At 35.7% G+C, this 72,089-nt stretch overlaps 1 protein-coding gene, 3 long non-coding RNA genes and 1 other non-coding gene across 7 annotated transcripts; 3 read left to right on the top strand and 2 right to left on the bottom strand.

The window, feature by feature from the left end:
* Positions 1 to 16,323: 16,323 nt before the first annotated feature.
* Positions 16,324 to 19,028, bottom strand: LOC127149531 (uncharacterized). Of its 3 annotated transcripts, XR_007821252.1 has the most exons (4): positions 18,714 to 19,028; positions 18,523 to 18,607; positions 18,041 to 18,090; positions 16,324 to 17,236 (listed from the first exon to the last, which is right to left on the bottom strand). It is a non-coding gene; the product is annotated as an uncharacterized LOC127149531 (long non-coding RNA). The 3 variants fall into 3 exon arrangements; XR_007821254.1 differs by lacking the exon at positions 18,041 to 18,090; XR_007821253.1 differs by lacking the exon at positions 18,523 to 18,607.
* Positions 19,029 to 34,543: 15,515 nt separating this feature from the next.
* LOC103485833 (inositol phosphorylceramide glucuronosyltransferase 1) lies at positions 34,544 to 52,844 on the top strand. The gene is made up of 10 exons (XM_051085307.1): positions 34,544 to 34,928; positions 39,087 to 39,207; positions 39,387 to 39,572; positions 39,801 to 39,964; positions 50,270 to 50,377; positions 50,640 to 50,777; positions 50,864 to 51,001; positions 51,157 to 51,418; positions 51,528 to 51,651; positions 52,443 to 52,844. Exons 1-10 carry the CDS (start codon positions 34,677 to 34,679, stop codon positions 52,585 to 52,587), a joined length of 1,638 nt encoding a protein of 545 aa, XP_050941264.1. The 5' UTR covers positions 34,544 to 34,676; the 3' UTR covers positions 52,588 to 52,844.
* A 2,268-nt stretch (positions 52,845 to 55,112) lies between these two features.
* LOC107990553 (uncharacterized) lies at positions 55,113 to 56,755 on the top strand. The gene is made up of 4 exons (XR_007821255.1): positions 55,113 to 55,561; positions 55,662 to 55,736; positions 55,814 to 55,874; positions 56,504 to 56,755. It is a non-coding gene; the product is annotated as an uncharacterized LOC107990553 (long non-coding RNA).
* Positions 56,756 to 62,569: 5,814 nt separating this feature from the next.
* Positions 62,570 to 62,641, top strand: TRNAQ-CUG (transfer RNA glutamine (anticodon CUG)). Its single transcript has one exon. It is a non-coding gene; the product is annotated as a tRNA-Gln (tRNA).
* A 3,132-nt stretch (positions 62,642 to 65,773) lies between these two features.
* Positions 65,774 to 69,154, bottom strand: LOC103485834 (uncharacterized). Its single transcript, XR_536949.3, has 2 exons — positions 68,541 to 69,154; positions 65,774 to 66,186 (listed from the first exon to the last, which is right to left on the bottom strand). It is a non-coding gene; the product is annotated as an uncharacterized LOC103485834 (long non-coding RNA).
* Between the last annotated feature and the right edge of the window lie 2,935 nt (positions 69,155 to 72,089).

The raw sequence follows: 72,089 nt of genomic DNA, 5'->3' as shown, positions 1-72,089 counted from the left end.
TGGAAACATGAATCTCCACAGATGTCTACAACAAACAACAACGAAATGAATGTTATACCAAACAACAACAACATACCAGTGTTACCATCACCGACAATGTAAAACGTAAACTCAAACTTCACAGAGGCATTTATATAAACAGATTGCATACAAGATATGAATGACATGACAGAGCAAAAAGTAAATTGAGCAACTAAGAAAAGCTTAGATCTATTAAGTAAACAACTCACTCTATCATTATTATGGTGTATTAGAGCAAAATAATGACATGACAAAGGAAAAAAACACGAGAGAATTAATGTAAAAATAGTAGGAGTGAATAAATTAAATGTAAACAGGTCGCATAACTTCTCTTAGCGAGTCTTCGAGATCCTACTTACATTGGCTCAAATTTAATAACACAAAAGGTATAGCAAAATTCATTGTCCCCTTTATTTGAAATGCAATGGTCCCTCTAAAGCATATACCATTTCAAAAGCACAAGAATGAACGAATGAAATAGAAATAAAGTTTCTATTACTATCATCATTTCCTTTCTTTTAAATACCCAATAAAAGTATACATTTCAAACTATTATTTTTTTCTTTAGAGTTAAAAAGATAGTCTACCATTAACAATTATTTGCAAGGCCAAGTACCCAAATCCAAACACGCTGAATTCGAGTAAACAAAGCTAAGAAAACCCCAAAAATTGAAAAATCAAATAAGGGTTACAACAAATAAACGATGAAATAGAAGAAACAATACCTTAAGACCAAAACAACACATATAGAGAAAAAGCTTACCCATAGACATTCGTAAACCTAAAAAACACGTGATCAAATAATAATGAAGTTCAGTACTCAACTAAAAATATAATGAAAAAACTAACCCATAATTCTTCAAAATTATCAATCAATAATCACACATCCTACAAATTTTCAACCCCAGATTGTAATGTGTTTGCAATCTACTATCCCAATCACTATTTCAACAATATTTAGAAGTCATTAAGGTTAAACAGATATCACAACAATATTGGCTATCATAAAATGAGTTTGCTTATTTCTTATTTGAAAAAGGAAAAAAAATTACAGAAATAAAAGTAAATCACTATATAAAAAAAGAAACAATTCATCATACCAACTTAGTACTCCTTAGTTTCTCTTCAAGATAACTAATGGTAGCTTCTTTCTTCTTATATTGACGATGAAATTATGATATAGTTGAATCAATACATCACCAGCATGAACATTTAAGGATAAAAATTTGTCAATTGAATTTGAAGGTTTCTACATAAAGACATGTAGATAGAGCATGACATTACAGTAAAAATCAACAAAGAATTAAAGTACTATACAATAGCTCACCAAATAAAACTTCTAATAGCTTGCTCAAACTAATTTAAACCATTTCACTAATCTCCAACAAACCCACCTCACCCCAGCCCACATTCACCTCACCCCACCACAGTCAAGAACAAAACTGCAAATGAAGAAAATTGTAGGATAAGAGAATTTTTTATATTAGAGAAGCAAAGAACTAAATATTAATAAGAGCTTTGGACATACAATGAAATGATTGAATTACCTTAGATGCTCACAAAAATATCTATGAAAAAAGTGATTTTTTAACTCTGCCCTCCTAGATGTGTTACTTTGATTAGAAAATCAATTGTTTATGGCTTTCAACTACAAGAGCTCCATCGTCATTTTACTATTTTTGACATTCCCTTATGAATCGTACCACAACTTCCTCAAAGTTCTAAGTCAAACAAAGAGCATAATCTGGTCATTTTGAGACTCTTTCCTCACTTATTTGACAATCAAACTTCAAAATAACAGAAATAAAATTGATAAACCAACCAAGAAAGAAATAGCAGTGACTTGCAATTAGCTGCAAAAATCTAGAAGATGAATGTTATAAACCCATTAGTTGCTATATGTCTTTTTCAACAGAAGCACAATGTTATAAACCCATTAGTACTAAAGGGAGAAGTATGAGGAAAATAAGAAGAAACAAGAAGTTCAGTGAATTTGAAATTATAGGAATTTCCACCAATAGAGTTCTTAAGTTAGGCTCTTCCCAACTACAATTATATGAAGATAGATGTTTTCTCCAACATGAACTCTATGCATCTAGAACTAATAATAATCCTCACAAATGTTTGAGTCCATAAATAACGAGAAGATTAAGAAAATTTTTAAATAAACAAATTTTCTCAAACATAATAGTCATTAATAACAATTTAGCATGACACATTAAATACGAGATCTAATACTTACATTCACAACTTATCACATTCAATTTTAAAACTAGTAATCTACTTTTTAAATTTTATTAACCAAATTAAAGTTTGAGTTCACAGTGAAAAATATTAAGAAATAATCTAAATGAAGAAACCAATTCTAACCACCAGTCATATGTTTTACTCTTAGAAATAAACTATTGAGGAGAACCATTAAAGATATCTGCCTCAACATTTAGAAATAGAATTCAAGTGACCTTTACTGATCTAAGGAAAGATGTTAATAAAACAAATGCCAAAAACATGATGTAAAAAGTAGTACAAATTAACCATGAATCTACCTATGTTCCTAAATACCGAAGCAATCAGCACCAATACCAATAACAGAAACCATGCAGATTTTAACTACATAGACAAATCATCAAATAGTCTTCCAAGAAAAAAGAAAACCTTATCTCCTTAGAATTCCATATATCCAAGCATCATAAATAGCTTCACTACTTCCTTACACTCTTTCACTACCTCACCTAGTCGACCAAGTGAAATTAACACTGCCGCCCTATTGCTACAATGAGCAACATTTTCCGAGAACAATGAAATAGACTATTTTTCAACTAATTTGGCTCTATGTTTTTCTCTTACAATTACTGAGAAGCTTAGTGATTTGTTTTTGCAAAGGAAATGACAATTCTTAACCACCGGCCTTTTCTTTTTTACACTTTTCCTCCTTTTTTGTTTGTTTATTACAATAGCTGTGAGTATGAAGATCAAATTTTTAATTAGTCAAGTGTCGTTGATTATGATAAAAGTCAAATGATTCACGTCTATTGCCAACCAACTAGGGATAAGTTATAAAACAATTTACGTACACTACTAACAAAATAGAATAATAAGATGTAACAACCCAATGAGGAATTTTATCAAGTAGATGGTGTGCGTGTGGAAGGAAAAAGAAATATAAGAACAATATGTAGAGGGGGCTGATTTCATTTTAGAAAGCGACGTTACACAGAATTGCTTATGTACTTTGAAGTTCCACAAAATTGCTTTATCACTCAACTTCTCACTCTCCACATTTCAAATGCATGAATCTTTCTATTTATTATACTGTACAAAAGCATTTTAAAAAGTAGCAAGAAATATAAGAAATTTCTAAAGTTACATAGTGAGCAAGTGAAACTCACATTGCCAACTTCGAAATCGTTCAAGGCGTTCAATGGTCGGTGCTTCGAATGTAGATCTGGCCACGAGTAGACCAAATATGAGCTTACGAGACAGACGCAACAGGGCACGGTGGTTGCAACAACTAGGTACAGACAGTGTTCAAAGAAAATGACTTACCTGACGGTGGTTGAAGAAGGATTGTTCAACAATGACAAGGTACAGGCTTGGAATGAGGAACGACAGTATTGGATTCAACGACAACTAAGCATGGGTTGGGCACGAGAGATTTCTTCTAGTGGTGATGGCGACGACTGTTCGAAGAAGAGAGGAAAGAAAGTGAGATGAGATTGAGAAGAGAAGGAAAGAAATCGACAAAAAGTGGAAGAAAAATCGTGTGGTTAGAGAAAGAGGTGCAATGGTGGTCGCGCGACTTGGTTAGATAGATCTTGGTAGTCGTGGTCTTCAGAGTTGGAGATTCGTGGATGGTGGTGAAGACTGAGCACGGTGGTGGCGAGGACTATACAAGAGGACGGTGGTCACGCGGTCAGGGCACGATTGGTGTGGCCGCATCTGTTTAATTCGGAGAAGAGAGGGTGTGAGATGCACAATTGAGAAGAGAAGGAAAGGAAATTGAAAAACTAGAGAGAAAGGAAAAGATGTGTTGGAAGGATTAGTAAAGTAAGAGAGAGAAAAACTTGATTTTTTACCAAATTAAAAAAATAAAAAAAATTACAAAGGGGCTTTAATGTCGGTTTTCAAAAGGTGGTTTATTGATGTCTGTTTTAAACCCACATTAAAGCTCCTTCTTTAATGTCGATTTAAAACGACATGAAACGTCCGCCTTTTGAAAATCGACATTAAAGCCCATTTTTCATTTTTTCCACCCCACATTAAAGGCCAGATTTTTTGTAGTGACTTCTCTTTTTCTGGCATGCCACGTCAATAATCTTGATGTTTCTTTGCTTCGAAACATTCTTTCAAATCTTGGAATTTGGGAGAAATACCACATGACTTTCACTGGAACATTCTTAACCTCCTTCTCTGAATTTTTAGGAATCTTCCATCTTGACATACCAGACGATGGGCATACATTTGCATCAGACAGTTCTTTCCTAAACAAGCAACAATCATTCCTACAGACATGCATCTTCTCGTACTTCATTCCAAGAGTACTCAAAATCTTTTTTGCTTCATAAGTAGAAGTAGGGCATTCATTGGGAGTAGGTAAGATGTCACAAATTAATTGTAACAACTCAGTGAAACTCTTATCACTCCATCCAAATTTAGCTTTCAAATTATATAACTTTATCAACGTAGATATTTTAGTAAAATTCGTACAATTAGGATATAATGGTTTCTTGGCATCATCTACTAGTTCCCCAAAATTTTCTGATTTGTCATTAAAATAATTATGTGCAGCCTCAAACATTCCAATTGTGTCATCAACATCGTCCTCCTCAATTTCTTCTCTTACACTACTAAAGACACTTTCATTGTTTCTCTTTATTGGTAGTGATTCACCATGAAAAATCCATTCTTGATAACTCTGATCGATGTCGTTAAAAAACAAGTGATCTCTAATTGTATTCACATCTAAAGTTTTTGCATTCACGCACTTTAAACAAGGACAAGCCATGACGTTCGACATCTTCGAATGTTTCAACCCATGTTTAATAAACATCTCAACCCCATAAGCATACTCAGATGACGTTCTATTCTTTTGCATCCACGACTTATCCATATTATATAAGATGCAATTTAATCTACAAAAAAATTGAGAAAACGACGAAATTAAGTAAACTTAAACTCTTACCCACATTCCAAAAACTAACAAGTTCTATTTAACCCAAACCAAAAGCCTCTATATTATACATTCAATCAACTAATAAGAAAATCTCAAATTAAAACCATCCACAAAGACCAAACACAAGCTCAGTTCGAGTCATGAAGAAGAATTCGTGAGTCAGAATCATGAACTTGCTCATTGAAATTGTGGTAAAGTTTTGATCGGAGTCTCGCTACCTATAAATATCACACCATAACCATAAGCTAGCTTTTGCCCTTCTTCTTCTTCGTTTTCTTCTTTTTTTAAATTCTATTTGTTTTTATTAATTATTTTATATTTGTTAAGTGTATAATTCTTGAGATACCACTTCTGTTGATTTAGGTTTAGATTGTAATTAATGTTAAATTTACTATACTTTTTGTTACATAATTTGATGGATCTTGGCTCTTGGTTTAGGCTTAGATTGAAGATTTTGTTCTATTTATTATGTTTCTTCATTTTGTTTCTAACTATAAAAAAATCTGCTTAACTTCTATTAATTAAAGCCTGCATGGGAGAAGAATGATAAATTTGCTTCTTTTATATGTTTAACTTTTGATTTAACTTCATTCAAAGTGCAATAAGTCATGCAATTATATAGAATAGTATGGGAAGAAAAAGAGTATATAAATGAAAACTCAATTATGGGATCGATACAATATAATGCATAAGTCCGAGACAATATATATATGAACTTCATGGAACCACACCCCACCACTTGCCATGCACACATGATAATAAATCCCTAAAAACACCAAAAAACACTACACAAAACCAATGAATTCTATACAATGAATTAGGAAACAAAACCTAAAAACACTAGAAAAAAACTTTATAACAAACATGAACATTACACAAAACCAAAAGAAAAACTCACATTTAACTTTTTTTGTCTACCAACACGAAAACCACAAAGAAAACTCTTGTGATTTTTCTTCCTTGATAGCCAAACAGAAACTTCCCCAAAAAATCGTTTCACACTCTAACAGAGGAAAAATCTGAAGGAATTAAATCAACAAACAATTCAATGATGTGAAGAAGAAATTAGAACAAAAAAAAAAACATAACAAAAAGATCTGTAGGAATAAAAATAGAAAAAAAAACTTCTTCTAAAACTTATCAAACCAATAAACAATTCAATGAAACAAAAACAACTTTGCATCCCAAACGCAGACATATGACTTTTCCAAACATATAACGAACTCCATATACATAGGAACTTCTGACATCCTATCTCAACTCAACGCTTCAAACAATCTCTAAAATTTCTTTAATAAAATATCAAAAACAACAAAAGATGATGAACAAACATATGTCACAAAAACTCACAACATAAATATTCAAAAAAGTTTATATCAAAATTTCATAGTTCCCTTTGAATTTCCCTTTAAACGCAAAATTTAAGATATAATATTTAATGCAACTTACCAAACATATCATCCCCCCCCCCTCCTCACTTGGACTTCCATTTCCACAAGATTTTCCCAATCTTTTCATTTATTCCTCCCTCCCTCCATCCCTCGTTCATTTCTCCTTTTTCTTTTTCACATCATATTACCCGATATTCTTTTCACAAATTTAATATCTGTTCTAAAACTTCCTAATAAATCTTCATTGCATCATGCATGAATATAACCTAAATCACATTTGCCCCAACTCATAAAGTTATCAACTTAACTTATACTATTTAATTGTGATTCGAATCTTTCTAATCTCAATTATATGTTTGTCGTTAAGTATATATTCTAAAATGGTTGCATAATACTGATCCTAATTTTAGTATGACGTAAAAATAGAAGACCTTAGATTCGAAATTGTTGTCCTTCACTTGTGAGGATGAGAATGAGAATGGAAAATATTATAGATATTGGAAAATATTATAGATATTCATACATTCGTTTTAATAGGAAGGTAAGAATACAAGACCTTAAAGTCTTAATTATTGCCAGTTCAATAGTTTGTATTGAGAGAAAGTATATAAAAGATTATATATGCATGATGCATTCTTTTATATTTATTGAAAAATAGATAAATATACAAATACAGGGATCAAATGGTATCTTTATATAATCAATGTGTATAAATTTCTAATTACTTTTTTGCAAATATATGAATTGGTGGAAAGAAGTAATTAGTTGGCATGGCACCTACCTTGCTAAGGTATTATGTGTAGTTGTTTTAATTGTTCATATAAAACCCACAAAATAACACCAATTATAGGGTCTCTAACCAAGCTTTTTAGGAGATTGCTAACAAAACCATTGGAATTACCTTCTCCAGCTTTCTTACCTGCAAGGTCTCGAAATCGTAAGTTTCCTTGGTCCGATGTTATTGCGTAAATGACACCGTTCATATGGCCTCTTCCAATCACCCCAACCACCCTCTTGCTCTTTACCGCCTTGCTACGCTTCAGAGACCATGCAAGATACTACAAATGCAACTATATTAAGCACTTTGTAATTGTGAATGTTGAATTGAAAAATGGCGATTACAAAAACAAATGTGGAACCAAACCATGAAAATCAAGAGAGATATTAGTCTCTTTCTCTCTTTCACACAGATAAGAAAAATATCTGAAAATGCATTGTAGGATTGCACTTACGGTATCTCGTTCATGAATGAGAGGTTGAAGGAGGGATGGATAAGAAAAACTAAGCTTCTCATAGAGCTGCAAAGAGCTACCATTTCCATCGGATTCCTGAAGCAGCAAATTAATCACAACACAATGATTTTTCCAACACCATGAAGTATATGATACAGGTACTGATTTGAACTTCAACAAAAATTCATATGCTTTGATTATGGTCTTTCTTCATATGTTAGTAAACAAGGTTCATAAGTAAAAGAAGCAATCATATAGGGGAAAAAACACAAATGGTATCTTTATACATAATCATATTTGTAAAATTCAAACTGAAGGGAAGATCCAACGGATTATAAAACCCAAAACTTAATTGGGTAGAAAGTAAAAACTTTACAAAAAGGGTATTTTCGCCTCAGTGAAAATAAAAAATTGTACTTAAAAAAGGTTTCACCAAGTAAACGTTAAAATTTTGAATTCCAAAATGAAGAAGAAGAGCTAATCCACGACTAACCAATCAATCAAACCCAAATCATTATAAATTCGATACTCCAAGATTTGGACAGTTCGAAATTTTTTAAAAAAATTTGGCTTAACTTTTGGAGAAAATAGTAAAAAACAGATAACAAAACGAAAAAATTAAAGATAGAAGTGTTTTTTAAGCTTAACTTTCAAAAACAAAAAACAAAAATAAACAAATTGTTTACTCAAGAAAATTCAACAGCTATATATAAAACTCTCATGATTAGAGTACTAAACAAATGTCAAACATATCAATATTTTTTATCAAGAGACTAAGAGTCATTTCTGATGTTACTCACAACTAAAACCTCATTCTTAACCACATCAACTTTATTTTAAAAAGAGATACGTAGGTGCTCACTAGATTGCACAATGCATCTCAAGGATCGTCGAATAAAATGCTACGACATGGTAGCTTTAGGCTTTTCCAAAATAAGAATTATTTTTAATCTTTCTTTGTTTGTTGTAAAAGAAAAAATAATCCCTACAAGAAGGAGACTTTGGATTGAACTTTCGACTTCTCAAGGTAAAGTAAGGTTAATACTATTTGACCAAAAGTCATTTGAATTTCGGCCAACCACATCATTTAAAGGATGAATGACAATGGTAAATCCCCTTTATTCAAAATGGAGAGGAGAGAGAGACAAAATAATGCAGCAGAGAGAAAGAGAAAATAGGAAATAGAGAGGGGGTAGGTGTGAGATTTGACCAAACTACCACATAAGAAGAGTGTAGTAAGAATAAGGCAGCCATCCATCCATCCATCTTCCAATCCCATTTTCTGAAACTTCCTAACACCTTACACCCCTCTTCTTTTCAATATATAAACCCAAACTAACCTCCTCCTTTTCCCAAATCAGGATACTCCAAGATTGAAGTGGGTGGGCTCTTCTATTTATTTATTTTTAGGTCAACCTTGATATATCCCATTCCGTTGATATACAACTCATAAACTAGTACATTGTTCAAAGTGTATGCACGTTCATGAATACATGTTGAGTTCAACAATAAACTCAGAGATAATAGAGCAAGCATAAGGCTCCATTTGGTTTAAATTAATTATACAGTGATGGAAGGACATACCTACAGTTTTGGGTACAACCTGCCCATATAATCTAATCACAATTCTACCTACAAAGAGAGAAAAAAGAAAGGAGTTAGAAATGTCAAACAAGAATTAAGGGAGGGTAGAATATCAAACGGTTGAGGTATTTAAAAATCCAAGTAATAAAGCTTGAATGTATCCTTTTACAAACAAAAACTTCATAACATGTGAGCTATCATGGCTCAAGTAAATATCAATGAGGCCCAACTTGTTAACACAAAAGTCGAAGTTTGGTCTGAAAAGCCCCTTGATGAGAACATTAGCAACACGTTGGCTCAAAGTCTTTCTTTGATAAAATTCTAATCAATCTCAACATGTTTTGTTCTATCAAGTTGAATTGGGTTGTTGGTATGCTAATGGCCACTTTATTATCATATAATAGCTTCATTGGAATTTCACACTCCTGCTAAAGATCAGACAGACTTTTTGGAGCCAAATTTCCTCACATATTATTAAACTCACAATTTGGTATTCGACCTCAATGCTGCCCTTGGCCACAACCCTTTGCTTCTTACTTCTACAAGTTACAAGATTGCCCCATACAAAGGTACAATAACCGAAGGTACATTTTCTGTCAGTAACAGATCCTACCCAGTCTAAGCTATTATAGGCCTCATCTATCTTTATGAACATCAACCCTTTACCATGTGTCATTTTCAAGTATCTCAAGATTTTGTTGACAACTTCCATGTGTTCTTCATAGGGAGCGTACATAAACTGGTTGATAACAATCATAGCAAAGGAAATATCAAGATGAGTATGAGATAAGTAAATCAATTTATCCACAATTACTACTAGAAAAACAGGTTTTAATTACATAAAATTTTACGTTGTCAAGAGTTCCAATGACACAATTTTTACGTCGTTAAAGCCCATGTCAAGATAGGCTATTTAATGACACTTCTAAAAAAATGACGTTAAATATGCTTAGAAGACACTTATATTGATGCCTTAAATGTGTCATCGTTATCTATAACTCGATATAAAAAAAATGTCATTGTTCATGTGGTAATCTATCGATATAACAAAAACATTAGAGATGGCATGCACAACGGAAGATTTAGATCATGCTTTACTATATATGCATCTAAACGATTTAGAAATTAACATGCAATTACTACACGATAGACCTAAACGAAGAGTATAAAAGGTAAACGATGAGCTTACCTTTGTACTTCACAACTTCTTCTTCGTTCTAAAAAACTTCTCTGCCTGAAGATTACGAGCAACAGATAACCACTAAGTTGACCTACTAATCTCAAAACCAAGAACCGAGTTGTGGGACTCGTTTTTATTAAGGAAATCGTTCAGAAAGAAGATAGGATGTACGTGAATCGTTTAGAATTTTTTATATGACAATCATCATCCCTTCTCATTCTGAAATGAGAAGTTTAAATAGAAAAATTGCATGCAATTTATTTCATATAAACTCAACACCTAATTAATCCATTGACTATTAATGGAATTAGTGGCTTCTAATTGCATTACAATCTGCCACATTTTCCACTAACATTTAATAGAAAATATATTTAGTCAAAGGACAATTTGGTCATTTTGACCAATTTAAGTCAAAGTCAAACTTTGACTTTTCTTAGTCAAAAGTCAACTTTTTGACTTTTTGATATTTTATCCGTCTTGACTAATTCTAACCTCCCGAGTATGAATCCGCATTTATTTTTCTAAAATTCAAATTATATTTGAATATAAATCTAGTTAAAGTTTTGTTTTTCAAAGTCAACATGTTGACTTTTACAACTTTGACCTTTTCAAAACTTTCCAAGCTTTTAAATATGAATCTACAGTCATATTTAAACACAAATCTTAAAGTTTATATCTACCGACTTATATCTTATATACTCGTCAGTTTCTCTCTCTTTTCCTAATTTGAACAATTCAAATTATTCCAACATATTGTTCTTAGTTGAATCCATATGAGCTATAGATCATGGGCTCCAACGATTCGAGATTAACTGACTAAACTCTTTTAGACGAAGCTTAACCAACATTTGTTAACTAATGAGTTATTCCACTAAAGACTCATAGTTGCACTCTCCTCAGTATAGATATATTTTTGTCCACTTAATATAACCATGATGAGTAAGTTGATCCTTCACAGGTTTTTCGTAATCTTGGCTAGGTCAAAATACCGTTTTACCCCCGAGATTACATCTTGCTTCTTAAGACCCACTGATCCACTATTGAACAATTGGTTTAAGGTCCAACCTATAAACCTGAATCCTTCTCGAACCAATGAGAAGGTGGGGCCCCTTGTTCAAGACTTGGATTCAATCCTTAAGGGAACAACCTATCTACTATCCCAGAAGTTGGAAGGAGTGAATTCTGTCTTGCACGTTATGTACCTAGCTATCCACTCGGTCTTATCCCTGAAATGGGAGGCTTATTGAACCAGCGATGATGAGCTACCCTCACCTATGCAGATCTAAGGATACTACCGAATAAACAGAAGTTCATAGTTAGCTCAGGATTAAGATCAAGTTACCTAAGTCATCATAATTGAAATAGTCAGTTTATAGTTTACGGTGTTATAACTAAAAGTGACTATTTCGGGGTTTCAGTCTTATACAAACCATTTACATAGGATGTCCCCCCTCCCATGTCTCTATATGAACGATTCAGGATTACATCATTTGTACTAACTACGGAGCGAGCCGCATCCATAGTGTTTTTCCAAAATAAGGCGCCCAACCTTATTCATAAACTATAGACTATTTGTTAACTCGAACTTAATCCATGTTTATGTCTCTACATAAAGTTCAAGTGTATTGACAAACTCAATAAAATAGCCTCGGGACCTTAATATTTATTGGTTTCAAGATTATAGCATTCAATACTAAACTTTATTGAATCAAATAACAAAGTATGAGTTTTAGGACATAAATTCCAACATCTCTTTATTCATGTCATTTTTTCATTATTGACGACACTTATTTCATGTCATGTTTTAACATTTCACTATATCGAATTCGTGTCAAAAAAATGTGCTCTCAAGACACTATTCCAGTGTAATAAATGCTTATATGTTGACACTTGTTTAGCATCATTATTTTTCAGTTCACAACACATATTTTTCTGCCATATATTTTCTTATTTAGACATTTTTTTGTTGTAGAAAAAATAAAATTCATGATTTAACATTACCCACATATGTTTAGGAAGATCTTTAATATTGATATTAAAAAATTTCAATTACATTGTCGGTAAAGGTTTTACATTAATCCAAAAGATAAATTAACTATAATATATGTAGGGGTGACCTAATGTAATCAAACTAACGCATAAACGAATTTGATCGATCGTATGATCCACGGATTCTTCAAATACCTGCAAATTTGCCGAAAATGAACCTTAACCAACATTCATTAAGTACATGCCAAACAGATTTTGCCTTCTTAATAAGCACACAAATGAACTTTTTGAAAAGAATCCAAGGTAAAAAAATAAAGACGAATAAGGGATGCAAAATGGAAATGAAAAACACTAACTACATAAGCATAAGCATAGTCTCTCCACCCCGAGCTCTAATCAAATGCCAAATATCCTCTCTCGAACTCTCCACCTTGTCAACAAGGTTAGTATCATAAGGTATCCACCCCATCAACAATTCAAACATCACAACTTTGAAGGTCATTATTAAAACATAAACTAACTAGCACTTCGCTCCCTCCCTCTTCCAAGGTCATTATTAAATAATTTGAAAAAAATATTTTGCCAAGCTGAACCATAAAGAAATTATAATGCATACGTTGGATTGAACACAATATCATTCACCGACTCCAAATGGTTTCTTGCGGCTTTTGACTTTGGGTGATACTTGAAAATATATCTGCTTTAAAAAATAAAAGGAATCATACGAAAGAATAATGCACCCCAAAAATTATTACATAAGCCAAATAATGACTGAAAAAAATTCAGAATATTTTTCTTTGCCACTTGAAAAATATAATACAGAAAAGAATACAAAGAAGATGACAAAACGAATGCCATTCTGAAAAGTAAAGGTAATCTGTGGTTCTTGAGAGCTTAAGCATTTTATTTTATGAAGTAAATGTATGAGATTTTACTTTTAATTGTTTGTACTGTAAGAGAGATCTCTAGATAGAACTCTTCTGCAAGCTACATTCAAACAAAAATATAATTCCATTAAGGTTAAGCTTAAACCATGAAACAAAGATGAACTAAATAACAAAATTGGCATAAACAAAGGTTTTAAAAAGAACTAGAATGACTATTTGGCGATAACTAAAATAGAATACACGTCAAAGTTCGTAACAAAATAAGAAGAAAGGAGGAGAACAATTACTACACAATCTCCCACTAACCCTAGCTCTCATTTCCCTAAAAGCATAAAATTAGGATTATCACAACAACCAATCACGAGATGAAATTATGTAAAACAAAAGAACCCAAGCGATAAAACCTATTTAGCAACAAAACCAAGGGTTGCACTTTGCTAAATCATAACCAATTTCCCGAATCCCAATTGCTCCAACATTTCAAATCAACACAGAATTAAACAGAAACTCATCATAAAGAAATAAAAGAACCTAAATCACACTAGATATAATAAATGCTTTCTTTACAACAAATCTTAAAGCATAAACTTCAAGCCTTCAACGCCTAGCACAGCCTCTAAGTGCTCATCTTGCTCGCTTTACGCTTCTTTATTTGACCTGCACACCTGATAACCTGGGGAAGGAAAACTTAACACATAAGTCAAATACTTAGTGAGTGATGATTTTGAAATCCTTTTTGGCGAATACAATGCAATCACATAAATTCATTTTCTTTTTCACAAATAGACTCTCAATGCATCATTTCATAAAACATAAATCGTACATCAGCCTATACTTATTCCTTTCCACCAAGAACATGAATCATTCCCTCACGTAGGCTTGGGATTCATTTCACCAGGATCAAGCTGAAAGAGACTAAACGAGCAGGGCGGGAGAAAGATCAAAAGATTACTCTAATTGCAATTAATTAACAAAAAAACCCAAAACCAAAAAAGATTAAAAATAGGGTTTTTTAAGAAAAACTTACGTTTGAAGCTTTGATTGTTGCTTGAACCACCACCAGGGTTGACCTACTATCCTCCGGACTCAGAACCAGGTTGTGGGACCCGTTGGATGAAGGAAACTGGGAAAGAGAAAGAAGATGGAAAAAATGGAAAAGGTTTGGGTTTTATTTTTTAAAATTTTAGAAAATATAACAGCCCATTTTTTTCTTTTGGAAAAAATTGCCAAGCCTTTTTCTTGCGGCCCTAAGAGCCCAATTTATAGATAATTTACATGCAAGGTTGCATGTGCATGCAAACACATGGGCCAACAACACATAACCCACTAACCATGTAGGCTTAATGTCTTCATAGTTTGCTAACACCTAGCCCACTATAGTTAGTGGATTTATCCAAAAAAATGTTGGATTTTCCCATTAACTTTGGCCAAAGGGTAAAATTGTCATTTGGTCAAAGTCAAACTTTGACTTTTCAAACCAAAACGTCAACATTTTGTCTTTTTACAATTTTATTCGTCTTGACTAATTTTGATATTTCGAGCATGAATCCGCATTTATTTTTTCAAGATTCAAATCACATTTAAATATATTGTCGATCAAAGTTTGACTTTTCAAAAGTCAAAAGTCAACATTTTAACTTTTTACAACTTTGACTATTTCAATCTATTTCGAGCTTTCGAGTATGAATCCACGTTCATATTTTTAATATTTAAATCTCATTTAAGCATAAAGCTCTATTAGTAATCTAAAAATCGACGGCTATATCACATATACTTGTTGGTTTCTCTCTCCTCTCCAAAATCTAATAATTCGACTCATTCAATCATACTTTTCTAAGTTTATTTCATATGTGCTAGCAGGGGAACCTAATGGACCTATAGATCATGGGCTTCAATGATCCTAGATTAACTGACTAAACTCTTTTATACCGAGCTAATCAATATTTGTTAACTAACAGGTCATTCCACTAAAGTCTCATAGTTGCACTCCCCTTACTATAAATATACTTGTGTCCATTTGATATAACCATGATTAGTAAGTTAATCCTTCACAAGTTTTTTCTAAGCTTGGCAGGGTCGAAACAAATATAATTTTACCCCCAAGGCTACATCTTTCTCCTTAAGTCCCACTGATCCACTATTGAACAATTGGTTTTAAGGTTCAACCTATAAACCGAATCCCTCTCGGGCTAAAGAGAGGGTGGGGCCCCTTTGTTCAAGACTTGGATTCAGTCCTTAAGGGAACAACCTATCTATTATCCTTAAAGCGGGTAGGAGTGAATTCTGTCTTGCATCCTATGTTCCCAACTATCCACCCAATCTTACCCCTAAAATTAGAGGCTTATTCGGCCAACGTTAATGAGTTGTCCTCACCTATGCAAATCTAAGGATAATCTCGTGTGTATAGAGTTCACAGTTAGCTCAGGATTAAGATTAAGTTACCTAGGTCATCAATAATCGAGATAGTCAGTTTTAAATAGTAAACGGTGTTATAACATAAAAGTGACTATTTCATGGTTCTGTCTTATGTAAACCTTTTACATAGGATGCCCTCACTTTCATGTCTCTACATGAGCGATTCAGAATTACATCGTTTGTATTAACTACAAAGTGGGTCGCATCAATAGTATCTCTAAATAAGGCGTCCAACCTTTATTCATATATTAATGACTATTTAGGCTATTTACTTGAACTTAATCCATGTTTATGTCTCTACATAAAGTTCAAGTTTACTCAAAAATAGCCTTGGGATCTTAGTTTATTGCATCTAAGATTATAGTATTCAATTTCTCAATAACGACTTTATTGAATAGAATATGATTACAAACTACGAGTTTTAGGATATAAATTTTAACAAACTCCCACTTATACTAGAACTCCTAGTCGGATAAAATTGTTTGAATTTAACCATTAGAGAGAATAATACATATGAGTACAATAAACATACGAATATAATAAATAGGGCATATGTCCAATAAGTCTCCCACTTGTCTTAGTTTACAAACATCGTAAACCTAAATTCTATAGGTGACCCTCAAACACTTTAGTCGTGAAGGCTTTTGTAAAAGGATCAGCAATGTTTTGCTTAGAAGAAATTTGGGTCACTACAACGTCACCACGATGTCCAATTTTCCTAATAAGATGGTATTTACGTTCGATATGCTTTTCCTGTTTATGGCTTCTAAGTTCTCGTGAATTTGCAACTGCACCACTATTGTCATAGTATAAAGTGATTGGCATATGCATATTTGGAACAATTTCCAGATCTGTCAAGAATTTCCTTAGCCATACTGCTTCCTTTGCTGCTTCGCAAGCTGCTATGTCACACCCCCTCCCGGACTACCTGCTACCTTAGACCGAAAGATGGCGTGAAGCCGACGAACAACGCTTTTCTGTACCTGTATCTGTCGACCCTGCTTAAAACTTTCATGTGATGAACTTGCCAATCTAGTATATAAACTATTGTACATGCCACAAAACACATCGGATCCTAGGCTAGTCAAACACAGCTAGTCAAACACATACATGAAGTGTACCTCAAAATTTACCGATTTCACGAGTAAACCTAAAGACACCTTAATCAAAATATAACCAACAAAATTTACACAACTACAGCTTCTAAAGCTTATACAAACTGTGGAGTATCTATAACATACAAGGGTGTATATACACCACAACACAACAGACTCTATGCCCAACTCAAAACACGTACTGGCAATCGATAATGAAGCTTCCGCAGACTAAGGCAGTCTATCAGGCACCGGGAAGTCGATCTCTACCTGAAAAATGGGTAAAACATTTTGGAAAGGGTGAGCTATGAAGCTCAGTGAGTGACTCAGTTTAAAACTATGAATTTAAAGATAAGAGCACGTGAAAACTTTACACATATAAATCTGTTTATACAAGTCGCAAATGTAAATGTGTAGTAGTAAGAATAGCTTCCTTGAATACTCAGCATGTTCATCATTGAAATCTAGAAAGGCATATCAAGTATATCGAAGCATTTTAACTAACATGACGAATCTACGTTGTGTAGGGTACACCTAGTACAACAATGTTTACAAGCACTACGATGTAGTGGGGCCCGCCCAGCACTCCCATCATCTTTGTCGTAGTGGGGCCCGCCCAGCACTCACGACAGCATCGTTGTTACGGAGTACACTCAACGTCAACAACGGAATCTAACCAGTGTGCACACGGTAATCTCTAGCCTCAGGCTCAAGATCTCAGTCATGTAGTTAATGAAAATTTCATAAATCATCTTTAAATATTAAAACATGCCTGCTTATAAATTTTACACAAAGCTCGAACTTTACTCAGCTCTTTCGTGGAAAATTGTAGTTCTTAAAACAAAACTTCATACTAATTCATGCTTTGCTTAAAATATTGTGGCTTAAATACTTTCCAAACATTTAATATCTACGTGCTAGCATAAATTTCTTTAAGAAATCTAGTCTCCAAATGTACACTTGAAAATAGTCATGAAATTCAAATACTTTTCATGGCTTCGTAAATAAACATTTATCGCATTCAATCATAATAACAATTATGGAAAATATTTCAAAGTTGGTTTTGTCACTCACAATCTTGGGCTAGATCCTTGGTCTATAAGCTCGGTTTAATTCTTCTCGGCCTGCCAACAACCCAACCGAGTATTAAAACTCTAAACATTCTGGTTTCCTAAAGATATACATAACATGTCGCACCAAAGATGACGCTCACGAAAACAAAGCTTAAGAAATAAAATCCTATTTCAACAATTCTCTAAAATTTCCAGATTTCTAACAAAAAATTCAAAGGACTATAACTTTCTCGATACTTAACCAAAATGAGTGTTCTTTATTTCAAAATCTTCATTTTGAGATCCTCTAAAACTTACCTGAAGACATATAAATCTGATTCCTCGTGCATAAACACATATAACCCTCAAAACAGAACCACTTTCAGAATCGCGCGCACACGACCTCTTTAACGTTTCCCTACAATTTAACTGATTTTTAGTCGTTTTTGGTTTACAATTTCTTCATAAAAGTTGTAGTAAATTGAATAAGCTTTCCAACCATACCAAATAGAGATTCTAACTCCACCGATACACTCTGAAATACAAGAAAAACCAGAGACCTCCTGATTTCGAGCGAAAACCAACTGCCCTGTTTTCTTCATCAAAAAGCACCAAATGAATATCCGAATTTGCTCCAACGTTCTTCATAAAGTTTGTTTAAAAATGAGTTAACTTTCAGTAAATGTAAATCTCACCTCTTAATTCCTTTTGAAGAGTTCAAACCGAATTAAAAACCAGTGATGTGCAGAATGAACTAAAATTCAGCCATTGATACACTTTGCTTGAGTTCTCCTCCTCTTCTTCAACCTAAAAATTCTAGTAAAATTTCTCTTCTTCTTCCAAACTCTCTCTTAGAAGTTCTCTGCAAATTAAAGAAGGAAAAAGAAAAAAAAATGGAACTTGGATGTCTTCAAAATCTTGGCGGTGAAGGGAAGAGAAGAAGAAGAAGAAAAGAAAAAATGAAATTTTCTTCTCCTTTTCTTCTTTTTATCCTTTCTTTTCTTTCTTTTCTTTACTTTATTTAATAAAAATATTTAATATATAAATATATATATATATATATATATATATATATATTTACACTTAATTTCCATTTTCTTTTTCTTTTTTTTTCTTTCCACATTTAAAGAAATTAAACCAAGAAAATATCGGGTTTAATCGACTGAATTCTGTCTGATCATCTCCAAATTAACACAATGTCATCAACATACACTATTAGAACTGCAATCTTTCTAGTCTTGGAAACCTTTGTAAATAAAGTATGATCAAAATGTCCCTAACTATACCCTATGACTTAACAAATTTAGTGAACCTATAAAATCATGCTCTTGATGACTGTTTCGGACCATATAAAGATTTTTGGAGTTTACATACGTGCTGACTAAATTGGGCTTCAAATCCAGGCAAGGGGCTCATGTAAACTTCCTTCATAAGGTCTCCATTCAGAAAAGCATTCTTAACATCTAGTTGGTATAAAGGTTAATCTTTGTTCACAGCAATGGACAACAGGACTCTAACAGTATTCAATTTAGCAACTGGAGAAAACGTTTTTGAATAGTCAATACCATAGGTTTGAGTAAATTCCTTTGCAACTAACCTTGCCTTGTGTCTATCAAGAATACCACCTACTATGTATTTGAGAGAGAACACCCATTTGCATCCTACAGTTTTATGTCCCTTGGGTAGAGCGCAAATCTCCCAAGTTTTATTCTTTTCAAAAGCCTTCATCTTTTTCAAGGCAACATTCTTCCATTCAGGACACTCTAAAGTAGTGTAGATATTTTTTGGTATTATAGTAGAATCAAGACTTGTTGTAAAAGCTCTAAACTTTGGAGAGAGATTATCATAGGACATATAGTTACAAATGAGATATTTTGTACAAGACTTAGTACCTTTTCTCAGTGCAATGGGAATATCCAAAGAGGGATCATACTCATCAAGTTTTCCTACATAACTCTATCTAGCTTCATTATTACTAGTTTTTGCTCTAATCTCAGTCTTATCACTACTATCATTTTCTTCCACATTTTTAAGAACAACCACATCAGACCTGTCATTCTTTCTCCTTTTGTTATTAGTACAAGGTTTAGTAGAGTTTTCCATACCTTGATCTCAAGGAGGTTTAGGGTCTTGGAATGGAGCTAGATGACTAGTAGGGGACTCAATTTCCTTTATGAGATTTCTCCTATAATACGTTTTCCAGGAAACTTGGTTTGTGGGTAAGCTGTGGCATGAGGATTAGAGTCAAACATTGTACAAGGAGTAGGTTTGACAAACTCTAAGGTATAGTTAGACTCCTTACCCACACTCTCCTCCTAAAGATGGCTAACGGGAAAGAGGGATCGATTCTCACAGAAAGTAACATCCATATTGATAAAGTATTTCCTAGAAGATAAATGAAAGCATTTATAATCGTGCTGATAAAGGGGATACCCAACAAACATGTATGTTTGAGCCCTTGAGTTAAATTTAGTTTGATGTAGGACTGGAATTATAGACATATGCGGTACAGCCAAACACACAAAGGGGAACCTCAGAAATTCGATTGATTAAAGGAGTCTAAAGATGAAGGACACGAGAAGACATTCGATTGATTAAATAAGCTACTGTAAGAATAACATCTCCCTACATGTATGAAGGAATGGAAATGGATAGCATAAGAGAATGAGCCACTTTCAGAAGATGATAGTTTTTGTGCTCGGTCACCCCATTTTGTTGAGAAGTGTAGTCACACAAGCTTTGGTGAACAATCCCCTTTGAGTCTAAGAACTCACTAAGATTATGGTTTTGGAATTTTTTTCCCATCATCACTATGAAGAATTGCAATTTTTGTATTGAATTATGTTTCAATGGTGTGATAGAAGTTTTGAAAAACAGAAGAAACCTCAGATTAATCTGTGATAAGGAAGACCAAGGTAAGACAGGTATGATTATCAATGAAAGTTACAAACCACTATTTCCCAAAGAAGGTTGTGACATTGGATGGACCCTAACTAAATGTCACTATGAATAAGGGTGAATGATTGTGTAGGTTTATATGACTGTAAAGGAAAGGAAACTCAATGTTGTTTTGTCCGAATACATACATCACAAGATAGAGGAGAAACCAATTTTACAAAATGGGGAAACAAATATTTCATATAATTAAATTTTAGGTGGCTCAATAAAATGTCAAACCATACAATCATGTTCAGAAGTGCTAAAATAAGAAGATAGTAAACTAGTCCAAGAGATAGGGGTGTAAGAATAACCTAAATAACCTGACAACCTAGACTACCCAACCTATATTATAAGGGTTGGGTTGGGTTAAAAGATTTTATTTTTTTGGGTCGGGTCGGGTTCGGGTTTGGGGTTAAAAATCTTGATTCAACCCAACCCAACCTGAATTAATGAATATATATATATATATATATATATATATATATATATATCATATATATTTTTATTATTTATTTAGTAAAAATAACTTTAAGTCAGTCTCTCCCTATTTAGTATTCACTATTTCATGCTGCTGACGTCTCTCTCTGCGTCTGCGTTACCATATCTGATTTTCTCTCTTGTTGGCTTCTTATCCTCTCGTCTGTCAACGTTAGAGTAGGTGTATGCTTCTCCTCCTCTTGTTGAATTCTCCATCAATGTGTTACCATCCCACAGTCACTAGTGTTACTCTTTTCTTCTCGTCTCAGCTTCTCCTTTTCATTTCACCGTCTCCTCCAACGTTCTCTTAGTTTACCTCTCGAACTTCAAGTTCATATTAGTGATTATTTATTTTGAGAATTTTTTCTGCATATAAAAGTTACTAAATTTGCATTTTTAGTAGTTTTTTGGGTTTTGAGTTTAAAAAAAAAAGGAAAAGTTAGATGGGGTTTGATGTCAAATTAAGGGTTTTGAGAAAGAGGCAATAATTTGGAAAATGAGGTAAAAGAAAAGGTTGGTTGATACATAGGGATGGAAAATTTATCCTAAAAATTTTATCCTTCTCCCTATTCTTTTTTCTTTTAGAAATTTAATAGGGGGCAACCCAACAATCCAACCCAACCCAATCCATATTTTAAGGGTTGGGTTTAGTTGGATTGAGAATACTATTTGGGTTGCCAACCCAACGAACCCGAAAGTATGGGTTGGATTGGGAATGTCCCCCAACCCAATCTATTTACACCTCTACCTAGAGATACTACTATTAGAGGTATCATCGTCAAGGATGTAAAGTCCCCTACTATGTCAGGTAATGCCAATTGTCTTCCCCGAGCTCAAGTCCTGAAAACAAATAGATTCAGGTAAGAAGGTAGCTTGACATTGCAGCTCACAAGTGACTTTTTGATAGATAACAAATTGTAAGAAATATTAGGCACATGCAAAATATTTTCTAGAGAGATTCCATCAAAAGGAACTATTTTTCCTTTCCCAGCAATCGGGACTAAAGAGCTATCTACTATCTAGATTTTCTCATTAACTGCACGAGGGGTATAAGAAATAAAGTGCTTTAAAGAACTTGTCAAATGATTTATAGCCCTCGGGTTCAAAATCCAAGCACTATTTCTTACCACTTGGGGGACGACCATGGAGTTTCCAACACCGATCCTTGGTGTGCCACTGTTTCTTGCAGTGCTCAGATACAAAAATTGATTTTTGACTATTCTTCTCATGATCATGTGTTGAGGATCGAGCATTAAAGGTAGTAGATTTAGTAGCAGAGGTAGTCAGTATACCCATGATATTTGTATGGTTTTCTTCAAGATGGACTTCAAAGCACATTTCTATTGAAGAAAGAAGTGGTCTCTGTCCAAGTATACAACCACAAACAGTATTAAATTTGGGATTAAGCTCTATAAGAAAATTATAAATACGATCAACCTCCTCAAGTTTAGCATATTGTATACGTCATTTAATTTGGTGTGTCCCAAACTATCTCCCTACACAAATCCATCTCTTGTCATAGAAAGGAGAGCTTATTGAAGTAGGAAGTCACGTTTAGGGTCCCTTGTTTGCAATTATGGACCTGTTTTCTTAGTATATACAATCAAGAAGCATTTTGACACTTCGAGTACAGTGTCTAAATTATATCCCACAAATATTTTGCAGTAGTTGTGTACAGTAGAGGCTTCCCGATATATGGTTCCATGCTATTAAACAACATAGATCGAATTAGTGAGTCTTCCACTTTCCAAAGTCTTTTCAAGGCATCACCTGGAGGGGGATGGACAGTCTTTTATGACGAAAACCTGAACTGGTTGCGACCTTCGAAGAACATCTTGATTGATTGGGGACAACAAAAAATAACTTTAGCAATTTAATTTCTCCCCTGGAAAATTTTCTATAGATGATCCCAAGGAGTCATAATATAATTTGAAAGAAAATTAGGGAACAACATTATCGGGTTTTTGGAATACATCGGCAAGTCGGTTGGTTTAGAATGCTTTGAAGACTCGCCAACTTCAACCCCCGATCTGCTATGGGACTTGGTCAAACTCGATACCCTAGAAATATGGCTGTTGTAAAGGCTCAAACGACAGTGGTGCGTGCAAAGAAGGATTTGATAGTTGTTCATAAACAGAGGGTTGCAACAGCATGTGGGCCCTTGCATTTGACAGTGGCGACATCTGAGGCAGATTCCAGAGTCTTATGAAGCTGGTGGAGTAACTTTTCCATGGCGGCACAATCTCGACGAGAAAGCTTCAGACATACATGATCATATAATATAATCTAATCACAATTCAAGGATTGACAATTCTGTAGTGAAATAATATACTTTAAACGAGCGTGTTGACTATGGTAAAAGATCATGTGTTGACCATGCTAAATGATCATGTTGATCATGGTAAACAGTCGTGGTCATGGTAAGCGGTCGTGTTGGTCATGGTAAGCGATCGGGTAGTCCAATGTAAATGATCATGAAGAAGAAGTTCATTCAGATTCACCATACATTATATTATTTTCCTAGGTGAATTTGAAAATTTCAATACACTACAAGAAATTGGGATTTTCCCAACGTCGAAAAACATCGAGGGAAGTGAAAAATATGTCGAAAAAGGATCTCCCGACGCGGTGCTCGACGTCGGGACAAACGTCGGCGGAAGTGAGTCAGGATAGGCTTTCCCGATGCTGTGTTGGTCACGCGTCGGGAACGCCTCTCCCGACGCCGTCTTTCCCGATAAAATCCACGACGTCGGGAAAGCCTCGTCTGCTTTTCCGATGCCATGTACTGCATCGGGAAAGCCTCCCTCGACAGGTTTTACCGTGGAGCTTTGTTAAGGAACCGTTTTGCCGACACTATACTGAAAGCTCGAGAAAAGTACTTGAAAAGGTTCGTTAAACTTGAGATTTTTCTTGTTTGTTCAATGTTAGGCCAACCCTATGATGCACAAACGCATACATATTCATTCAATGCAAGTTGTTTCAATAAAAAAAATATTCATTTAAGATATATTTGTTTTGAAAGTCATTGACTGACTTAGCTACAGGGTGACAAACGGGATCCTGAAAAAGTAAGAATGGAGAGAGAAGAACTTTAAAGATAGCAAAGAGAAGGTTGGCGGGGAGCTATGGACGGAGGAAGGCTGAAGCTGAAGTTACAGTCGCGGCGATGGACGACAACGAAGATGGAAGGGACGGCGGCGAGCTACGGACAGTGATGAATGTTTCTCTCTTCTCTGAACCCTTTCCCTTTCGTTTTCAGTTCTGTGTAAAACAGAAACGAAATAAATAAGCAGGGGATCTCTCGACGCACTACTTACGACGTCGGGAAAACCTGGACCTTTCTCGATGCACTACATACGACATCGGGAAAACCTAGACCTTTCCTGACGCACTACATATGGTGTCGGGAAAACCTAGACCTTTCCCGACGCACTACTTACGGCGTCGGGAAAACCTAGGCCTTGGAAATACCCCTTATTTCCCACGTGAGACCTTTCCCGACGCACTACTTACGACATCGGGAAAACCTAGGCCTTGGGAATACCCCTTATTTCCCACGTGAGGCTTGTCCCGACGCATTACTTACGGCATCGGGAATACCTCTTATTTCTCGACGTCTTGTGCCCGACGCATGAATTATGCATTGAGAAAACCTCTTATTCCCGACGTCTTACTTTATGCATCGAGAATAGCTTTTTCTCCCGACGTCTTACTTTATGCATCGGGAGAACCTCTATTCCCGACGTCTTTTATGCCGACGTCTTTTTTGACGTCGGAAAAAGTCCGATTTCTTGTAGTGATAGATCTACATATCAGAAATTCCAACGGTATGATATTAGTTGGCTAAAATCATTAACCACATAATTAATATTTATTAAGTGTGAGTACACTCTATTAAAGACTCACTACACTCTTTTCACTGCATATATATTTTTGCGTCCATGGATATAGACTAGTAACAGCAAATTAGTCATTCCCAAGTGTTCGTAACACTAGTTGAGTCCCAGTTGAATCAAATTATCGTTTTACCGTTGGATTACTTCAAAATCCTTAAATACCAATGCTTCTCTAATGAACAACAAGTTTATGGTCCAACCATTAAAATAAGTCCCTTTTAGGCCAGTGAGAGGGTAGAGCTATTTGTTCGAGTTCCAAATTCATCTACTTACCCTAAAGACGAAAATGAGGGAATTTTATATGGTATTATTATGTTTCCAACTCTTCACTTGATCTTGTCCATAAAATGGTAGGCTTATTGAGTTGACAAACTAGCCACTCTCATCCATATAAATCAGAGGATAATCCTTCGTGAATAGGAGTCCATAATATACTCAGGAGTAAGACTAAATTGCCTAAGTCATCCTATTGAAACAAAAACCTAAATAGTCAACCAAGTTACATCTAGTGATTAGTATTTTGTGGTCCAGTCTTATACAAACTCATTGTATAAGATATCTTCACTCGCATGTCACTTACGTGAATGCATTGGATCATTGTACTTATATCAAATAAAGTGGGAAGTATCCATAGTGTTATCATGATAAAGTACACAATCTTACTTTTGCACCATAAACCTTTTAAATTGCATCTTAAATAATTAACCTCGAGTTATTCAAGATTCAAGAATGCCTAGGATGTTAATTTTTTGAATTTAGGATTATTAATACAAAATGGATACAAAAAATTCATCAACTCTTATTCAAACAATGAAAACAACATTTTATCAATAACGTTACATTTACTATCTATAAGTTTTAGGACATGAAACCCAACAAAAACAACGAGAAGTATACTACCAAATTAGGATCTTAGCACTCAATCCTTAACAAATTAGCCTAAAATCCCAACATTCAGTAGAAGACTAATGTGATGAATACTTTTGGACTAGTAAAAAGATAAAGACAAAAGTCAATTCAAGAGAGTTACCTAATCTTGAAGAATGGATCCAATAGTGGCACAAAGCAGGTTTGGAAGAGTTCCTAACAAATAAGGAGAAAAGACAGTAAGATAAGAACCCAATTGGACTACCTTGGCTAGGAAGGTTTAGGTAGAGGCCAATCAGGCCTTTGCGACCTATTGGCCCACCTTGACCTCTGTCGTGGCTAAGGTCGAGCCTAGTAATCCTACACAAGTGGTTCATCCATACTAGACCTTAGAACTTGAGCATCTCTAACGACCCAAATCAAGCCCTATGTGTTCAGTTTCTAAATAAAGAAAAAAAAGTAGATCCAATTGTAACGCCCCGAATTTTCGAGGTAAATTTTATCTTTTTGGGGGGATACGAATTTTTTTTTTTGAATTTAATGTTTTGTAAATTGCTATAATAATAATATGATATTAATTATATTATTATTATTATAATTTATTATTGTTATTATTATTATTATTTAATATTATTATTATTATTATTTAATATTATTATTACATTATTATTAATTAATGTTATATTAATTATATTATTATTATTATTATTATTTAATTTAATATATATATATATATAAAATAATTTTTTAAAAAAAAACCCTAAGGCGCGCGCGGCTACCCCCCCCCCCCCCCCTCAATCCATTTTCGTTTTCTCTTCCTTGCGCCGCCGCCCCTCCCTTCTCTTTCGATTTCTCCTTCTTCTTCTTCTTCCTTCATCTCCGTCGCCGCTGTCTTCTTTTCTTTTTCCTTCCGTTCGCGCGCGTCCCCATCCTTTCCGTCTCCGTCCTCTATCCCCGTCTCCATCTTCGTCGGCGTTCTTAGCTTCACCGGTCGTTCGCCGCAGCCACCATCCGCGCGTTGCGCCATCTGCCGTCCATATACAGCCGACGTCTCCCTCTCTCTTCGTTTCTGCCACCGCCGGCGGCCTCTCCCTTCTCATCTCGTGTTCCCGACGCAGACAGAACACCGAGGGGAGCGCCGTCGTTGCCGGAAGAAGGAAGGAATACACCGAGCCGCAAAGTGAAGCCGACCCGAGCCACGAATCCGAGTTGAGGCGAGCCGCGAGCCGAGCCGCGAGCCGAATTGAACCGAGCCGCGAGCCGAGCCAAAAACCGAGCTGAGGACCGAGCCGAGCCGAGCCGAGGACCGAGCCGAGCCGAGCCGAGGACCGAGCCAAGCCGAGTTGAGGACCGAACCGAGCCAAGCCAAGGACCGAGCCGAGCCGAGCCGAGGATCGAGCCAAGCCGAGGACCGAGCCGAGCCGAGCCGAGCCGAGGACCGAGCCGAGCCAAGCTGCGAGCTGGCCAACCCAAGCCACGAGCCAAGCCGAGCCGAGCCAAACACCTCCAAGCCAAGCCGAGCTCCCTGTTCACCGAGCCACCTAAGCCTTCCTCCCTCTACGTCGGGTCACGGTGAGTCTTCGATGAACCTCCTAATGTTGCTACGTCCGTTTCGAATTTGAATATTGGAATAAGATTTGGTCCAACCTTTTCTCCCTTGAAGGTATTAAGGAGTTGACGTTTAAGTTCTCGGGATCCGCAGCAGGCTTGTTTGGAGATAGCTCTCCTTTTCCTTGGGTAAGTCAACGGATGTTGCTTAGGACCATTTAAAATGACTTCTATTAGTATCATCGATTAAAACCTTCGTGTTTTCGTTTAGGTGGATCCGTTGAGCGTGGACTCGATCGAGGGGCATAACCGAGTATCAGGTAAGGGTTTTTCCTACTACTGGACCTCGGGTCGAGGCTGGAAACGTAGTAATCCATAGGGGATTACACGTTAGTAACTGTACCGAATAAATATATGTGAGTTTGACTTTTAAGCATTGTTATTATACTCTTGTCTGATGTAAAGGTAACGCGACCGCTAGTTGTAGCTTGTGTGCTATCGGGTATAAGAAGTTACTTGCTAGTGGACCCCGATGCTGGATGTTCGGTATAGTGTGGTTATGTTAATGGGCTACGTTGTTTTGGAATTGTATGTCGATGGACCTTGAAGTTACAGTTAGGTACGTCGTAGTCATTGGTCTGGACATTGATCATGGAGTTTGGACGGGGAAGGACAGTGAGTCCGATTTTGATTGATTAGTTGATTGGGTCTAGGGGTTACCATAACGGTGTGCGAATTGGAAACGCGTATAGCAACTGAGGGTGTAGTCGTTAAACCTATACTATTTTACTGGCAAGGCCTATGGCGAAATTGTAATATGAGTGTTGATGGGGTATGACTGTGGTAGACGGTTTAGTATGGACTGAGGGGTAACGGTTAGCTTCATCTATGGGGTAGTGTACCTTACGGATATGTGCATCCTGCGGGAGCACTAGACTGATATGTGCATCCTTCGGGAGCACTAGACTGATTTGTGCATCCTTCGGGAGCACTAGACTGATATGTGCATCCTTCGGGAGCACTAGACTGATATGTGCATCCTTCGGGAGCACTAGACTGATATGTGCGTCCTTCGGGAGCACTAAACTGATGTGTGTGTTCCACGGAACCACTAGACTGTTATGTAGGGTACCCCTGAATAGGAAGTTAACTGTTGTTCCCTAACGGGCCCAGTAGTGGGTCCCTTACTGGGTATGTTTATACTCACCCTTTTCCCTTCTTAAACTTTTCAGGTAAGGGCACAGCGAGAGGCAGACCAACGAGGGGCAGGAAGGATGCGTGAAGGCCATATGGACGCGTCTGATTTTCTTATTGCTTCCGCTGATGTATTTTGTTAGAATATTTACCTTTGTGATTTTGAGTTGATGACCTGAGTTTTTATTTGAACTTTTATGACTGTGATTTAAAATAGGGCCCAATATTGTTTTTGTAATATTTCTAATGTTTTAAGAAATCGTAACCGGTCTGTTATAAATTTTTGTGTTGTGTGGTCGAGTCTTAGTACTGAGTAGTGACCTCAGCTTAGTCCGGAAAGTTGGGTCGTTACAGTTGGTATCAGAGCCTAAGTTTAGGTTCTGTAGACTGACTTATAATGTAAGTCTGTGTTTTGTGTCCTTATGGCTAAAACGATCCTTGCCACTCGTCAGGTACGCTCTCATGAAATTATATGTATAACTCTATATGCATTACCTTACCTAAGTTGAACTGCGAAGTTAATTACCATTTATGACTAAAGGGATCATTGGTGGTTGTTAGAGAAATGCCGCCAAGGAGAGGTGCACGTAGGGGTGGCCGAGGAGGCCGAGGAAGGGGAGCAGGACGTGTTCAGCCTGAGGTGCAGCCTGTAGCCCAAGCCACTGACCCGGCTGCGCCAGTTACTCATGCGAATCTAGCTGCCATGGAGCAGAGGTTTAGAGATTTGATTATGCAGATGCGGGAGCAGCAGCAGCCTGCCCCGCCAGCTCCAGCACCAGCTCCTGCTCTAGTACCAGTTGCGCCCCAAGTTGTGCCGGATCAGTTGTCAGCAGAGGCTAAGCACCTGAGGGATTTCAGGAAGTATAATCCCACGACATTCAATGGGTCTTTGGAGGACCCCACCAGGGCTCAGCTGTGGTTATCGTCTTTGGAGACCATATTCCGATACATGAAGTGCCCTGAGGATCAGAAAGTTCAGTGTGCTGTTTTCATGTTGACAGACAGAGGTACTGCATGGTGGGAGACTACAGAGAGAATGCTAGGTGGTGATGTGAGCCAGATCACGTGGCAACAGTTCAAGGAGAGTTTCTATGCGAAATTCTTCTCTGCTAGTTTGAGAGATGCCAAGCGGCAGGAGTTCCTGAACTTAGAGCAGGGTGACATGACAGTGGAGCAGTATGATGCGGAGTTTGACATGTTATCCCGCTTCGCTCCTGAGATGATAGCGACCGAGGTGGCCAGAGCTGATAAGTTTGTAAGAGGCCTCCGACTGGACATTCAGGGTTTGGTCCGAGCTTTCCGACCCGCTACTCATGCCGATGCACTGCGTCTGGCAGTGGATCTCAGTTTACAGAAGAGGGCTAACTCGTCTAAGACCGCTGGTAGAGGTTCAACATCGGGACAGAAGAGGAAGGCTGAGCAGCAGCCTGTTCCAGTGCCACAGCGAAACTTCAGATCAGGTGGTGAGTTTCGCCGCTTCCAGCAGAAACCTTTTGAGGCAGGGGAAGCTGCCAGAGGGACGCCTTTGTGTACCACTTGTGGAAAGCACCATCTGGGTCGTTGCTTATTCGGGACCAGGACTTGCTTTAAGTGTAGGCAAGAGGGTCATACAGCTGATAGATGCCCGTTGAGACTTACGGGGAACGCGCAGAATCAGGGAGCAAGTGCTCCACACCAGGGTAGGGTCTTTGCTACCAACAAGACTGAGGCTTAGAGGGCAGGCACGGTGGTGATAGGTACGCTTCCAGTATTGGGGCATTACGCCTTAGTTTTGTTTGATTCGGGATCGTCACATTCTTTTATCTCTTCCGCATTTCTGTTGCATGCCCGCTTAGAGGTAGAGCCCTTACACCATGTTCTATCAGTATCTACTCCTTCCGGGGAGTGTATGTTGTCGAAGGAAAAGGTGAAAGCATGCCAGATTGAGATAGCAGGCCATGTGATTGAAGTAACGCTGTTAGTCCTGGATATGCTCGACTTTGATGTAATCTTGGGTATGGATTGGTTGGCCGCTAACCACGCCAGCATAGATTGTTCCCGTAAGGAGATAACGTTTAACCCTCCCTCGATGACCAGTTTTAAATTTAAGGGAGAAGGGTCAAGGTCGTTGCCTCAGGTAATCTCAGCCATCAGGGCCAGTAAACTGCTCAGTCAGGGTACTTGGGGTATCTTAGCGAGCGTGGTGGATACTAGAGAGGTCGAGGTATCCCTGTCATCAGAACCGGTGGTGAGGGACTATCCGGATGTCTTCCCTGAAGAACTTCCAGGGTTACCTCCTCACAGAGAGGTTGAGTTCGCCATAGAGTTGGAGCCGGGCACGGTTCCTATATCCAGAGCCCCTTACAGAATGGCCCCCGCAGAGCTGAAAGAACTGAAGGTGCAGTTGCAATAATTGCTTGATAAGGGATTCATTCGACCGAGCGTGTCACCTTGGGGTGCGCCAGTTTTATTTGTTAAGAAGAAGGATGGGTCGATGCGTCTATGCATTGACTATAGGGAGTTGAACAAGGTAACCGTAAAGAACAGATATCCCTTTCCCAGGATCGACGATCTATTTGACCAGTTACAGGGAGCCACAGTGTTCTCTAAGATTGATCTTCGATCGGGATACCATCAGCTGAGGATTAAGGATGGTGATGTACCGAAGACAGCATTTCGTTCTAGATATGGACACTACGAGTTTATTGTGATGTCTTTTGGTTTGACGAATGCTCCGGCAGTGTTTATGGACTTGATGAACAGAGTGTTTAGGGAGTTCCTAGATACTTTTGGGATCGTGTTTATTGACGATATCTTGATATACTCCAAGACGGAGGCCGAACATGAAGAGCATTTACGTATAGTTTTGCAAACACTCCGGGATAATAAGTTGTATGCAAAGTTCTCGAAATGCGAGTTTTGGCTGAAGCAGGTGTCCTTTCTGGGCCACATGGTTTCTAAGGCTGGAGTCTCTGTGGATCCAGCTAAGATAGAGGCAGTCACTGGTTGGACCCGACCTTCCACAGTCAGTGAGGTTCGTAGCTTTCTGGGTTTAGCAGGTTATTATCGATGGTTTGTGGAGAACTTTTCTCTTATAGCTACTCCTCTTACTCAGTTGACCAGGAAGGGAGCTCCTTTTGTTTGGAGCAAGGCATGTGAGGACAGTTTCCAGAACCTTAAACAGAAGCTAGTTACCGCACCGGTTCTTACTGTACCTGATGGTTCTGGCAGTTTTGTGATTTATAGTGATGCTTCCAAGAAGGGTTTGGGTTGTGTTTTGATGCAACAAGGTAAGGTGGTCGCTTATGCTTCTCGTCAGTTGAAGAGTCATGAGCAGAACTACCCTACACATGATTTAGAGTTGGCAGCAGTGGTTTTTGCTTTAAAAATATGGAGGCATTACTTATATGGTGAAAAGATACAGATCTTCACGGATCATAAGAGCTTGAAGTACTTCTTTACTCAGAAGGAATTGAATATGAGACAGCGAAGATGGCTTGAGTTAGTGAAGGATTACGATTGTGAGATACTGTATCATCCAGGCAAGGCAAATGTGGTAGCTGATGCTCTTAGTAGAAAGGTATCACATTCAGCAGCACTTATTACCCGACAGGCCCCATTGCATCGAGATCTTGAGCGGGCTGAGATTGCAGTGTCAGTGGGGGCAGTCACTATACAGTTAGCCCAGTTGATGGTCCAGCCAACTTTGAGACAAAGGATCATTGATGCTCAGAGTAACGATCCTTATTTTGTTGAGAAACGTGGCCTAGCAGAGGCAGGGCAGGCGGTTGAGTTCTCCATATCCTCTGATGGTGGACTTTTGTTTGAGAGACGCCTCTGTGTGCCGTCAGATAGTGCGGTTAAGACAGAATTATTATCTGAGGCCCACAGTTCCCCATTTTCCATGCACCCAGGTAGTACGAAGATGTATCAGGACCTGAAGCGGGTTTATTGGTGGCGTAACATGAAGAGGGAGGTAGCAGAATTTGTTAGTAGATGCTTGGTGTGTCAGCAGGTTAAGGCACCAACGCAGAAACCAGCGGGTTTATTACAACCCTTGAGCATACCGGAATGGAAGTGGGAAAATGTGTCCATGGATTTCATTACAGGTCTGCCGAGAACTCTGAGGGGTTTTACAGTGATTTGGGTTGTGGTGGACAGGCTTACCAAATCAGCGCACTTCGTTCCGGGTAAATCCACCTATACTGCTAGTAAGTGGGCACAGCTGTACATGTCGGAGATAGTGAGATTACATGGAGTGCCAGTGTCGATTGTTTCTGATAGAGATGCCCGTTTCACTTCCAAATTCTGGAAGGGTTTGCAGACTGCTATGGGCACGAGGTTAGACTTTAGTACAGCTTTCCATCCACAGACTGACGGTCAGATTGAGCGTCTGAACCAAGTGTTAGAGGATATGTTGCGGGTGTGTGCATTGGAATTTCCAGGTAGCTGGGACTCCCACTTACATTTGATGGAATTTGCTTATAATAACAGTTATCAGGCTACTATTGGCATGGCACCATTTGAGGCCTTGTACGGCAAATGTTGTAGATCCCCGGTTTGCTGGGGTGAGGTGGGTGAGTAGAGATTGATAGGTTCTGAGTTAGTTCAGTCTACTAACGAAGCGATATAGAAGATTAGATCACGCATGCATACTGCTCAGAGTAGGCAGAAGAGTTATGCAGATGTGAGGCGGAAGGATCTCGAATTTGAGGTAGGGGACAAGGTGTTCTTAAAGGTAGCACCTATGAGAGGTGTCTTACGATTTGAAAGGAGGGGAAAGCTGAGTCCCCGTTTTGTTGGGCCGTTTGAGATTCTGGAGCGGATTGACCCTGTAGCTTATCGCTTGGCATTGCCACCATCACTCTCGACAGTTCATGATAACCTTGCAAAAGGTAAGCTCAATTCTTCCCTAAAATCTACTTGCCCTCACTTTGTGCAAAATGCTAACTTAAACATCAAAGTGCCTGTAGCAAGCATCACACCGATGTGTTATATTTTCTTTGTTTTGCAGGTAACATTTTCTCCAAATTACAAATTTACCGTTGGTAGCATTTGAAAATCAAGTGAGTTATCTTGGCTAGATTTTACCATCAATAGAAATAATTTTTTTACATGTGTTTTAAAGAAAAGAAAATGTAAATGTAAATAAATTTTGTGAAATCAAAATTTTGGGCATTTTCAAATATAGCAAAATGAACCAAAATAATAACAAAATATAGAAAAGTTTTAGATTCTATTGATGATAGATACTAATTGACTTCTATAAGTTTTTATCAATGTCAGAAGTAGTCCTGTCATTTACAATAATACTTTTTTTTTGTAATTTTTATTCACTCAGTTATTGAAAAAGTCAAAGTTTCCTAAAATAAAATCTTTATGAGTATAAATAAAACTTTTAAAACTAACGAATATTAATTTTTGAAAAACTCTAGTAATAAAACTTTTTAAAATTATAGGTATGTTTCTTTATACAAAATACAAATTCATAGCTAATTTCTAAACTTTATTGGGCATCTAATAAAGTTCACATGGGATACAGCAAAATTTGGGTGGAATCAAGCACAGGAGATCGCGGTTTATAATTTTCAAAGTAGATGTGTCTGACAAAAAGTGTCAAAGCGGCGACATGCAGATAAATAATTTTCAATTTTCGATCGCGGTATTCATCAAACCTTCAAAAGGATTTTCCCCTTTTGCTTTTCTCCCAAAAATTCCGACGAATTTTGGGGATTAATTTTATTTTTTTAGATTATAATGAAACCAATCGCTTGGATTTTCCTGCCATTCGCGTTGGTTTTGATTCAATCTCTACTGTCAGCAGCTTCTTCATCTTCTTCTTCCGGATCACAGTCTTCCGATGAAGCTTATGTTACCCTTTTGTATGGCGATGAATTTCTTTTGGGTGTTCGAGTTCTTGGGAAATCAATTCGCGACACTGGCTCCAGCAAGGACATGGTGGCCTTGATTTCTGATGGGGTTTCTGAGTATGCTAAGAGGCTATTAGAGGTTAGCTTCTAGTTTGCTTTTTGTTTCCAACAAATTCGAGCTATCACTACAACTTATCCATGAGTACTCTCTTTGCATTTTTTTCTTTCTTCTGAAATTTTAGTCTTGAAGTTAAATTTGTTGGGTACTTCGAATTCAACCTATATGTTGATTTATTCTGCAAGTGTGTGGTTCCTTATATAATTAGAGTAGTTAGTGATCCTTTGAATGGAGATGAGGGATTTTTCTCGAGCACTTTCCCCCACTGGCTGATAATTTAATGGAAATGGGAGTTTCTGCAATGGAAAAATAGTTTGATAGTAGAAGTCTGTGGTGAACGCCTACTTAGAACATTCTAATTTTAAGTGTATTCTTAGAACCAAATGTGTTGTGGAGTTGACAGGTCTGTCTTTGGGATTAGTTCAAGTGTAAACAAGGTATCCTAAACATCTACAAGTATCAAATTTAGAAAAGTTTTGAAATTGTTGAATTAAAATCCTTCCTCCTTGATCTGTCCGATGTGAATAATGGATGTATGATCTCTTTTGGTATGATTTTCTTTAAGAGTTCAGGTGTACTTGTCGTCTCTTGCCCTGTCTCTTCCTGATCGGTGTGGGCATGTTAAGTAGAATCATACCTATAGGGGAGGAACATGATGTCCTTGAAGGTTACAAAGTTGGTAGGGATAGTTTGCAGTGAAAATTCATTTTTTAACCTGATATAAAAACCCTTGGAAGACATCATTTGAGGAGTTTCCTTGGTCCTCTCTTTTTGTTAGTTGCTCAGTTGTGGATGAGAGGAACAACTTTTTCTGGGAGGATAAGCAGTTGGGGGATAATCTCCTTTCCTCTTTGTTTCCTTGTATATTCTTGTCATCCTTGATGACAAACCACTTGGTAGCAGTTGTTTTTTTTGTCTTAACTTATGCCCTCTCGTTTGTTGAGGTTACAACGTGCTTTGTTCATGGGAAAACATCGAGCTTTTTTCTTTGCTTGGGGAGTTTTGCTGTAATCTTGGGAGAAGATATATTTGTACTTGGAACTGATGACCACCCAACATAAAGACGTCAGTGCTATGATCGTGGAGTTCCTCCTCAATCCACCTTTTGGGAGGAAAGACTGTTTTCTATGGTGTGTTGGGGTGGGCACGCTCGTTTGGGTTTTGTGGCGCAATCATCTAGGTTCTTTCATTTTTTTCAAAATTGAGAGTTGTTTTCATTAAAAAAGAAAAGAAAGAAAAAATACTTGTACTTGGAACCATCGTCCATAGGAAGGGTCCTCGTGTAAGTTATTTTATCTTTGTGTAGTTAATACTTCTCCTTGGTTTAGTCTTTGCCTCATTGCGAAAGGTAAAAATTCAGAAGAAGGTCAACCTTTTCGTTTGGTATGTCTTCTAAGCAAGGTAGCACCTTTGATAGGTGTCGAGGAGGTTGACCAAACTTAGTGAATTCATTATGTTGTATTCTTTACATGAGGACAATAGAGGACCTGATCACATCTTTTGTGGTTGTGTTTGTTTAGATAAGAAATGTTTCATTGATAAATGAAATAAGGGGAAACCCCAAGCACCTAAAGGTGATTACAAAAAGAGCTTCAGTTGGAAACTAAGACTGTTAAGCTAAAGTTCGTAAAAGGGTAAAAGGGTGCCCAATTTTGCACCCATTAAAAGCCATGGACAATAAATGTCAAAAAGAAAGAAAAGAGGAAAACGAGTCGTGAAAGAACGCCTATTTTGTTCGCCCCATAATGTCCAAAAGTACTCTCGAATAATAGCCAGCAAAATAATCTCCTTGCAACCATAAGCGGGTGACCCACCATAAGAGATTTGAGTGTGTCAAAATATTGTTGTAAAGAGCTGTAGACCAACCAAAAACTTCCAAAATGAGATCCCAAAATGTTTCTTCCAGGAATTCAAGCCACAAACATTCCAAGAGATGATCTTCATTGGATAGCCTCGGAACCCTCCCTATTGTCTAAAGCCCGATATTTTATCAGAACGAATTGATGATTGAAGATTTTGTAATTACCTCTGAAGTTTATTCTGTTTGTTGTTGGCCAGTGCAAGGCTTCTTAGCCTTTGGTGAGGGAAGAGAAGGGATGGCCATGACGCATAAACCGTGTTGCAATAAAATAGAAGCCATATCGGAGAATGTTTGTGGCTGATTTGTAGGAGTAGCCATATGTCTTGATCCTTCTTGCAAGTCGGAAAAACCATTTTGGAAAGTAACCATCGCCATTGATGGCTGATTAAAAGAAGGTAAAGGGGATTATGTGGGGCCTAAGAGGATATTAGGAAAGGTCAATGTGGGTGTATGGGAGGGAAATGTGTCACGAGAAGAATTACTTTCCACCAGATTAGGAAAATCTGTTGAAAGTTCAAATGGCTGAGAATCAGGGGAATGTGAGTAAACCGGTTGGTTTAATAAGGAAACGGTAGGTGATTTCCTTTTTTGTCGTGTGGGATGCCCTAAATTCGTAACTGCCGAATTAAATTTTATATGTGCCGCCGCCAGTTCGGAGGAATCCTTCACCGCTCCATTAGATTTCGCCGCCATCATCCCTAATCGGTTTGTGGTGGTCGGAACCCCACGAATCTTCACTGTAATTTCCGTTCCACCAAGCTCCTTTGGTAGAATAAGACGAGTGGGTATGAGACCATGATTGTTTGTGTTAACCTTCAACCTAGCAGCTTGTAGATTTAATCCTCTATCAGTTCGGTTGGAGCTTCCAATAAATCCCCCATAATGGTAACCAGTGAACTGGAAAATCTGCTCATTCCATAGGATTAGTGGGAGGTCAAAAACATCAATATCCAACCTCCATAAGATGCAGTTTTCTGGCAAAGATATGAAGAAATAAGAGATTCATCCAAGAAACGCAGGTTGAATTTCCGAATCAATTCCCAGCCCTCATGGCTATATAAGAATTGAGCAACTGTGGTATCATAAACATGGACAAGGGCCTTGTCGTCAAGGAAGGGATTGATTGCGCACCGAAATGAGAATGTAGATTGTATAGCTTCACATATTTCCAGCTAGGAGTTTTGGAGTTGTTGGCGTTGGATCATAACCATAGATATCCAATCAGGGGGGTGGGGGGTGGGAGGGAGCTTTGATCAATTCTGTTGGGAATGAGCTTAACCACTTCATTTTTTGATGGCTCGTTGGGTTGTGATTGTGCTGCCGCCTTGTAGGTTTTAATTGGAGGTGGGGAGGGGGCAGTCATATAATCAGATAGAAGGGAGTAAAAGGAGAACTATCCTTGTTTATTTTCCTCCGATGGAATAAAGAGTTTTATCTGGCCTCCTGGGTGGTATAGGAGTGTGAATTCAACAAAGTATCCATTTTTGTTGTGTAGTTTTTCCAGCTAGAGGGTTGCTCCATTATCGAAGAGTTTTTTGAAAAACTTGTAGATGCAGGGTTCATAGTATAATGTATGGAAGGAGGAATACAGCCAAGAGAGCTTTCCAAGAAATGCAAATGGATTGTGATGAAGTTTTCCCGTTCTCTGCTAATTTCACAAGTTGGCCATTACTAGGATCATCAGGTTATAAGGTGAAAAGTTTACAGTCAATGTGGATAGATCGAATAGGGCAGAGGGGAGGAGGTGGTGGACCGGCGTTGGGCATGGCAGAGAGTTGGTTATGGGATGTTTGGGGTGGAAGGGTAGGTGATTTTCCTTTTGGGGTTGTGTTTTAGCTTACCTAGGCTAGAACTGGTCGAGGCTTGCTGCTTGCTCAAGCACGGTTGCAGAGAGGCTGCAAAGAGATGACCGAAGAGTTCCTTCTCCATCCTCTCTTTTGCGAGAAGGGAAGTTTCTGTGGCAATCAACGGTGTGTGCCATTTTATGGAGACTTTTGGGTGTGAGGGACAAGAGATCTCGAGTGATGTTTGCTCCCTTTTTAGATTCTGTGTGCCTTTGTGGGCTATACTTACAATAGTAATTATACGTTAGGTGTTATTTTTCTTGATTCGAGGCCATTTTTGGAGTTCTGTCCCTTTTTGTGGGTTCTCATTTTGTATGTCTGTGTACTTTTTAATCTTTTCTTAATAGAAGTTATGCTCTTCATCAAGAAGAATAAAGATTGTGTGCATGCACGCATGCATGTGTTTTTGTATCCTGCATTACAACGATTATTTTCCTAATATAACATGTTTTACTGCTGAAAATAATGGTGCAGGCTGATGGATGGATAGTGGAGAAGATTAGTTTATTGGCAAATCCTAATCAAGTTCGTCCATCAAGATTTTGGGGTGTCTATACAAAGCTGAAAATATTTAACATGACTGACTATAGAAAAGGTAAACTTTGTGATCTTAATGTGCAGATCATACAGAATATAGTATTATAGTGTTTTTGTTGATAAAACTTTGGTAAGGAAAGCTAATGTGGTGAATTTTGGCTGGATATGTGTGTTAACTGCCTTTCAAAAGCAGTGTCCTGATGCTCTTTGTTTAATCTCTATTAAACTACTCTGCAGTGGTATATCTAGACGCAGATACAATTGTGTTGAAAAATATAGAAGATCTTTTCAAATGTAGCAAATTTTGTGCCAACTTGAAGCATTCTGAAAGACTGAATTCTGGTGTTATGGTTGTGGAACCGTCTGAAACTATTTTCAATGACATGATGAGTAAAGTTAATACTTTGCCCTCTTACACAGGAGGTAGTTGATCCTCTTCCTAAATTTTATTTATACTTTTTGCTTCCTTTTATTGGTGATTACTAAATTTGCTGTTATATTGGAGAAGGATTCTAAATAGATTTATTTATTTTTATTATTGGCGAAGGAAAAAACAGAAAAAAAGGAAAAATTAAATTATAATGTTTGGTTGGGTAGCTGGATGACGTAGAACTCTCGAACTTTGATGAACACTTTTGTTTTAATTTACAGGGGATCAAGGCTTTTTGAATTCATACTATTCAAATTTTCCCAATGCACATGTTTTTGAGCCAAACTTACCACAAGAAGTGCGACGATCTAGACCAGCTCCAGTAATGGAACGACTTTCTACTCTTTATAATGCCGATGTTGGTCTTTACATGCTTGCTAACAAGGTATGTCTACTGACAATTTAAGTAGTTGTTTTACTTAATTCAACGTATATGCATGAATTCTCGTTCCTCTCAAATGATGCTTCATTGTTTACATTTCTCATTTTCCTTTTCAATTTTATTTAAGAGTTCTAGGTTTAGACCCTCATCCACTTGGTTAATGTAGTTGGGAAATACTTACTTCAAAGTTATTTAATTAGGTTCAATAGTTTTCCTTTATCCTTTCCTTTATTGACTTCCACTTGCAATAGTTACCATACTGTGACATCCAAACCAAGTATACAAGCCTAAATAACAAAATTATGAGGGTATAGGTAATGTCAAGAACCAAATAATTTTGAACAATATTTGAATCTCTTTGATTATTGCTGCTGGTTAACCAACAAGCAAAAGGCTCCTATAGTAGACTTGGATTCCTACCACTTAAAGATGGGATGTGGGCTTTCAATATAGATCTAAAAGAGCTAAAGGAAGTAGAGCTAAGGGAAGAATCCCTAACAAACCTTCTTTCTGAAGTAGAGCTAGAGGAAGAAGTGGAGAGATGGCTTGGCTCCTTGACCCCTTTTGCAATGTGCCATCAGAACTCTACCACTTTTTGATTAGTGACTTTGGAAAACAAAGGGACCTCCACAGGTTCTTAAAATATGGACAGAAAGCTTCCCTAAAAAGTAAAATTCTTCGTTTGGGAATCTGCATGGTCTCAACATAGTAGATCAATTATGAAGAAGGATGCCTTGTCTTTGTTCATACACAAGTTGGTTTGTTTGTACTAAAGCCATTCAGATAGCTAAAATCACATTTTCATTGGTGCAAAACACCGACAATTTTACACATTTCTCTTAGGACTTTGTAAAGGAAACTTTGGGTGGAATCTTCACCTCCTTGCCAAAAGCTCAAGATTTGTTTATGTGTTTACTGCGGGATACCCTTTCAAAGAAGAGAATGGGGTCCTTTGGCACTATATCATCAAGCTTTCTTCTACCTGCACGTTCAGATCTCTGTGTGCACATTTTATCTTTCATTCCTTTGCCTAATAAAATTGCCCTCTACAGAGAGGATCTTTTGGAAATTTCTTTGGTCAGATATCAACATAGCATTTGCCTCATTAAATAGGATATATCTCTAAATTTATATGTTCAATTTGTATCGTTGCATTTTAAACTCCGTATCTTGAACAATAGTCTCTTTTCATCATATCAATGAAAATTTTGTTTCCATTTGAAAAGAAAAAGGATATGGTGGAGTGTCCTAAAACAACATAACAAAGCCCTTCTTGCAAAGGAGAAGGTATATAGAAAAGGAAGCTCTACGGATGAAAGTTATGGTGCCAAACTGTCTGACCCCCAAGTTTTGAAGCATATGACACGGTCAAGTGGAGATTGGGCGAGGAGTGCACTCAGGGCTGACATGAGGTTAGCGTAGACACATGTCCAAGGTATCGAGGCATGTGGAAAGGTGCACGACAAGCTAATAGAAGGTTAGTGTGACATAGGGCATGATGTGCTAAGAGGTTAGCATGGTACTTGATGCGCAGATGGCACACTACGAGCGCCTAAGTGTGCGCTTAGACCCGCAATACAAGTAGGTATGCGCACCACGAACACACAAACCTCACAAGCGCTTTAGGCACACATGCAGTGCATAGGAAACATCAAGTGAATGTGTGGTTGAAATGGGAGATGGATATCGAAGCGGTAAGGTTGGAGATGCAAAGAATCCCAAGGTTGGAAAAAATGGGGTAAAAAATGCTGCTATCTTAGTGGAGATGTATGAGGACCGAATGAAGCAATAAACATTTTCAGAAGTTACGGGGATAGGCATGGGAAAAAGGAAGTTAAGAACAGAGGATGAGCCAGAGACAGGGGAAGGAACGAAAGAGGGTGAGTCGTCCTAGCTTTGGGAACCTATAACGGGGGTAGCATCGGATCAAGTTCAGAAAACTCGAAATGCTGGTGTTTAATGGGGAAGATCTAGATGGGTGGTTCTATAGGGCGGAACAATACTTTCGACTACACCTATTGAACGAACAAGAGAAGTTGAAGATCATAGTTGCGAGTCTGGAGAGAAGGGGGTTGAGTTGGTTTCGATGGGTTGAGAACCGCCAAAAATTCAAATCTTAGCTGAGAGTTCAAATAGCAAATGTTCGCCGAAAACAAGGAACACAATGTGTGCGTTTTTTGGCAGTCAAACAAGAAGGGAACATCTTGGAGTACTTGCAGCGTTTTAAAGAGCTATCGGCGACACCCTAGACATGGCCGAAGATGTGCTGGTAAACATGTTCACAAATGGGCTTGACCTAGTTAGCTGTATGGAGGTTTTCTCCATGAGAATTGTGGGCCTCAAGGATATGATGGACGCAGCCCGGTTAGCAGAGGAAAAACTTGAAACGGCCTGCACGGCCCAAGGCTCATATGGGAAAGATGAGAAACCAGCCCACAAACCCACGATAAAGAATGCCGACAGTTATACCACCTGTATGGTTACCCTAGACGAAAAAGTCCCCAATGGAGGAACAAACCCTAACTTGATGGGAGCATCTAATCAGCAAGAAATGCCTTTTCAAAGGTGGACAAACTCCGAATTGCAAGCTCGAAGAGATAAGGGTTTATGCTACTAGTGCGACGAACCATTTAGCAAGGGGCGGCGCTGTAATAACAAAGAACTACGTCTCTACGTGGTGGTAGACGACTTGGAAGGCTTAGAGATGGAAGACTTGATGGTTGAGGAGCAAATGGTAGAAGTTTGTCTGGTAATAGAGCTATCACTGGACTCGGTGGTGGACTAATGGTGCCAGGTACGTTAAAGGTTAAGGGGACATTAGAGGATCGTGAAATTATTGTCATGGTGGATTGTGGAGCAACCCATAATTTCATTTCTCCTACTAGTCGAAGTTTGATGTAATAATGATGTAATACTTGGGACATTCTCGCTCTAGACATTCCCGGGATGGAAGATGTAATACAAACTCGGGATATGCCCGAGGTGGAGTGATGTAAACACGAGATATTCTCGGGGTTAAGTGTTGTAAACTCGGGACATTCCCGAGGTGACTGCTTAGCTAGATTTGTTAATAGTTACTTGTATACATTTTCACCTATAAATAAACATCTCTCATATTGAGAAAAAGAATATTCATTCATTCAAAAATAGCCTTTGGTATTACACCAATTGGTATCAGAGCACCATAAGCTCTTGGGACCTATGGCTCTCCGGCAAAACCAACCGGCGGGTAACAGAGCGACCTGCTCAAAACCAAGAGGTGGAAGAAACCCCCTTCCTCTCTCCAAGAACCTCCTCGAGACCCTTGCTGTCCTTAGAGGCTTCAGTGGAGGGAATACGAACAACACTACAGGAAGTCGTTCAATGATTAGAAGCATTAGTTCATTTGGTGGAGGGAATACAAATAATGCAAGATGAATGTCAAGAATTAGTCCGAGATTGGGGGCAGTAGGGCATTTGAGGGGGTGGAATACATAGAGCTGGGCGAAATCATCAAAAAAGAAGGTTTGAAGTGCAAGAAAGGAGGAGACCAGCCCAAGATTACCAAGAACCCGATCCAAGAAAGAGCAGTAAATGATCATAATAGAAGATTCCAGCCACATTTTGATGATAGAAGGAGGGAGCCAACAGAATACAAAACGAAGATTGATCTTCCTAGTTATGATAGTAAAAGAAACATAGAAATTTCCTTGATTCGCTAAAGAATACTGAATCTTTTTTTAATTACATGACACATCCGAGACGAAGAATGTACATCTAGTGGCTTTAAAGTTGAAAGATAGAGCTTCAGCTTGGTGGGAGAAAACGGAAGTCAATAGGAGGAGAAATGGGAAAAGACCTATTGCTTCTTGGGAGAAAATGAAGAAGTTGATGAAGGCCCGATTTCTTCCACCCAACTACAAACAAACCTTCTAAATTAGTACCAAAATTGGCGGAAAGGAACCAGAATTGTTGCAGATTACATAGAAGAATTCCACCGATTGGGAGCAAGAACAAATTTGATGGAGAATAAACAACACTCATTGCTCGGTTTGTTGGAGGATTGAGGTTTGATATAACAGAAAAGGTAAAACTACCGCTTTCCTAAATCTTTCTGATGCCATCACTTATGCAGAATCTGTAGAGGAGATCATTGAACTAAGCTCAAGAGAAAATACAAGAAGAGGCCCGTGGAATGCCAACACCAACAATAAAGCTTCTACTGCATGCTCCTCTCTTACTCAGTCCAGTAAAGAGTAAGAGAAGGACAAGACTAGTGATCCAAATGGGAAGAAGACTGAAGTAATTCCCAAGAAACACTCATTGCTCGGTTTGTTGGAGGATTGGGGTTTGATATAACAAAAAAGGTAAAACTACCGCTTTTCCTAAATCTTTCTGATGCCATCACTTATGCAGAATCTGTAGAGGAGATCATTGAACTAAGCTCAAGAGAAAATACAAGAAGAGGCCCGTGGAATGCCAACACCAACAATAAAGCTTCTACTGCATGCTCCTCTCTTACTCAGTCCAGTAAAGAGTAAGAGAAGGACAAGACTAGTGATCCAAATGGTAAGAAGACTGAAGTAATTCCCAAGAAACAATCAGAGAATGTATATCAAAGGCCTAATTTGAGCAAATGCTTCCGACGCGGACAAACCGGTCATCTCTCTAATTCTTGCCCAAAAAGAAAGACTGTAGCCATCCTAGAGGATGATGAAGACCTTATCGAAGAGCAAGAAGGAGATTTTGATCATGATGAAGAGATTTTAGAACCCGATGAAGGAGAAAGATTGTCTTGTGTACTCCAAAGAGTACTAATTGCTCCAAAAAATGACATTTCCCATCAGCAAAGGCATAGCCTCTTCAAGACTCGTCATACCATTCAAAGCAAGGTGTGCAACATGATTATTGACAGTGGCAGCAACAAGAATTTTGTTTCCAAGAAGCTGGTTACTGCACTCAAATTGAAAATAGAACCTCATTCTAATCCCTACAAGATAGGATGGATAAAAAAATGTGGAGATGCTTAGATTAATGAATTTTGCTTGGTTCCTTTGTCTATTGGAGGAAGTTATAAGGGTCAAATCGTGTGTGACGTTTTAGATAAGGGGAATCCCATGCAACAAACAATTTGCCAAATATATATGCGGAAGTTGCTAAAAATTCTTGCAGATAGAATAAGGGATTTCAATTGGGAAACTTAAGTTATAGAAAGTAAATCTTCGGGACCAAGCAGGATTGATCCTGATGCTTTTGAAATTATCAGAATTATCAGAAAGAAAGGTAATGGAGGCTGAATTCAATAATACACCGGTTGAGAGGGATCCAAAGAAGCATGGGCCACTAAAAATCCAAGAACTATTGAAACAATTTCCAAGCATTTTGTTCAAAACTTGGGAGATTGGCTTGGTCATACACCATGCTCCTTATGGATTTCAGCTCTCACGACAACTCGGGACAAACTCGAGATGAGTTTGATGCTTGGGGTCTGGAATGATGCAACAATGATGTAATACTCGGGACATTACTGGGATGGAAGATGTAATACAAACTCGGGACATTCCTGGGGTGACTGCTTAGCTAGATTAGTTAGTAATTACTTGAATACATTTTCACCTATAAATAAACATCTCTCATATTGAGAAGAAGAATATTCATTCATTAAAAAATAGTCTTTGGTATTACACCAAAGTCCTCAACATTTCGATGGTAGAAACAACCAGTTATGGGATTATCATGGGGTTTGGAAAGACGGTACAAGGGAGGGAACGTGTAAGAGAGTTACCGTCGGACTTCCAATAATGACCATAGTAGAAGATTTTCTTCCTTTACAGCTTGGCAATTTAGATATGGTTCTGGGCATGTAGTGGTTGAGGACCAAGGGGATCTATAATAGTCAATTGGAGGGAGTTGATGATGACTTTCTTAGTGGGGGAGACTCGAGTGATTCTCAAAGGGGATCCGTCCTTATCTCAAATGTAGGTATCACTAAAGTTGCTAACTAAAACATGGCAGCTAGAGGACCAGGGCTTCTTGGTTGATTTTTGAGCTATGGGATGCCAAACGCGGATTAAGAAGTAATAGTCACGGAAATTGAGGCCATCCGAAATTCGATTTGTAGAAGAAGGAATATGAGAATATCTTCAATATGCCCGAGGGGCTGCCACTAGTCTGCAAAATAGACCATCGAATTTAGTTAAAGGAGGGAACATATCCCATCAATGTGAGGCCTTATCAATACCCACATGCGTAGAAGAATGAGATAGAACGCTTATGAGTGATGTTAACAACTGGCATTATCGGGCCTAGCATCAGCCCTTTCTCCATTCCGATTATTCTAGTAAAAAAGAAGGATGCAAGTTGGAGTTTCTATTTAGATTATTGTAAACAGAGCCATGGTGCATGAAAAATTTCCTATACCGATGATTGATGAGTTGAATAGGGCCTGCATTTTTTCGAAGATAAATCTCAAATTAGGATACCATCAAATCCCGGTATGAGAGGAGGATACAAGAAAAACTGCTTTTCGAATACATGAAGGCCACTATGAATTCCTTGGCATGCTGTTTGGGTTAAACCAACACACAGACAACCTTCCAAGCCTTAATGAACCAGATTTTTTTTGGCTCTACTTGCAAAAACTTTTATTAGTCTTTTTCGATAACATTCTTGTGCAGAGCACTGAAGTGGGAACCCATGTGGAGCATCTTATTGTGCCATTTCAATTGCTACAGGAGCACGTGCTATTTGCTAACAAGAAGAAATGTCATTTTGCAAGGCAGGATTGAGTACTTGGGTCACTGGTATCGGCAAAATGGGTGGAAGCTGATCTGGAGAAGATTAAAGCCATGGTAGAGTGGCCTATCCAAAGTACTATGAAGGAACTAAGAGGATTTCTTGGATTGACCAGGTACTACCATCATTTTCTGGCGAATTACCGCTATGGTGTTTGAAGCTCTCAAAAGAGCTATGGTCACATTGCTAGTCCTTCCCGACTTCAATTTAGATTGATGCGCCTGGGTTTGGATTGGGGGCGGTTCTGTTTCAAAATAAGAAACCAATAGTGTAATTTAGTTAGAAACTATCAGCAGTAGGCCAAGAAAAATCCGTGTACGAGAGGAAACTCATGGCTATTGTCTTATCAGTAGAAAAATGGTGGCACTACTTGTTAGGGCATCAATTTACGATTTATACTAACCAGAAAGCGCTACGCCTCATCTAGAGCAAAGAGAAATGCCCCTGGGGTGTAGAAATGGGTCACAAAATTGATGGGATATGATTTTTGAGATTTTTTATCAGTCGGGACTCCCGAGAATAAGGCAGCTGATGCTCTCTCGCATACTTGAGGAAGCCCAACTAAATTTGATAACCGTGCTTTCATTATTGGATGTGAATATAATAGAGACCAAAATTCAAGCCCATGCCAAATTGAAGGGAATATACAATTGTGTGGTCCAAGATCCTAGATTGTATCCCACGGTACATAGTGAGACAGGGAAGATCGTACACGGTGAGACAGGGAAGATCTTCGAGGCTGAGTAGTTCTCCCAAAAACCTCAAGTTTGGTTTTACGATTCTCCACACCTTCCATGATTCGGTGATAGAAGGGCATTTGGGACACCTACGAACCTACAAGTGTATTGCGACGGAATTATTTTGGGAGGTCATGCGTAATGATATTAGAAAGTACGTGGATCAGTGCCCTAGTTGCCAACAAAATAAAATTCAAGCTTTGTCTTCGGCTGGGCTGTTACAACCATTACCTATTCCGGACCGCATTTGGGAGGACATTTCAGTAGACTTCGTGGAAGGATTACTGCGTTCAAAGGGATTCGATACAGTGCTGGTGGTGGTGGACCGACTTAGCAAATATGCTCATTTCTTGCCCTTGAGACATCCATTTTCAGCAAAGACAGTAGCCATGGTATTTATCAAAGAGGTGATTAGACTCCATGGATTTCCGCAATTCATTGTGTTCGATCATGATAGAGTTTTTCTGTCATTTTTGGAAAAGAATTATTCCGGTTACAAGGGACTCAATTGAAGCGTAGAACTGCCTACCACCCACAAATTGACAGACAATCTGAAGTAGATAACAAATGTCTGGACATTTATTTATGATGTTTCTGCAATGAAAAACCTAAGATGTGGAGTGGGAAGTTGGCTTGGGTGGAGTACTGGTATAACAGGACTCACCACACATCTATTAAGACCACCCCGTACGCCGTAGTTTGTGGATGGCCACCGCCTCCCATCATTTTGTATGGTCAATCACAGACCTCCCCAATGACTCCGTAGAGCAACACCTTCAGGCCAGGGATGAAGTGTTAGCAGCGTTGAAGTCGCGCTTGAATCCTGCACAATAGAAAATGAAGAAGTTTGCCGATTTGTGTTGTTGATATGTGGCTTATGAAGTGGGAGATTGGGTCTATCTAAAGATTCAACAGTATTGCCAGCAGTCCTTGGCTAAGACGCGCTGTGAAGAACTATTGCATAAATTTTTCCCATATGAAATTCTGTTAGCAGCGTTGAAGTCGCGCTTGAATTCTGCACAATAGAAAATGAAGAAGTTTGCCGATGTGTGTTGTTGATATGTGGCTTATGAAGTGGGAGATTGGGTCTATCTAAAGATTCAACGGGGCGCTGTGAAGAACTATTGCATAAATTTTTCCCATATGGAATTCTGGGGCGTGTGGGGGAGGTAGCCTATTTGTTTGATCTGCAAGCATTAGCAAAAGATTCATCCAGTTTTTCATGTTTCTCAATTGAAGAAGGCTCAGTTTTTCATGTTTCTCAATTGAAGAAGGCTGTGGGAGAGAAGTGCCCCATGCAACCGGACATATCATTGCTGAATGATCAATTGGAGTAGGTTTTAGAGCCGGAGAAGGTAACCCAGGTGAGGTGGGATGCGGCAGAAGGTGACTGGGAGTGCTTAGCCTTTTGAAGAGCCAATCTCACGATGAAGGTACTTTTCTGAAGGCGACTGGGAGTGCTTAGTCTCTTGGAACAATCAACCGCACCCTGAAGCTACTTGGGAGGCATACGCTGTTCCCGCAACTCAATTCCCAGATTTTCACCTTGAGGACAAGGTGTCTCTTCTCCATGGGGTATTACTAGGCCTCCCGTTATGCAAGTATATAGGAAGAGGGGTAAAAAAGGGTTTTCAACCCAGACAAAAGGGTAGTTGGGGTGGTCCTTTGTTCTGACAGGGCTGGGGGAATGTTAGTATATATTTGAGTGTTTTATGCTAGGGTTAGTTATCTTGATTGATGTGTTGTTTTGTGGATGAACAATAGTTCATTGTGGAGAGTACAGCCCTCTTGTTAGGCTGAGTTCGTAAGTGTAACCTTTTGTGCTGGAATACTACCCATATATTTCCGCTATTACTGTTCTGAGTATGTGGACTGCCATTCTTCCTTCTAGGAGTTTGTGAATCCTTGCACCCACCATTGACTATAATAACCAACTCATCGCCCTAAAACTTCCTCAGTTCCTAATCAGTAATTCCTATGCAAGTGTGAACTCTGGTGATTCTAGAATTTCTTAGGGCTTGTTAAGTTTGACAGACAACCGAGATTTTGTTGTTGAAAACTGTTTTGGATTTTGTGATCCACACACAAATTTTGAAAACAACATTTTTGCGTTTTGAACTTCTTTCACTTTGTTTGTGTTCAATGGACAATTATTCAAGATAGAAAGGAAAGATTCTACGTCTAAACTTCATTAGGATTCTTGGTAGTCTAATGGGCTTGAGCACAACTCTTGTACTTTCACTGATAAGGAACAATAAGCAAGATGCCCAATCTTTTTTCACTGTGATTATTTTCTTGTGCCTATCATGGTGTAAATCAAGTGCTCCCTTTTGTACTTATAGTTTTCCTACTCTAATAACCAAGTAAAGTGCTTTTTTATAATTCTGTGGATAGAATCTTGTTCATTTATGATTTCATTTTATCAATATCGTGTGTGTCGACACACACACCCACACATACGTACTTAGTCTTGAGGTTTAATCTACAAATACTTGCCATGGGAATAATTTGTACCTTTTATTCTTGCTTTCCGTGAACTGTTAATGAAGAGTTTCATCCTGTTTGAGATATTGTTAATCAAGACTTTTCTTTTATGCATTCATCCTTTGTTATACTTTTACATGACAGATTTTAGGAAAATTCCCTCACTACATTTTTATTCCACTGTGAAAAGAACTGCACTCTTAATATGGCAATATTTATGTTTGTGTTGAAGTAGAAATCCTTGGATTGTTATTTTTCCTCTCGATCGATATCAGTTCCTGCAATCTTATTTGAGCAATGTATATTCTTGCAGTGGATGGTAGATGAGAGTGAACTCCGGGTTATCCACTATACACTGGGCCCCCTCAAACCTTGGGACTGGTGGACATCTTGGCTTTTAAAACCTGTTGATATCTGGCAGGTCTTTTTCTCAATTTTACGTTATGGGTTCTTTTATTTCTATGCTGCTTATTTTACACGTATGGTTTATCATGTGTCATAGTCTTGCACATCTGCAAGCATACACTAAATTATTGTTTCCATGTTAAAAGTGCATGAGTCCAGCAGCCGAGTTTGACTACTGATATAGTTGTATCTGTTTGTGTATTTTTGTCTGGTTTAGGAGTGGTATTTTGTACCACTTGTAAGTTGTAACCTTTTTCTTATGTTTGAGCTGATTGCAGAATGTCAGGGAAAGATTGCAAGACTCCCTTCCTGGAACTGGTGGGGGTAGAAACCCTAATGATGATCTTATTGTCAAAATTCTTGTTCTTCTTCCTCTTGTTGCATTAACCTTTTGTTCTTATCAATCTTGTCTTCAGGTAAGGAACATGGTAAATTATCTTCAAATTGTTTTTGCAAGGATAGGATTAGTCATGATCTAAATATGCTCTTTTACTTCTGTCAGACACGGTGGTACTCTAATACATCATGGAGAAGCTTGTTATGCGATCAAGCCAGGCATCTATACTACAAAATAAAGTCTGTTGGAACAATTAATTATACTGGTCTTTCTACACTAAACGCTGTTAATCTGAACCATCAGGCATGTTTCCTCTCTGTCCTCTTAGTCTCTATTTACGTAAGCATGTTACAATCATACTAAACATATTAAAGTCTAGAATAATATGCCTCTTTTATTTCATCTTCTTGAAGTTTATATCTTGTTTTGATTATAAGCTCCTGTGATATGATGTGCAGTCCAAGATACCTGTTTTTTTGGGTGGTATATCAATCTTCGTCTGTTTTCTTTCTGCTGTAATTTCCCTTGCTCTTGCATTTGCGATTGTGCCAAGGCAAGTGATGCCATGGACTGGCTTGCTGTTGATGTATGAGTGGATATTCACAATTTTCATTCTATTATTTGGAAGCTACCTCCATTTTATTTTCAAATGGGGTAAATCAATGGCGACCCAAGCAGGATCCTTCTCTGATTCTGAGTCGTTTGATTATTCTGCTAAAGGTTTGCTTTAATACTTTGCTGCACTCCAATTTCTAATGTGTAGTAGTGCAACCAACTGAATATTGTTGATTCGTAATTTCTGGATGTGTTTCTTTCTCTTGTATATTAGATCATCAGTGGCAGGCATCAAGCAGTGACGTTACCACGTGGTTTTATGGTCTAGGGATGGCATTCTTGGCTGTTATTGCTCCAACTTTGCCTTGTATTTTGGGTGTCACTGCTCTATTTTTGAGGTAATTTACTTGTGTGCTTTATCGTCACAAACAGTAACCATGTTCAGAATCAGCTGGTTTGTTTGAAAATTTAACTCATAAAGTTTGCTTGTCGTAGCATAGGATTGCATTTTCTTGTAATGCAGAACAAACTTGGATACGAGTATTAAAAATATGCGTTCCTTGAATGTCTTGCTAGCTTCTGAAGTTCAGAAAATTTCTAAGCTTCATTAAATGAATAATATGACACTAAACTCAATTTTTTTTTTCTTGATTACTCTATTCAAGATATTTTTCTTAATTGGAGTGTTTTTGTTTATCTATGTAACCATGTATTCACCAGTTTTATCAAGAAGATCTGTTTAGTATTGGGATGTGATAAAGGTGCTAAGAATGTGTCAACCTAATTGAGATAAGCTTTATTCAAGTTTCTTTGTATTCTTGCTCATTTGTTTATTGTATTTTGAGCATTAGTCTCTCCTTGTTACATCAATAAATGTTCTATTTCTGTTTAAAAAAATAAAGAATAATATGACACTAAACTTTCCATTTTGTGTTTATACCATTATAATATACCACGTTGACCCTAAACTTTGAATTGTGTTTCATTTGTTTACGACACTAATGTATTTATAGATGTTTTCTGGTGATTTGCCTTATTAGCTGTTGATATTTATGGTGATGGTACTCAAGAACTTGTCTGTGGATCTTTGCTTTATGAAAAGGATGTATTATTTATTTATTTATTTGTGTCAACATCTCCGAAAACAATAAAACCTTATTTCATGTACACGTGTTTTTGTGTGTGGCAGGTTAGGTTTGATGGTTGTAGGGGGCCTAATTTTGGTATCATTTATGACATATGCTTCTGAACACCTTGCAATTAGATCATTCTTGAGAGGTCTTGAAAACAGAGATGGTGCAAGAGGCAGCAGGAGTATATGTCTCTTCTGTTGATCGTTTGGTGAAAAGTAGGAGAGAAGTGGTGTAAAATAGCTGATTTTCTTGTACTAACTTTGAGGTCTCATTCATTGTACAATACTGATTACTACAACTTCAAGTTTGATTTCCCCTCTTTTTTGATCTGTGAGAGCATTCTTTTTTTCTTATTTCTTTTTGTATTTTCAACTTTCAAGTAAATTATCTAACTTAATTCTATTGATGATCTGATAAGAGTCTTTATTGACCAGGGAAATTTACAAATTTGTTACCGATACTGATCTGAATCCATGTATATTTTCAGCACCATCACTACAATTTGTTAAATGTTACCTTTTCTTTTCGTGCATTTCTGTATCTTGTTGATTGTTATATTAACCCTTCTCTCGTTCTTCATGGTAATTATATCATATATAGATATATATAAAACAAACTATGTGATGAGGAAGCAAGTGGCCGTGAGTTTAAATGTGTATTTTAAAGCGAAGTTTTCAAGCTTTCGTGAAGAATTGCAACCTTTCAGGCTTGAAGGCTACTCAAATGACAATCTATATATGAATTTTCATATTCATGCACATTGTTAATGAATTGGTATTCATATCCATGCACATTCTTAATGAATTATACCAATCTGATTTTATATATTTACGTTCACGAAGGTTCATATATGAAGTTGAAGAGTTTTTGTTGAACTTAGACTACATCGATGGAACTCCTTTCATGGTAATTTTATAAATAGTATAGTAGTGTTGTATTTTTGACATTCGAATATAATTGGAATTTGAAAGAATTTTTTTTAAAAGTTGCATGTTTTAGAACATTTAATCAAACTAACTTTTAATCTAGTTTGGAGAATTTGAAATCTTGAAGTTAAAAAGAACAAATTCTTCTTTAGTCTTGATATTTAATCGATATTTTCAAGTTAAATATGTTTAGTTTTCTTCTTCTTATTGGTAATCAATTTGTTGATACGGTTATTCTTTTTATGGGTTTCCCTGGACTAAAAGTAGTTTGCTTGCATGGACATGAACTCAATTAAGTGTGCAATATATAATTCCTACAATGTTTAACTATGTTCAAATTCATGTAGTAGCCTCAAAAGAACAAAAATCATAAAATAAGAAGTAACGTGAATCTTTAATATAATTGATTACTGTTGAGGGTTGTCTAAGGTAAGACCCAAGTTCATATTCGGCTCAATCTCAAGACATCCTAAGAGTACACCAAGGATCCCATACGTCTCTAAATTTTGAATCAGAGTTTCAAGTATTGAATTAGTTAGATCAAGCTCGATCCTTAGTGGGTAATATCAATGTTATAGGTTAGTGATTAAAAGTTGTATCAATTTCAAGGACCATGCTAGTTCAATGGATATTGTAATAGTTCTTTTCTACCACCACGAGAAGTAATACTTTTGAGTACTTCGCTGAATTAAACACGCTAACTTAGGTCATAGAGTGTGTTTGACTTGGCACGACATCGATGTGAGGTCTTTTGTAAGTCGGTTCGAACGCATCCTTAAGTCTCTTCATCCTAAAGCCTATGACAGAGACGAGGTCTGCATATCGACAATTACTAAATTGACATCTATCTGCTTGAAATTCAAAATACTCCATTCAAAATGATGTGTTAAGCTGGGAATAATTACTGATACAATGGACATAACTATGCCATATTAATGTAGTTAATCCATTTTCTTATACTAATAGCATATATAACATAGGGCAATGGAGTTTCCCCGCCTTGTTTGAGGCGGGTCTTGACCCTACAGAATAAATGGATATCTCTACTTGCCACGTGATTTTATCTCATTTTTTTCTTCATTTAATACTTCACATTATTTTATCACTTTCAAATTCAACTTACATTCATTTATCCATATTACCTTTTTTTTTTTTCATTTTGTTATTTGTTATTTTTTTTTTCTTTTTTTCCCCTTAATTTTTAGAGTTGTTTGAAATTGCAGCTTTGCATTTTATTGATTTTGTTTTTTTTCCTCCTCTGGCATAGTTATTATCACAGTTCATAATAGTTATTTAAGATCTATGATTATGATAATTTATGTAACGCCCAAAAAATTTAGGAATTTAATATTATTATCTTAAGTACGATTTTGAGATTTTGGGTGTTATTTAAATGTTGAAGATTTTATCTTATGGAAATTTGATTTTATTGGAAAGTTTAAAATATCAAATTTTGTTAAGTTGGAATTTATGTTTGGGGGCATTTTGGACTTAAGGACTTAACAATTGAATTATGAGAATAGTGTTTTGACTTATGAAAAAAAAATATAATATAGTTTGTTAAAATAAAGATGTTTGGTTGGTTGAGAGGAGAGATTATGGGTTTTATTTGGGAAAAGATAAAAAGAAGAGAAAAAGAAAAATTTGGTGAGATTTAGATGAGGAGAGAGAAGGTTGGGTTGTTTTGGAAATACAATAAGGAAAAGGAAAAGGGAAATTAATATTGGGTTATTTTTTTTATATAAATGAGCCTTGGAACCCGTGCACAAGAGGAAAAAAAAGAGAAAAGGGGGAAGGAAATCCTAGCCGCCGCACGCCGCCACAACCGTCGCCAGCCGCTCGCTCCGCAGCCACCGCGTGCTGAGTTCCAGCCACCCGCCCGAGTTCTCCCGCCAGCTGTCGCCACAAAATCAGCCGCATCGCCAGCCGCTTGCTCAACCACACCGTCGCACGTCGAGCGTCGGTCGTCGAAGCCTGCGAAGCCCAGCCGTGCCATGCCTCCGCAACCCGAGTCCCACACCCGTACTTGACCCGAACAGTCGTGCCTCGCCTTTGACCCAGTTTTTGACCCGCGCCCCTCCTCCATGAGTCGATCGCTCCGCGCCAATGCTTGTCGAGCCGTTCTGCACGCGTGAGCTGCCTGCCGAGCCATTCTGCGCGCGCGAGCCGAGCCGATTTCTGCTTTCTGGTTGAGCCGATTCGCCTGTCTTTGAGCCGTCAGCCTGCTCCGGTCCTTTACACCTAGTTTTGTAAGTTGATTGGGTTTTGGAATACCCAGTTAAGAATTTAAAATTTGTTGGATATCAAATAATTTAATTTTGGGCTTAAAATTAAATTATTTCTCTCAAGGAGCATCTAGGACCATTTGATATTGGAGCGTTGGACTTCTCCAGTTAGAAGCTCAAGTCGCAACTTCGACCTAAGGTAAGTTACTTCATTAGAATGTTTGGAGTTTTTTATCGATTGGTGATCAAATTGTGAGAAGTTTGTGTTCTAACCAGTAGGACGTCGCTGCTGGGAAAGCGTGACCTTGCGGTTAGGACTCGTTGAGCAAATCTCCAGGTAAGAGATTCTACTACTAGCTCTACGAGTAGAATTAAGAGATCGCATACATTCTTGGTTATGCACATTGATGACTAGACTGCATAGCGACATGTGATTTGATGAGGATATGATATGATATAATGATGCGATTTGATGTGATGATATGACATGATGTTATGGTATGATATGATATTATGTTTTGATATGAGGATGTGACATGATGACGTGATGATGCTATGTTATGTGTATGCTATGGTTAGGGTGCATGTTAGCTTAGCCTATTAGAGTCGTACCTGCATGGGTGTCCTTCGGGATCACCACCTATTTATGACTGCGTAGTCCGACGGGACCGCCAGTCTGACATGGATATAGATATGATTCGAGTGATTCGATGGGATCCTCGCAGCCCGATTGTCTTAGTGTTTCCTCCGGGTACGCTACAGACCAGTTTGTCCTAGGTGTTCCCTTGGGTCACCGAAGACCAGATTTTGTTCCTACAGGAGCACATGTTGCACGTGTTCGGGAACGTGCCAGTTATTGGGTACCATTTTCAGGACTCTAATAGGAAGTTAACAGGCACCTAGCGGGACTAGTAGTGGGTCCCTTAGTGAGTATTTTATACTCACTCTTTCTATTTCATGTTTCAGGCAGGGGCAGAGGTAAGGGAAAGGGCAAGCTGGCGAGCGACCAGAAGTGACAGTGGCGAGCCATATGGATCTCTTGCTTCCGCATTATGTCCGAGTTTAGACCTTGAGTGTTTGCCTTTTTATTACTCTTTATTTGTTATTTCATTTCTTTAAAATTAGATAAGGCCCGAGTTAGGATTTTAATATTTGTTTACATATCGCATATTACTTTTGATTAGGTTTTAAATAATAAATTTTTGAGGTTTCGTTTCGTTTTATCCAAACTTTACAAACTTTATTTGTCTTTTGAAATTTTAACGGCTTCGACTTAGTATAAGGAGTTGGGTCATTACAATTTATGTGTATTATTTTTTTCCCTCTTTTTGTTTAAGACAAATTAGTTTTAAGGATTCACGTTAAAGAGTTGGTTCAATTTGTACAACTAGTGTGACCATTTCGTAAGAGCTAGCTTGATTCATGAGAATCTATCAACTACATCCTCGAGCAACAGTCAAACGGAGGTATGAATGCAAAATGTCAGAGGAAAATGATTTGTTGGACAGAGGCTATGACTGCTTTCTTTCCACTGCGTCCTTCCTTGTGTGTCAGAGAAATAAAGTGAGTGCACCAGAAAAGAAGGAGAACAAAATAGATTTATTCTATGTCGAAGCATCTAAAGCATAATTGCACACTTATACAATCTTTCTTGAGAGATAGGAGCATTTGGTGGAACTGATGAACTATATACTTGTTTCTGAATAGATTTGTGGGACAGAGGGGCTCATGGTACCTATTGCCCACCCTTCCTCTTCTACTTTGAGTATCGTGTGAATGGAGAGTGGTCAGAAGAGAAAGATGTCTTCATATAGAGTCACACACTTACTTTTTCTGTGCCGGAGACTAGAGAATGGGTCTAATAAACTCCCTTTGGCCGACTAACAGAATCACAGATTAAGTGTTATTCCTTTTTTCTTTATGAATTGAGAAAGAGGCGTTCTTGAAAGGGAAGGTAGAGGCAGTACTTCGAATGGCCAAGAGAGGCAACTTGACAAAGAAGGAATGGGAAATCGTCAAAGATGACTTCTTTGCTGGCGAAACAAATAAGTTGATATGAATAACATATAATAAGATAACAAACAAAGAGAGAACAGCTCATTCAACTTGAAGAAGACTTATGAATCTTTCAGTTCCTAATCTTCCTCTTTCTCTCCAACGCGGTCTTGCTATTTCATTCCTCTCAGGTGATCGACCAGAGGAAAAAACCGAAATAGCTTTCCCAACAGGCCTCATACGCGATATTGACAGTTCCATTCTCACTATTAGTTGACTAGTCGTTTTCCAAAGACTCGATTCATACATCTTCATATACTTTATTCGTGCAGATTTTGTACAAGAGCCCATGATTTATTTAGATATGACGGGAAACCGTTGCACCAGATTGATGAAAGCAAATTTACCATGAAGTAGGGGTAGTTCTCATGGAGTAGACATGCATGTGAATTATCCCGTTTGTTTTGTTGAAATTTAGAGATTTCTAAACATCTTAGGATGCCTATGAGGTCGAGGGTTTTGGATATCCTCATGATATATTGGTTTCATGCTGAGGGGATCCCCTTTTCACCCTTTCAAATTAATAAAAGTATGCTTATGCAACCACCCATTCAGTTCTTGTATTCTGATTAAAAATGTTTCTTACTCGATGAAATCATCAATGAGGGGACGAAGAATCCGAACTGAACTTGACTCTTCTTAGTTTTTTTTTTTAAATAATTTTTTGCTCCATAACAAAATAAAATAATCACATGATCGACATATTTTTTTTTTAAAAAATTTAATCGGTTAATCATCTTAGTTAACCATTCGTTAAATCCCAAACAAATTTGTTGTCTAGAGAACTAAAATTGAGTATTATTAAAATCTTGTGGATAGAAGTATCGGGGACAAAAAATATATGTATTTTCTTTTCCTTTATTTTTTTGACACAATGCATTCAACAACCCTGCATATTTGGAAATTTTTCTTAATAACACCCAGCAATGAAATGTTAATTTATATATCTTCATATTTCACAATGTACTGAAGAGCTGTTTTTTTTTGCTAATCATCTCTAGGAAGGTAATGGAGTACAATATGGAAGAGACAAGGATCAAATTCTACCCCACATTATGATTTTGTAGAAGTGGCTTTCTTCTTCTTTCCTTTATTTGTCCACTTCGATCACTTTTATTACGAGAAGCTGACGATTAAAGAATATTTTTTCTATTTCTTAACATGATTGTATTGACATTTTAATTTTTGCTTCACCTTTGGCTACGAACATATCTTTTAGATTTCTCTCATTTACTAATTGAAGTAGTGGATAAGAGTTTAGGTCATCAATCACTTGTATGTCTCTACGTATATCGTTAAAGTACATTAAACAAGCTTGGATCTTAGTTTATTAAATTAGATTATACAATCTAAATAATGTCAATGGAAATAACTCTTTATTTTATTAAATAAATAACCTGTTAATTATTACAAAGTCTGATATTTAGGATATAGATTCCAACAAAGTAAGAGTTATTTTAACCTTTATTTTTCTACCATAAAATTCAACTAGGTTGTTAGCATAACTCTCTTTCTCTCTTTGATGTTTTCAATACCAACTAGTCATAGCTTCCTAAATGAGCTAGTTTAGGACCTCTAATCTCACTTGCTTATATATAATGCTATTAATGTGTAAATGCCTATATTTGTAGAACCTCGAGCAATGTTCATGCATTGCATGCAATGCATTACTGGCCATTCGAAGTTAATTTTTCGGAAATATTTAGTAGTGAAACATACGTTAATAGTGCACTATTTCTTTTAGATTTAGAATCATTTTTAATGATTTTATTTAATGATTTGATGTCGTTTGTTAGTGCATTCAAGAGGTTGTCTCTTAGATCGAGATTCAAAACCAAAATGAGCTAAAAATGACAAAATGTGTCCAAGAAAGTAAGAAATCGAGACAAACGTTGAATAGAGAAGGAAAGACGAAAGGGTGCACAAAAGTAAGGCAATGTTGCCACCTTATCCTCGGTGTGAGTTACAAATAGGAAATGAGAAGTGTTTGGCGTACTTGGACACACATAGTGCAATGGTGCTAGCTAGGTTAAAGAGTCTTAAAAGTACTTTTTAGCCTAACTAAAAATAGAGGAAGAGATTTATCGATTCGTTTGGAGTCGGGATTCTAAAAGATCTTAAGGGCAAACCGAGAAGAGATTGACGAACTTCAACAATGAAGATTGTTTTGAGGTAGTTTGTCTTTTTATCTTTATTCTCCCTACTTTTTTGTTGTTGCAATGTATGTAGCATTGATGAGTGACTAAATGTTTTTGTTTTAGGGTGTTCATGAACTTATTATGATGAGTCACAAAACCAATAGAAGAAATGGTAATGACTTTGGGTTATATTTTATATTGGTATTTATTTAAAATAGTATTCTTTTTTTTTTTCTTTTTGAAGTTGGACGTCTTTTCCCACCAAAGTGCGACAGAAATAGTGGCATGTGGTACATTAATAGTAAAAAGTACTGCTAATTTTGAAAGTTAAAGACTTTTATGAATCATTATCCTTATCCTTTAAGTTTTAATTTATTTCTTGAAAAAGAAAGTTTTTACTTTTAAATTTCAACACATTAACAAACAGAAATGTACAGATCATAGAACAGAACCTTTTCTTCTTTAGAGGTTGGGTGGGGGACACAATTTTAACTTTTTCAATGGGATATAATAATTATTAGAAAACCAAACAAACAAAAAGTTCCACATTTTATTTTCTTGGAAGCTGCACTTATCCATTTTTAATTCATCCAAACAGGATTTGGCCTCTTAATCCTCATTTAACCCTTATTTGTTTTACTGTTCGATCGTTTCCCATTATCACTTTTTTAAAATTCAAGATATTGTTATTGGAAGAACTTTGAAACATGAGTTTTTTAATCCCTTACAAAAGTGTGAAACTTTTATGTTTGGAAGATAGAACAACAAAAATATAGTTTAAGTAATTTATAAATTGATATAAATTATTCATTGCTATAAATTATAATTAATTCTTAAATCTAAACATATAATGTAGATTTAATAAAGGTTTTTTTTTCAAAAGTAATAAAAACAAACTATTTATCATTTGTAGAAAAAAAAACCACTTAAGTATAAAAATTCATAACAATTGATTTTTTTATCTATACTGAATATTTTGTCCAGTTTACTATTCATTTTTTTTAATAAATTTCAAACAATATCCATTAATATTTTGTGCTGAGTTGATTCTCTAATATAATTATTGTTGATTATCAATATTCTAATTAATTTATATTAATTTAATTATTTTTGGTACTAATTTAATTTTTTTAGTTAAAAAGTATTATTTTATTTTTTTTATTTTATATATCAAAGAGAACCTTTGACAAAATATTTACACTTCATAGGAAAATCGAGTGTAATAATTAGTGGTTTTATATTATGAATTTAAATAGTTTGTCATTTTTTCTTAAATTCCCTTTTATTATTTAATTAATTAAAGTGTTAGTAAATTAATTAATATTGAATTTAATTAAATTGATATGATAATTGTTGAATAAGAGATTTTGGAACCAATTACAAATTGACATATCATTTAGTAAAATAATTGTATTTGGGACTAACTAAAAGTTGACATGTTTTCCAAATTAAATTTAAAGATAAATTGGACAATTCTAATGGTGTCATGTCTTTATTATGACAATTGGATCAAATTAATTATTTTAGTTCAATTAAATATTATTTACTTCAGCTAAAATTCAATGAGCCAAAAAATAAGTTTAATTTAACCCAAAATTAAATAAGACCCAAATTCATATAATAGACTGCTAAACTCTTGAAGTCAATGACCTTTAAAGATACAAGCTTTCTTCCAAAGTCCTTTGAAGATTCAAGGTCCTTTGAAGATTACAAGTCTTCTCTTCAAGATTCTAACTTCAAGAACACCCTCCAACTTTCTTTCAAGACTCTAACTTCAAAAACATTCTCGAAGATTGAAGCGAACATCACATGCTCTGCTTCCAAATCAAGCATGAGCATCTAACTGAGAGATAATTAGATGATCAAATTCTAGAGATTGAACCACATCACATCGAATCAACATAAATACAAGATCAACACAAGCTCAACTACACGAATCAAATTTCTTCGAAAATTTCGTGTGAACAATAATTATTTAATTTTACTTTCCACAAATCATTAAATTGATCATAAATATTTAAATTTCAGACATTAACTATCCTGTACATTAATATACATACATTAATTATATTTAAAATCCAGATATTAAAATTTCATATAATTAATATTTAAACCCATTAATATACATACATTAGTGTTTGGCTCACTTTTTATTGGTTACTTCAAGAATTAAAACTTAAAATGATATGAATTATCTTATTATTTAAGTTAAAGTAATTCTTTTTTCAAAAACTAATGTTAAAAAAAATAGCACCCTTCTAAATATCAAAAAAAAAAAAAATCCGTCCAATCTTACATATCCGTCAAATAAACTAATTATGAAATGACTACTAGATGGACTAAATTTAATTGGTCCAAAGTTTTTGAGTATTTTAAGAATATTTTCAATAGAGTGAAACGAAATAAAATATTTATAAACAATTAAATCTAGGAAAATATTTTAATTGTTTTGTAAATATTTACGAATAAAAGAATTTGACTTGAATTTTTATATTCGATAGAATTTTGAACTTTCAAACTATTAGATTGGAGCCTTATTAACTTTGAGATTACATATTATTTTTAACTTTTTAAGGTAAAATTACATAACATTTATCTTCATTTTTAAACAATATATATTACAGTGTGTACATAAACAAATATTAGATTACAAATTTGATGTATATGGAAGTAATGTGGAGAGTTGGAACCCTTTATTGACACCACTTTCCTGGTGTCGATAGAAGGTCTAAAGTTGAAAAATTAAATACTTTGTTGCTGCATACATGAGTTCCTATCTCGAAATGTTTAGTTCTTTTTCTGATAAAATAAATTTTATTATTTACTTTGAACAAACGTTGGTTCCATGGTCTAGTGGTTAGGACATTGGACTCTGAATCCAGTAACCCGAGTTTAAATCTTGGTGGAACCTATCAATCTACTTTATTTTTGCACATGTATTTAGGTTAAATGGTAGCGTATCACTCCTCTTTCTTTGATACTTAATTGCCAAAATAGCTTATATATTACATTAGGCTCAATTAGCTATTTTGTTAGGTTCAACTTTGTTCTAGATCTTAATTTGAGTTCTAACACAAACAAACTCTCTTCCAGACCTTCAAAATTGGTATACAGTTTTATCTTTTTTACTCAAACCTTATTATTTTCTCAATCACGTAATTACGTCATACTTGTTTTTATGTCGATTGATTTTTAACCAATTTGTTCATGTTTGCAACTAATTAAATTTTAAAAAATACCAGTATTGTGCATTTTAAAATTGTATTAATCATTTTATAAACATGTATATACTGATATGAATAGTTTTTTTTTTTTTTGTATGCGTGGGTATTAGAAAATTTATTGAAGATGTGTATTCTTTTGTATACTCTAAGATTTAGAAGTATAGATACTAGTATTCATACACAGGTTATTAAAGACGATGAAATCGAAACAATTCATAGTCTAATGAACGGATAACAATTACAAATAATATCCCCATTTCAAAGTTTGTAGCTTGTTTAGTTTTTTAAAAAAATCCAAAATCTATACCTTTTACAATTAAGTATTTAATTTTCACTTTATAAACTATGTGTGTATATAACGGTAAATCTAGATCTCTAGATGTTTGTGGGTTGGGAAAATCATTGGAGATGTTTGTTTCTTTATCATTTTGATCATTAATGTAGTTGATGATTTTTTTACCTTTTATCCTTTTATTTTTTTAAATTATTTCTCAATATATACTACTTTACTTAGGTGTATTTTCTGGTATATATCACTTATCCAAGCTTTCCAATAACTACTTCTTATCCAAACTTAATTTAATTTGTTTCCAACTTTTCGTACTTTTGTCATTTTGTTTATTGGTAGGTGTTCTCTCCCCCACGTTAATAAATCTTCTGTTTTAGGTAATTTTTTATCGTAATACAAAAACTAAAGGGATCTTTGAAAAATATAATAAAACGATAAAATATTTACGCTATAGAACAATTCTAAGAACTGAAAAAACTCATGAACCCATAATGAAAAATATCAAAAATGTCTCGTCAACAACGCACGTAATAGATTTAGCTATTGTTTGATACACGATCGTTTAGATTTAGATAGCCAAGTCTAAACGATTTATTTTCTCAATCCTATCGTTTAATTTGGTTACATGATCGTTTAATCAATTGAGTTACATGATCGTTTAGATTTGGTTACACAATCGTTTAGATTTGGTTACACAATCATTTAGATTTGGTCCTAAACGATTTTTTTCTTCAAAATTTGATAGACGATCGTTTAGATTTTGCTAAACAATTTTTTTCAAGATTATGTATGCACGATCTTTTAGATTTGGTTACCCTAATCTAAACAAGAGCAGGAAAAGAAAAAAGACGATGCATGCAGCGAACGAAAAAAAAAAAGAAAAAAAGAAAAAGACGATAGAAAGAAATCAGATTTGGTTACCCAAATCTAAATGACATAAAAAAAGAGAGGAAAAGAAGAAAGACGATGCACACAATGAAAAAAAAAAAAGAAAAAAATAGAAAGAAAGAGAAAAAAAAGAAGAATGATGGAAAGAAATCGCAGCGGAAAAAAAAAAGAGTAAAGGAAGAAAAACGATAAAAAATTCGTAGGGAGGAGAAGAAACATGGAAACAAAAACTTGAAATATTTAAAAAATGACTAATTTTATAAGCTTTATTATACTGTGTCATAAATATTTGAGTAGTTTGTTATATTTATGAAAATTTCCCAAAACTAAAGGTCATGGCATAGTGGTTCATTTTATATATAATAAATAGATATTGTAGTCCAGGTGACAATTTGAATTAGGAATTTACAAGTGACATATTTTTTCCATTTTGCACATAGGACAAAACAACTCGTCCAACCCAAATGATACACTTGATAAATATAATATATACTTAAAACGCCTAATATACCTTATACACATTTGATACACAACTAATATGTCTGAAATACACTTGATACATAAACATTGAAAATGAAAAAATATTAAAGGTTTTAAATTTAATAGCAACGAAGTAAATATGTCTAATAACATTAATTTGGGTAAATCAAGTAATGCGACAATTTGCAAATTATAAGTTGATCTTTATCAACTTTAGGGTAAAAAAAAAGTGAAACACTTTTTTACTAGGCTTTTGAGGATAAGAAGTGAGATGTTATAGTTCTATATGCTATTATAGTTGGGTTATAATAATTTTTGTTTAGGAGGTAGATTATTTTAGTTTTGTTTATAATGATGTGTGTTTGTGGTTTATATTTTTACAATAAATACATATTTTTTTATTTTCCAATTCTTTAACAAAAATTCAAAAGCTTTTATCATAAATACAAATATTTGGTACCTCAAGTGTGTATCAATTGAATATCAAATGTGTACCAAATGTATATCAGATATATAGCAGTATCAAATGCCTATTAGGAGAGTATCAAGTGTATATCAGAGGTTTATCAACTGTATCAAAGTGGATAGACTAGTACACCAATTGTATATTAGTAGTGTATGGAGTGTAGTAATGTACCAAGGTGTATCAATTGTATTAGATGTATCGGATATATCAGGTTTATATCAAATGTATCACGTGGGATTGATTTATTTATTTATTTTTCATTTTTGCAAAAATAAATAAGTTTTTGCTACGAGTCTATCTTTTTAAACTTATTTTGCCAAACATACCATAAGTCCAAATGTAAAATGCTTGGCTTAATATTTACAATTAGATATATTTTCAAACTCTATCTAAAGTAATCATTTTTAAAGGTGAATTCCCTTATTTTAAACATTCTTCTTGTGTCCCCTAGTCTATAAAATCTTGTGGTTAGTTATTTGTTATTTTATAAAGGAAAATACTTGAGTTTAGTTGGATTGCGGCCGTCTTCTATCTACTCGAAGCTTACCCTGAATAAAAGGTCACCAAGAGGAGATTCGATTTTTTTTTAGGTAAATCATTTGTGTGATAAATAGAAGAAAGACACAGTGATTAGGTATAACAATTGTGGGTACTATCCAAAACCACTGTTTAATGGCATATTGAGAAGACACACACTTAGTAATTGTTGTACCATTGTACCGAGAGTTGATAACAAAAAGAATAACTCACGGAACCACATAAAAACATAAAGAACATAGCAAACTTTGGTAACCCAGTTCGATGACACATCATCTACATCTGGGGGGTCTTAGACCCATTATAAGAGATTATATTGCTCGTGCAGTAATTGATCATTACAATGTTATAATTGAGGTACAACACTCTAAACATAAATCAACGTGCTGACCATGGATTGACTCAACAATCAGAACTATGTTGTACAAAAATAATAATTATAATAGTAATAGGATTACTCCCCCTTAATGAATAACCAGTTGCAATCTCAACCTCAAGCATCCTTGAATAGCAAATCAATATCTTATCTTCAGAATCTTGTATCGTCACACATTAGTTCTCGAAAGTACACCCTAAATGTTTACCACTCATCATAATATATTTTTCAATAATGTAGAATCACACGAGAACTTCATCTTTTGTCAATCACCACACAACCATATATAATAATCTGAATAATAATCTGAGTGAGGAAAATTGAATGTAATACTCCAAACTTTCTTGGAACAATGAGATATCATAACAAATATCCAAATCATCTCAACGACCAAATTTCAATGAAATGAAATTAATTAAAACAAATAAAGGAAGTAGGTGTTAGATTCCCTACACATATAACTAACGCATATCATACTTGAAATTCCTAAAAAATATAAGATGATAGATTTGGGATCACCTCTTCATCAAACACATGGATTAACGTCCCAATCTAAGCCTATCTAACTCTTCGAAACGTTTGGCCTCTTGAGTTAGGGTTTTCTCTATTGTTACAATTTCTTTCTTTCGTTCTTTTTTAATTATTTTGTTCTTATTCTAAGACCCCACTTGATAATAAAGACTTTTTTTTTTTCCTTTTTGGTTTTTCAAAATTGTCTTTTGTTCTTACAACTTTCTCCTCATTCACATCCAAATTCTCTAAAAATAAAAAAGAGATTTTAAAAACATATATTTTTTTTTTAAATTTTTAATACATGGCATCATTTTTATAATAGTCCTACAAATTAGATATCAAAACAACACATTAAGATAAATGTAGTATTTTACATTTTTTAAAATCAAATGATTATCAAATAGTTTTTAAATAATTACGTTTAGTTAGTAAAAATAAGAACTCGGAAGGAAAAACTACACCATTATTGTTGGTGTGCATATACAAGCGGGCATACATAGAAAAAATTGCACAAAACTAAAAAGAAAATCGAAACTACGGTTAATGACCAACATTCTAGATCTGTTTAATAAAACTATAATGTCAGTTAAATATCATAAATTATAGATCCAAACAAAATATCCCAACCATCATATTCTTTCATTTGATGATTTTGCAATTTAGACTACATATGCATCGATAAAAGAATTATTGTTTTCTAAACATGAATATTTGATAGGAAAGTAATATTGACAATGACAAAAAATGATTGCATTCATATCAAAATGTAATTACTCCTCATTAAATTCAACTTTTCAAGGCACAAATTTTTTTAAAATAAATCATATTATTTTAAAAAACACTGATTTGATAATTGTTTAGATTTTTTTTATAATAGTTTGATTTTCATTTTTGTTTGGGAAAAAATGGGTTTGTTTTATCACTATTTTCCTACACATAAACACTTAGCCAAATTAATAAGTTCTTAACTCTTTTCAGTCCCAAAAAATTGTTTTTTTTTAATTCCGAAAAAAGTTATGCATGAGTTTTTATCATTTATTTACAATAATTTTATATTTCTCTTAAAAAAACATTTGATTTTTTTCTTGTCGGATTTAAGAAACAAAAGAATAGCTTTTCTTTTCTTTCTTCTTTCTTTTACCATTTTACATCTAGTTTGATAACTACCTAACTTTTTATTTTTAACTTTTGGTATCGAAAAGTTAACCTAATATAAATTATCTTTATTTTTGTTTCTAAATCAAGATTTAAAACAATAGTTCTAAAATATAGTTAGAGCTTGATTAAAAATTCATAAACGATTTTTAAAAGTATTATAAATGGTTGTAAAGAAAAATTTGAAAATAATTGTAAGTAGACAAGAGTTATTTCAAAATTTTACTCAAATTTTGAATTCATTTGTAAGAATAGCTCATACAAAATGTGAAAATGACTTAGATAAATGAAAATATTGCTAAACAGATTGGTAAACTTTTCAACTTTTTTTCTTTTGTTTTTTAAATCCTATTTTAAAATTGTTATTTTTTATAAACAAAAACTATAAGCTTGGCAACTTATTTTGTTTTCTGTTTTTTAAAAACAAAATGTACTTTTTTAGCTTCTTTTTTTCACCTTCACAATTTTAAAATCAAAATTTTTGTTTTAAAAAAATTGAATTAGTTACCCAACACACTTATTTTTACAAATTGATTTTCAAAAAAAGAAAAAAAAGAAAACATCACGTAGTTGATGTTCAAACATTTTAAACAAAATAAGATGTTAAAGGTTCCTTTAATAAAAAAAAATGTTTAACAACAGCTTCCACTAAATAATTTAATTAGCAATGTTATATATATTTGATATTGCTTTATCCCCTTTTTTTTTCTTCCCAAGTGTTTCTAACACTAACTGAGATTCAAAATCTCTCATCCAAACATATCAACAATTAGTACAAACCACATACTCAGAGAGGGCTTATGGTGTTTCAATTCATATGTAGAACATCCCCACATGAATATTAAAAAAGAAAAAACAAAAGAGATCGATAAATTTAATTACCGGCTAATAAAAGAGATTATTCCTCAAAATGCTGTGAAAGCTCCCATCTTCCATGAATATTACCTTTAACATCTTGACAGAGTTAACACAAACATTGATTCATGAATAATCTTAAATCATCAAATTTAATCCAAAAACTTAAACCGATAGATATAGGTAAATTCAATATAATATCCAATAATAAAAAAGAGAAAAAAGAAAAAGAAAATTCGTAGAAGCTATATCAAAAGATATATATGTGCTTACAAGTAAAAAAGAAGGATCAACTTGAAACTAACTCAAGAGATCATTGTTATACTCGAAGAAAAAATATTTTAGCCAAGCGTTAGACTTGCCATGAGGACCATTATTGTCCTCGCAATTGTAGTTGAGGTATTTTATGTGTTTCACCTTTGTCTTCGTTTGATTTCAGGCCATGGCTCAAACTCCAAACTGATTTTCAAAATCGATATCTTGCGGCCTTGCATCGATAGTTTGTGTCTTGAAGTCGAGTAAGAGAGAAAATGTTAAGAAAAATATTTTAGAGGGAGAGACAGAAGAGAGATGAAGAACTTGTAAAAGGTTAGAGTCTTTGTGAAGAGTTCATACGTGTGTTTTGTATATATAAGGGAAGGGGGAGAATTCTTTGGATATGTGTACGTGTGAGGCCTACACGATCATTTTTTATTGAAGGACCATTATGAAAAAAAAAAAAAAAAAGTTTCTTTTTAAAAAATGTAATTAGGTTCAATTAATTGAGTGGGAATCTTAGGTGAACTATCTAATTGGGGGGCTTTATATTTTTTAATATTTTCTTTTGGGTGTAAACTAAATGACAAACTGATAGATTAATTAAAATTTAAAAGTGGTTCACTTAGAGGTCCACTAAGAATTTGATTATATATGTAAACAATACTATGAGATATAGAATTTAGTCACTTAGAAATTTTGTTATCTCTCCAAAGATTTTGTAGAAAAATGCACCTAGCTAATAAATGCTACTTGTTGAATTAAATAGTATCTCATTATCCATGAACATATCTCTTAGATCAAAATAAAATTGCTTTATATTTTTTAACAGAACTTTTTCCGTAATCATTTTTTCTCTCATAAAATATTTTTCCTTTTTTTTTTTAAACTCGTTGAAGTTCGATGCCAATTCTTCATTGAAAAATCCTGAATGTTTTTTTCCTTTTTATCTAAAATTATCGATTTACCATTTATGGAGGTACTATTGTTGGAATAAATGTTATGTATCCATTCATGTAAAGTTGCACTATTTCATAAATGAAGGTATCTTTTGGAAAATAATCAACTTGAAAAAGAGATGCGACAATCCGTTCAAATGAACACGAATAGTCTATAAATACACGCATCGAATTGTTTAATTTTTTTTTCAACAAAACTTTTTCCATAATCATTTTTCTCTCGTAAAATTCTCCCCTTTTTATTGTAAACTTGTTCAAGGTTGATTTATTTCCACATAATATTTTGTTCATTGAATTTTGAGGATGATGTATTGCTTCTATGAGAAAATTAATATGGTCTATCACAAAAGACAATTACTCATGAAACAGAAGCACTTGAGTCAGGAAAAACGTTAATTCGTTGCCCTCAAATTCATTTTGGCGTACCAAGTTTTGTAAAATCGTGATCAAGAAATGAAAACTAAGAATTGTCGAACATCCTTCATTGCGATTTGATAGAGTTTACAAAATTTGGAAATTAATTGGGGTCTCATCATTTTTTATTACACTCAAATTTTTAATCTCACACATTACTACAAAAACACACACTATTACAAAAATAGATCCTCTTGGCGTATTTAAACTATCAAGAATTCTTATTCTTGACAGATTTATTGCAAGTGTCAAGAAAGTCGAAGTTCTTGACGGTTGATAAAAACGTCAAGAATAGTGAATATTGACATTTTATAAACGTCAAGAATATAAATTTTCATGACACAGTTAAAAACCGTCAAGAGTATAAGTGTTCATAATCGTCTTAAACCGTCAAGAGTACGAGTATTCATGATAGTTTAAAACCGTAAACAATATGAGTGTTCATGACATTTAATAACCGTCAAGAATTTATTTTTTTATGACATTTAAAAACTGTCAAGCATGTTTCAATTTTTTTTTAAAATATTGTAATTCAATTATATTTTTGTTTTTGTATCGTGTGCTCTCATACTTTGACGATTTTTAAATCACTTAGAATAAAAAAGACTAATGGTTGCATATTAAAATAAATTACAAACTTTTATATTGTAAGTTGATTCATACACTGAAAATATGTGATATAAAAATGAAATATATATTTAGTGATAAAACAATTATGTCCGAGCTCTTTTCCTTTTAAATTGTTTTTATTAAAAATAAGCTTTTATTTAATGATAAATAAGCTTTTATTTAAACAAAATATTTATAGAATATAGCAAAATTTCAAATTTTATCAATGATAGATATTGATAAACATTGATATGCTTCTTTCGATTATATTAATAGACAGTAATAGAAGTCTATCAGTATTTATCATTAATAAAATCTAAAAATTTACTATATGTCGTAAATATTTTAATTTATTTTATTATATTTAAAAATGATCCATCCTTTGATATTAGCCTCAACTCTTGTGTACTAATTTATCATTTATATATATAAACTAATGCTAGGAAATAAACTTAATAAAAGCAAACAGTCTATTTGAATAACCAAAGTTACTTTAATTTTTCATGATAAGCTAATTTCTATTTCTTATGTAGGGTATTTACATATTTGAATTCTAAAAAAGATCAATTAGCTCACGATTAAAAAATAAAAAGTGAAAATAAGAAGCAAATGAAAATGCGAGATGTAAAGGACAAAGGGACATGATCTCTGGTCCCAAACTCTTGGGTGTTCATCACCATGCTTGAGATGAATGCCTTGCGTAGGGGCTTATTTACCAAGACATCTCTTGCAGCTACATCTGTTTATACCTATCATTGGATATTAGCCTCTCATAGAACTACTGTATTAAGAGTGCGTCAAAATTCTGATGATGCAGAAAACTGTTGCGAGACGTTTAAAGTGCTTCCAATACCCATGCAAGGACTCACCATTGACTAGTGTGTAATGCCACAAATCTCCTTTTCTGATTCTAACAGTTTGAGAAGCAGGGAAAAGCTTTTCCAAAAAAGTTTCTCCAATTCAATTCAAGTAGCCACTCAATCCTATTGGTATGGAGGAGAAACAGCCAATCCTTGGCGTCATCCTTCAAGAAGAAAGACAATACTCTCAAGTTGAGCTACTACTCCATCACACCATGTGGTTTCACACCACCGCACACGATATGAAATTCCTTAATTGGCTTTTGTAGGTCCTCACCTACACAAGACCATGAAAAATCAAAAGATAGTAAATGAGACCGGTTTTAAGCTCAAAATTACCCATCGTCTCAAGATAGGTAATGTAGAGAGGATGCTGATTCAGGAGCAACAAGATCTCTCGTACTACAAGAAAATAGATCTAGTATGACAGTTGATTCCATCCCAAATTGAAAGGAGGGAAGAAAAAATGTCATAAAATG

This window comes from Cucumis melo, chromosome 5, assembly GCF_025177605.1.
Source record: "Cucumis melo cultivar AY chromosome 5, USDA_Cmelo_AY_1.0, whole genome shotgun sequence".
Taxonomy (NCBI): domain Eukaryota; kingdom Viridiplantae; phylum Streptophyta; class Magnoliopsida; order Cucurbitales; family Cucurbitaceae; genus Cucumis; species Cucumis melo.
The sequence above is the reverse complement of the archived record's forward strand: the minus strand, read 5'-3'. Positions and strand labels throughout refer to the sequence as shown.

Bases quoted from the DNA above. Each gene is read 5' to 3' on its own strand.
- LOC103485833 (XM_051085307.1), top strand. From the start codon at position 34,677: ATGAAACCAATCGCTTGGATTTTCCTGCCATTCGCGTTGGTTTTGATT. The intron at 34,929-39,086 runs GTTAGCTTCTAG...ATAATGGTGCAG, and splicing joins ATGCTAAGAGGCTATTAGAG to GCTGATGGATGGATAGTGGA. The intron at 50,778-50,863 runs GTAAGGAACATG...TACTTCTGTCAG, and splicing joins CTTATCAATCTTGTCTTCAG to ACACGGTGGTACTCTAATAC.